The sequence below is a fragment of the Neolamprologus brichardi genome, chromosome 7, assembly GCF_056152115.1.
Source record: "Neolamprologus brichardi isolate AB-2024 chromosome 7, ASM5615211v1, whole genome shotgun sequence".
Lineage (NCBI taxonomy): Eukaryota > Metazoa > Chordata > Actinopteri > Cichliformes > Cichlidae > Neolamprologus > Neolamprologus brichardi.
Genome location: NC_142110.1, coordinates 19,626,840 through 19,698,928, shown reverse-complemented (window position 1 = coordinate 19,698,928; position 72,089 = coordinate 19,626,840). Strand labels below are relative to the sequence as shown.

Sequence of the window (72,089 nt, the reverse complement as noted above, 5' to 3'; positions counted from 1 at the left end):
CTGTTCTCCAGATTCAGAGAACACAGCAGTGTCTCTGTCTGCACTCCTTGCCAGTCTCAACAGCTGCTGTAACCCGTGGATATACATGATCTTCAGTGGCCACCTCCTCCAGGATTTTGTGCAGTGCTTCTCGTGTTGCCGCAAAATCAACACCGACTTCAAGAAAGAAGACTCAGACAGTAGCCTCCGCAGAACGACTTTGCTCACTAAGATGACCAATCGGAGCCCAACAGGTAGTACCGGCTACTGGAGAGAGCTGGATAATTCCTCCAAGTCCTCTATTCAAGCAGAGTAAACACATGTTTGGCAGTGGCACCAAATGGCATGAATGACAGGAACTGCAATCTAACTGACTAAACTGCAAATTATACAGAAAATCAAGCTTTTTTTAGTGTGAAAAAAAAAAACATGAAACAGGGTGTTGCGAGGTTCACAGGAGCAGAAAATATGAACACATTAGGGAACGTGCATACATCTTCTTTCTTTCTTTAGATAACCTCAGCAGAAATGTTAGAAAAATAATGAGAAAAAAGCATGCACAGGCTTTAAATTGTTCTATTGAATGGAATTATAAATCTTCAATATTCAGTGTTTCGCAGATTCCTGCATGAGTTCTTCTGAGTGTTTTTTTCCCTTTTTTTCTTTAGCGAGAACCTTTTTTTCCAGGAATCCTGATGCTTTCAAAGGTTGTTGTGCCTCCCCGCAGTGCTGCCGAACACCCTTTCCTGTTAAAGTGTTTACAAAGATAAAACCCATATAGCAGCCGAGATGTGTGTAGTGATGGTGAAAACGACTCTTCCAGACCACTCGTCTCCAAGTAACCAAGGCAGTCACCTCATCCGTTGTGTTTAGCTTTCCGTTTTTCTTGTTTTTCTTAGAACCACATTTTAGTGGCTTGTAAATCTGATTCGAACCTTTTGCTTTGACCTGAGGGAAAAAAGTAAAATAAAATAAAATAAAGGGAAGCATGTGGAGTTACATTTATCAGCCAGATTTTTGTGGTTATGTGCACTTTTATGATTTGTTGAAGGAATTGTTTCATGTTGCACAAGACAGTCCTAAATTTGATGGCTTTCATTTCTGCTCAGCATTGGTAAATGAGATCTCCTTCAAGTTTTATAGACACACACACACAGAGATAGAACGCAGGGGGCTCTGATGAAGTGAGACTGACCACTGCTGTTTAAGTCAGCCCACCTTCTCACAAACTGTTCCCATGTCTTTCATAAAATCTTGGGAAGAAGCTCACACATTCCACACACAACACGTCAGCACACTTCCTGATTTTCCTCAGACATCCTGCACCACTGGAGGTTCTGAGTTTTGGCTTCATTTGCACTCGAGATAAACAACTTCCTGGAAATCAATGTGATATGTGACACCATAATGGTTGTCGGATTAAAAATAATCCCCCCCACCCCCACAAAAAAGCTATATTGAATCAAGATTGTACATAGATATTGTGTATATATGTGTGCACTGTGTATCAAAGTATGTACATATAAATTCAAATGTTGCATATTTGTATATTAAAAACACTTAAATGTCTGTAAATAGGAGTAATATATGTAAATCTATGGGGCATGAGTTGCTGGTCTGTAATGGCTTGTGCAAATCTTTAAGAGGTAACTTACTGTAACACCTTATGTTGAAATATACACGCCAATGTATTAATTATTACGTTGTCTTTGTTCCTGTTTTTACTACATGGAACATTTCATAGTTTGTGCTTCATGAAGCTGGTGCACAGCCACAGAAATTTATGTGTGTTATTTCTGTTGAAAATGAAGTGCTTTGTGAAGTCATGTCTCTTGCCAATCTAAGCACTTGAAGCTTGCCAAGCTCTGGGATTATGCAACTGCTTGACCTTTCAATTGAAAACGTGTGAATGGGAAATTCTGCTAATGAGCAGCCTTTTGTCAACATGTTGTCCACCCCCATACTGATGGATAATATATGTCCCAATAGAATGAATAGCACCTTGTAATAAAGTGATAAATCATTGCATTAAAAGGTCATTTTACCTATTCAACTGAGTAAAGATTTTTTTACTGTTTATTTTCAGTGTGAGGAGGTTTTGAGATACATCTATCTGTGGGATTTCTTTAGTAGAAAAATGAGCAATGGAAAAATGGAAAATGTCCAGGTAATTTTGTCAGTTTTTTCATAAATGGTAAAATTCAACATGTGGTTAAAAACAGTAGGGGGAAAAGTCTAACAAGAAAAATCCCTTCATAGTAAAACCGTACCATATTTTCACAGATTTTACTGTGTCATGTGCCACAGTTTTCCTGGGTTTTGATGCAAAGTAGTTGTTGCCTTGAGCTTTAAACAGTTGTTGGCAACTCCAGCTGATTAAAAAGAGATTTAATGAGTCATAACTTTTTAATAGATTCTGTTATCATTACAACAAAGACAAACTAGCCCAATGTTTATGATAAACCAAGCTAACCAGTTGTAGCATCACATTTAGCATACAGATTATCTCAGCACAAGAAACCAGATGAGCACACTTCCTCAAACACCAGACCATTGCTTTAATCCATCCAAAAACCATAGCTCCCAACAGGCTTCACAAAACAGAGTGTTAATAGTTTTCAGAGGGCCAGGTTGTTGTTTCAGATTCTGGTAAGATTTGTGTTGTTGCTTTATTTTCTTCATCCATTAAATCAAAATTCTACAAATCTCAGAGGCAAATATCTCAAAATCCAGACACATGAAACCAGCGTTGTGAGAAAACATGTTTCCTATTTAAGCTGACCCTTCAGTCATACTTTAGATTCCACCAGAAATGCAATTTCATTTAATTTAATAATAGTGATAATACTGTAATATCATAATAATACTGTGTGATTGTGTAACACATCATATTATTGCATTATTCTGTTTCACAATAACAAAAATGTCTTACTCTTTTACTTTAGCAGCCACGCCACATTGCTTAGCATTTGGAACAAGAATGATATCTGCTGTTGCTTAGTGCATCTGTTGATAATGACGCTTTTTTTGGAGTTCCCCTTTGCAGTATCTAAAACCTTTCAACCCCACTATGTCCTCTAAGGTACAATTTATCACCAATCATGTGATTTTAAGAATACAGGGGTCTGTTGGCTGTGTCATAGATGGATGACAGAGGAACTCGTTACAGGAAATGATGACTCCTTCAAATAGCGCTGGAGAGACAGTTGTTTTAGATATGGTGAACATAGCTCAAATTCCTCAGCTAGCATACAGTCTGAATCTCATTACAAAATGTCAACCATGAAGAAGCATTCCTACGAAGCGCTGGCCATGAGCCAGGGATAGGGGGACAGGGTCTGCAGTCAGAGTCTAGACTGAGAAAATAATAACTGAGCTTCATTAGAGACTTTGAACAACTAGGACTCCAACTTAGAAATTCAGAAAACAGACATCTTACTATAAGGACTGCAAAATTAGTAGCATATCCACAGAATACGTGCACAACCCAAGATTTTCTATATTTTGCGTTGGAAACATGAAACAGGGCAATGCAATTTGTACAAAACCAAAACCACAAATGCAGGTGAGATGGCCAGAGATGTCTATTAGGAGAGGTGAACCCTACAGCGTCTAGTCAGGGGTGTCAAACTCCAGTCCTTGAGTGCCAGCATCCTACTTGTTTTTGAGATATCCCTGCCCTACCTGCTACTGATTACCTGGATGAGGTGTGCTTTGCCAATAAGAATCTACAAGGGCAGGTTAGTTGGAAAACAAGCAGGACAGCGGCCATCAAGGCCTGGAGTTTGACACCTGTGGTCTAGGTAAAGCCAACTGCCAGTCAAAGTGGATACATCTGTAACTTGAAGCCTTAAAAAATTAAATAGCTAAAAAATATTTATCCCCTAGATTTGTTATGAAGTAGTATATTACCTATAGAGGCCAGAGCATTTTGTATTGGGCTGTGATCATGCCTTATTCTGATTGTCTTTTTACATAGAAGTTTGTGGAGAAAGGCTTTTTCTTTCTTATTTTTGCAAATTAGTTTCAGCATACAGTCATTCATTCACCCTGAGCTGCTTGGGAGATGAACAAAAAAAGGATAAATGGATCTCACTGGAGTGCAGGGGTCTGTGAAGAGGGACAACATCAAAGACTTTTATATCTTTTGCGTGCCACATGTATGGATACCTCAGGCAAAGACAGAGTTGGAGGGATGTCAGTAAGGGGGCTGAAAAATGCAGAGATATGAGCTGCAGATGCATATGAAGGTCTTTGTTCACTGGCACCCTTCTGAAGAGTGACTTCACACTGACTTCGCTCCAAAACCTCAAAGCCATGGAACATGATTTTTCAAGCACCACTTTGCTCTTTCTTGGAAATCCCTCACCTTCTCCTTCAGCATTTAAGCTCATGCCACAGAATTCAGCACAAGAATTCCTAATGATATCCAATCTGTCATATTCTTTAGCTTAAAAAACATTAAGATCCCGCATTGTTTGGGAATCATGCCAAGAAGACTCATACTCCCTTTCTTAATGAATAAACAACTTGTGTTTTTCTAGCAGGGACCAAGTCCTGTTTTCTGTTATGATCTGGACAATTGTGTCCACAGCTGCCTTCCCTCCACCTGACACCCTGGCCTTTCCTCAACCCGGTACAGAGATTCTTGCTTGCATGCTAGTGTAAACGAAACAGGCTTTACAAAATGTTTAGAAAGTCAATAATCTGACAGAAGTGTTCATGTTAACAAATGAGGGATACAGATTTCTTTCTTTTCTTGGCTGAATTAGACTGCAATTGGTTAATGGTAACATAACAAACCAGATGTGTTGCTTCTAAGTGGATCCGACTTGAAAGAGTCTCAAATACAGGAAGTTCTTTTAGTTCTCTGATGAGAGTTAAATGAGAAGAGGGTCTGTCAGAGTGGCAGCATATTTGCCTCAGTTACATGCAAGCCTCTGTCTTCCTGCTCCATTGTTCTCCTTCTGTTGTCCATGAAAATAACATATTTGTATTTACCATTGTGTTCTTTAATCACCCCCCAGAGATCAATCAATCTATTCAAACAGGTTGATCTAAAAAAAAAATGCTAGTACACAAAATCTGGAAAATAAAGCATTATAGTTCAGGTATTCACATTCTTCCAGACAAGGCTTGCATAACTAACTTTTTTTCTGTTACTCATGTTCGGTGTTACCAAACAAATTTCCTTCACATAGATTGTGGACAGCATGTCTATTGTCTACTTTTAGTCTCTGCTGTCAGCAAATTTCATAGGCCAGTTGACCGACTGTAAGTTATTGTTTCCTAGTTGCAACAGAATTTATTTAGTTCAGATCGTTGAATGAGTGGAATTTGATTACTTATAAAATCATTATGTTAAGGTGGGATTTTCTTAAAGAAATATAACATTAAACTAAAGTAAAACTAAACTAAATTAAATAAAGAAGCAGCATTAATTTGATATCAAAATAATAAAACTGATCTGGACAGAAATAGTAGTAATGATCAACTTATTATTTTAAAAAAAATTCTCATATACGTAGTACACAACAACACAACAAAAATAGTTTGCCACAGAAAAATTAAAAAGATGAAGAATCTGGATGTGTTTTTGGTAAAAAAAAAAAAAAAGTCCAGGTAGACTGGTTGGTTGGGACCGTTCTGACTTGACAAGCTGAGCATGTTTGTAGGTGACAATGAGCTAAACAAACTACAAATAATTAATATGGTGATAATCAAGATGTACTGTGTGATAGAGGGTAGCTCAGCTGGTTTAAGCTCTAAAACCACTGTGGGAACGTACATTGCTTCATTAACCACAGACTGTATAAAAAGGAGAACACGGGCATATTGGGACTATCAGCTAACATGAGCATTCTTAGTTAGCAAGATGCATTCAGAGACTGTATACATAAATGAACAGTTGCTAATTAGTATTTGGTAAAATTGTTACATGTGTTACTTAGATTAATTTGTTACATTTTTGGATGAAATGATTATTACATATAGTAAAACTATTATTAGAAGATAGTTTCGGTCATGTGTTTCATCTTATCCACTGTGCAGAAAATTTAAAACCAAATCATGCTAAAGCTAATTTGTTCATTCAACATCAGCTGAGGCTCAAAGTGATTATAGCAGTTCTTTACAGCTGCACCTAAAGCAGGGTAACTGCCCTGCTATAGCACAGAGGGGCAAGATGTGTTAATCTGTGAAATATGAGCGATGATGGCAACTTTGTTCAGTAGAATCCCCTGTTAAAAGTATTAGTAGTATAGTTGTTTTTGTTTGTTTGTTTGTTTTTTATCCACCCAAGTGACAAAACAGGTGTGTAAATAAGGAAACAAGAATGCTTTTCATACACTTTCTTAACTGTACACACCCAGTATTTTGTGGGTGTAAATGTGTTTGTTTTATTGTATTTTATTTTATTTTTTGCTTGTCCCGTTTGGTTCTTTTGCCATCAGAATTGTTGTCTAAAGGCAAAGAAAGATGCCCAACATATTTACTTTACCAAATGGACCATCCCAGCCTTGCCGTATTGGTCTATTTGATTCACCTTTGCTTTTATTGTTTATTTTATTTTCATTTGCTGAACACGGGACAGACTTGACTGGGGAAAAGAAAAGGGAGAAAGAAAGAGGGAAAGAAAAAGAGTGGGGAAGAGGGACGGTGATAAAGGGCAAAAACCAAAAACCAACAAAACAAACAGACAAAGAAATACATATATCGATCACCTGGATCACCTGTTGAGAAAGCAATAAGAGAAAATAAGCAAAGAAAAAGAGAGCAATATAATAAACAACACCACGATGATCTATGGGAATATAACAGTAAATACTAAATATTAAATATCATTGTGCAGCACGTAAGATCGACAGCGCACAGTGTGCTTTGAGGTAGCAGCCAAAAAGGGTGTAGTTTGTGTGTGTGAGCACCCATGTGTACACCTGTGAGCATGAGTGCGCTTGTATTTAAAAGGTTCCTTCATGTAATGATCTGCTAGAGGGTGTGGGGAGCCACAGCCCCGTCCTCGAGGGCATGAAGCAGGTATGGAGGAGATCAAGGCTCCAGACATCCAGAGGCCCCAAGAGCAAAGGAGACCAAGGAAGACCAATGGAGGGGCAACCGTGCCACTATCCCGGAAAGAGCTGAGGGGAGCCCCAGATGAGGGGTCACTCAGCAGCCGCGGAGCAGAAGCCAGGGGGGGTTGCAGTGACGTGCCCGTGAGCTCCGCCAGCTGTGCCAGAGTGACCGAGCCCCAGGCCGAGAGGCCGAGGGCACCCCACCCCCGAAGGAGCCCGAGCGAGCCCCATGCTCCAGGCCCTGACAAGCAGCCACCAGGAGTGAGCCAGTGGGTACCTGGACGCCCATCCCTGGACACAAAGAACCACCAATGCACCGATGTCTGAGGGCGTCTGCCACTGGCAGGGGGAGTGGTGGGGGGTGATAGGCCTCCATACTATGGAGGGCCTGAGATGTCCTCAGAGAGGTGGCGTCTGATACCTGACCTGACATATAGACACAGACAAACAGGCACACACAGATACAAACATCTATTCCCACCCTCATGCTCTCATATGCAATTACTCAACACTCACTCAACATGGAGACAGACATAGAGAGCCACTGTACACACAATCACACTCCCCAAGCGTACTCTGTACCCCAGGTCTAGGTACCCTTGCCCTTGGAGGGGGAAACTGCACCCAGACCCAATGTGTTTATTTTTTACTTGGAGAAAGATCCAAAAACTACGGTACAAAAATTTCATTCTAAGGGTTATAAGGGTGGAGGTTTAAGACATTCATTATGAGTCACACGTTTCATACAGAGACCTTTCAGTAATGTGACCTTCTCTCTGTTGCCACTGCTACATGAGTGAAATGCAGCAATTATGACTTCACCAAAAACATCACATGTTTTAAAAAATAAATAAACTTTAATACAGCCAACAGGTTTTTTTTTTCTGGATAGACATTTTGTGCTTTTAACATGCACCTAAGCAACCACTTCGTCTCATTTCTCAAAGAGAAGGAAAGGTCACATGTTTAGATTTTGTTAATCAAAACAGGTGCTTTGATGTGTCGTGGGATCACAGCGCAAGGCTGTACATAGTCTGCATTTAGATTACAGACTTGCTGTGTAAAAACAGAAGCCAGGTGGAAATCAAAGGCAGAGCACAAGAGGCAAAATGACAGGCTGCTGGACATGTTATTCATTAGTTCCCCAGCCCCTGTCTTACAAACAGAATATACAAAACATAATTAAATTCTTTACTGAAGAATTTGGCAACATAATTAAATTATGATGATAAAACATCACAGTATATTGCTCTATATGTGTTTATCACTAGTCTGAGGTATATTTTGCACAAAAATGTTGAGTATGTAATGGCCAGAACATGAGAGGAGAGTGATACCTTCATAGCAGAGTTGTTGCTTAGACACCAGTAGCAGGTCAAACTCTTTTTGTGGACAATGATTAACAAAGTGTCAGCTCAATGGATTTCATTGCTTGTGCACACAGGTCAGAGAATCTTGACCCTTGTTAATTATGAAAGCCTTCTCTGTGGTCACTAGAAGGACAGAGATGAGGTATTGCATGGCTGCTTGATCGATGTCTTTTCCAGTAGCTGACAAGCACAATCTGTTACCTTCTTAGAAATGTGTTCCCTGAGAATTCCTGAGAATCTTTAGGCTATGTTGAGGACCGAAACCAGAGGAATCACAATATTTCTTTTATAAATGAAAACAGACTTTATGTAAACTTGTTAATGCGTACTGCTGACTTTTCTGAACATTATAAAAAGGAGGAGGGACAAGAGTCTTTAAAACATGTAGTTTTATAACTTAACTTTTTTTTCCTATATTTCTCCTAAGCTCAAGAAGTTTAACTACACATCTGGTGCAATTTCGACGATATCTATGTCTCTTTGAGCTTAGATTAGAAAAGGTAAATGTGTGTAAAATTACAGAAATCTATATTTAAATTACTTTGGTGTATTGTGCATAGCCATGGAGGAGTTTTCTATCAATAGGAAAAACTTTTTAAAACACAGTTAAAAGTCAGAAATGGATATGTCCTCTTACTTTCCAAAGTCATCCAGTGGGCCAGATTGGAGTCTTCACCAGGCTGATTCTGGCCCCCAGTCCTTATGTTTGACACCCCTGTGCTAAAGACAGGCTGGAGGTAGATAGGATGTGTCATACATTAGGAAAAGAAACAGGCTTGAACTACAAAAAAATATGAGAAATTTCCTGGATATCTACAAAATGCAACAAGGCAACTGGCAAGGTAATTAAACATAGGCCTATATACTGGGATGATAATATACTTTGATTATGGACAGGTGAGACAGAAAATTGGAAAAGCAAACAAAACAAGACAAAAAGCAGAGAGTAAAAGTAAAGTGCCCACAAATGTCTGTGATTTCAAAATATGACAGGATATTGCTGAATAAAACAGAAATTCAATCATTATGATTGTGTTTTTGACAGTCTGTTAAGTTATAACCAAAATACCTAAATGTAAGTGTACAATAACAGTTGATTGTTGACTTTATAAATAGCAGTTTGAGATATTTATCCCAAAAAAAAGCCCCATTATTAGACCATACCAGAACTTGTCATATTGTTAGCATTGTTTTTTGAATGAGACTCTCTCTAAGGTCAACGTAGTAAAGTTTGCGTTTTCCTTTTATATTGCACCAATGAATCCCACTTTATCATGTACTGTCATGTGCTGTAAATATACCATTCTTAATCCATAGGTTTTAATGTTCCACTATAACAGCTTCATCTCTTCTGGGAAAAGATTTCCACAGACACAGATGAGAAGACCTGGCTTGCAGTCTTGGCTCTATTTCATCCCAAAGGTGTTCTGTCAGGTTAAGGTCAGGATTCTGTGGAGGCGAGTCAAGTTCTTCCACATCAAGTTTGTTCTTCTATGTCTTTTGATTCTGTGAAGCACTTTGGCACACCTCTGATTTTTTAAATGTGCTATATAAATAAAATTGTTTTGTATTGTATTGTATTTATGGACCTTGCTTCTTGCACTGGTATGCAGTCATTTTGGAACAGGAGCGGGCCATCTCCAAATTGTTCCCACAAAGTTCAGAGCATGAAACTGTCCAAAATGTCTTGGTGTGCTGAAGCATTAACAGTTCCTTTCCGCTGGAACTGAGGGGCCGAGCCCAACTCCTGAAAGCCACACACCATAATCCCCCCACCACCGATCTTTACACTTGGTACAATGCAGTCTACTGCATCCAATGCTTTGCACTGCACTTAGTAATGTGAGGCTTGGTTGCATTGCCACGTGATGTTTGGACATATACAGTGGGGCAAAAAAGTATTTAGTCAGCCACCGATTGTGCAAGTTCCCCCACTTAAAATGATGACAGAGGTCAGTAATTTGCACCAGAGGTACACTTCAACTGTGAGAGACAGAATGTGAAAAAAAAATCCATGAATTCACATGGTAGGATTTGTAAAGAATTTATTCGTAAATCAGGGTGGAAAATAAATAAAATCAGGGTGGCCAAGGCTGTGAGTCTTTGCTTGGCAGTTTCCAAGGCCTCAGGTATGGACAGCTTGCTGTATTTCTTATGCACCTTCTTTGTCGCACCTTTCTGCAACTCCGTTAGTTGGCTAACCTCCCTCCGTGCTACTTTGATCTTGCCCTCTAGCCTCCTTCTCCATGGAGGGTACTGCCCCTTGTGGCTGTTCAACTTGTAGCCAAGCATCTCACTGATCACTGCTGCCGTATTGTAGATCAGCTTGTTAGTTTCGGTAATCGTGGTTGTAGGTATTGTCCGTAGTGCTGCATTAACATCCTCTAGCAGACCTTCTGAGGGTACTTCACGTAATCTTGGTAACCGGCTTCGGGGGATCCAGGTTTCAAGCTTGGCCATGATCCTATCTTTCAGGTCAGTTCCTCTCGCACTCAACAATCCTTCTCCTGTCGCATTTGGGGCTATGTACCAATCTCGGGTGGGGGTGATGATATCTCCCCCCTGACCTGGCGTCCTGACTCCTCCTTGCCGTAGCATTTATGTTGTACCTCGTCAATCTTTAGCTGTGAAAGCAGTCCCTTCTTTCGAATGTTGGAACACTGAGCTACTAGTTGTTTCGCCGTCATTGTGGATGTTGGGTATCGAAGAATCCATAGGTCCCTCATCCTATTCATGTAGCCCCTTCCGCCGGGGTTACTTGCGTAGTAGCATTCCAACAACGCCCTGTTTTCATCTCTTGCCCACCGATGCCTTCTTGTTCCAGTAGCCCACTTCTCGTCAGGGTGCCCTGGTTCCTCAATGGACAAGGTCCGCGTCAGGTGTTGATATATATATATATATATATATATATATATATATATATATAAATATATATATATAAATGCAATCCATAATTATTGTTATTATTATTATTATTATCATCTGTTGAACCTCAATCAGAATCAGAATCAGAATCAGAATACTTTATTGATCCCTGGGGGAAATTATTTTTTTGTTACAGTGCTCCATTATAAACAAACATTAACAAGACAGAACCTACTGTGTGATTTCACATGGTCTACCACTTCATGGCTAAGTTGCTATCATTCCCAATCCCTTCCACTTTTTTATAATACCACTAACCAGTGGTTGACTGCGAAATACTTAGGAGTGAGGACATTTCACAAAATTGTGTTCCTTGTTAACCTCCTCCTGAATCGTTGCTCTGACACTCACCAGCCCTCACCCTCCCTCTTTCCATTGCTTGCTGCACTCCAGGCGGAGACCTCCATGTATTGTGAAGAATTTTTGTGTTTTGACATAGGTGGCATCTATCTCCTCCCGTGGCCAGTTTTGATTCTGCCTGGGATTCTGATGACTGGTAGGGCATATGTGTTGATGGCTTCAATCTTTTTTATATCATTTACCTATCTTATCAACATCTTCCTTACCTGCTGGTGGCTGATCTGATCATCTTCATCAGGGTTTTTGTTGGTCTGTGGGATAACCAGGTACTGTCTTGGATTTCAGCTATTAAGGTGGCTGATGGTCACTCTACTCCTGAATCTATATCCGCATAAAAACGTAGTTATGCGTTAGCTAAGGGGATGAGGCCCATGCAGAACATCAGTGTAGCACCTTGGTATATTTTTCACTTGATGGTGACTTGTGTAATTGCCTTGGAGTTGGCCTTCAGTGCTGTCTTCTATAGTCCCACTGAGTTCTTGATCAATGTTATTAGTCCACTATTAGCCTTGTACAGTGCCATCGATGTATGGAGTCGTGCGCTTTTTTGTAGTTGATCCCTGCAGCGCTGAGATTGGTCCATCTGTTCTTGGAGACCTACTGTACTGCTCTCTCGAGTTGGTGCTTTGGCACTCTGGTGTTTTTTCCAATGACCTTCTGAGCTGTGCTCATGTATGAACTATTATGTTGCCTGATAGGAGCTTCCATGTTCCATGTTGTGAAGAGGCATGTAGTTGGATGATAGTTGTATGTTGTTGTACCCTTGAGATCCTTCATGATCAGGATTGTTCAGCCCTGTGTTAGTCAGTCTGGATGAGTACCTGAGTCTGCCAGCAGGAAAGTAAATATCTTGTCTGTGTATTTTATTCACTCTCATGCCTGGACCTATTAAACTAGTGATTTATAGTAAGACGAGGGGTTAAAAACTTCACTTCTGCTAGTCACATACAATAAAACCACATGCCCCGTCAAGCGTGTTATTTTTGCATAAATTTGATTTTATGGTGTCATTAAAGCCACATCCCTTTTAAAACATTGACTCATCAGCATTATGATGTCAGTGGGTCATCTGGCTACCAGTTTGTTCCACTAAATGTACAAGAAGAAAAACAGTTAAGGTTTTATTATGACTGTTATGGGATATTGCACCATTCCCTGGGGCACAATTTTATGGTAAAACGTAGCGATGTGTTGTTATGACTTTGCATTAATTAAGTGTAATACATAGAATACAAATATTAGTATATGAAATAAATGCAACTGATATGTTTGCATATTTTCTTAATAAGATGTAGCCTAAACCACAAAATCAGTAGTGAAAAAAACATGATCCATTTAGTTGTAAGTCACATGTCAAAGAGTTCTTTCGATTGTAATTGACGTGTATTTATAAAGAAATAAAAAGCACCATTTCACATTATGTCCTCTGCTTGTATGTGTTTATTTATATGTTTACACACAGAGTAACATGAGATTTAGCTAGAGGCTACAAATTATCTTTCTGGAACACTAAAGCAAGAGAGTTGGGGGTTTTTTTTTTTTTTAATGTGATGTCATTCTTAATTACTAAACACTGATATGGCAAAGTCACTGAATATGTTCCTAACACCTCTCCAAAAACAACAGCAACCCAGACTTTTTCTTCTTCTTTTTCTTTCGACAGTCTCTCCAGTTAACTCTGCATGGGGGAGATGCTGTTTAGCAAAGAGTGAAAAAAGGCAGTAACACACACAGACCCAGCCCACTCAGCCCAGGCTCACCCTGTGGGGAATCTGACCACCCCGAGCTTATCTTTGTGACTGCAGAGATGGGAAAAGAATTTGGGCCCAATAACAGCTATAAATAACACACATTCATCTCTTCTAGTCTGAGGCTGGTGTGATATTAGTCCCCTCCTTGTATCACATAAAAAACGTATACGTTCCAGTATTTTAGTAAGGAAAGCACAACAACAACATGCAGCCAGACACGCCATGTGATATGTGGTTTTCATAAAATAAAAGTCAAAGGAACTCCCTCGCACATTTTTCAGTAAGCTGGTGACATCTACTGGTCAGAGAATAAAACAACAGGGTACACACAGAATTAATTAGCTTCACTATCAGGGTGCATTTTACATTTATGTAGAGACTTCTCAAAGGTATGTAAAAAAAAAAAAAAAAAAAAAATATTAAAGGTTTGGGATGTCGGTTGTTAACATAAAAACTAAAGTGAAACATTAGAATACAGCTTGGAATGACACACTGCCTGGAAGTCTTTATTCCATTTCTCCAAAGTCTGAGCTTTAGACTCCCGTTTTGATTTCTTTATTTGTCATTCTGACAATGAGTCTGTTTCCTCAAGAAGTTAGTGAATCTTTGATTTGATTTTCCATGTATGGAGTTTCTGTTTTGGTTGTTATCTTAGTACTTTGAATTATTTTCTTAATATACTATATCATCTTTGGTTCCTGTCTAGTTTTTCCTGAGTTATGGATACCTGTTTATATGATTATCTGTTTAGATTCCTCATATATTTTGTTTGCTCTGTGTTCCATTGTTTCCTCTCTGTATTAACGTAAGTGTTTGCATTTAGTATCTGCCTTTTGGTTACCTCCAGTTAACACATAAAGACAACCGTGCTGAGTTTCTAATTACCCTATCCCCACTAAGTGCATGTCTTTGGACTGTGGAAGGAAGCTGGGGTACCTGGGAGGATCCCACGCAAAAACAGGGGAAAACCATGCAAACTCCAAACGGAAAGACCCCAGCCTGATGATGGAATTAAACTCAGGACCTTCTTGCTGTGAGGCAACAGTGCTAACCACCATACCACCGCTTTACCTGTATGTTGTTACTAATTATGGGACGTAACGTCATCAGTCATTCCCTCACCAGCACTCTGTATAAATAGTCCTGTCTTCCTGCTTGTGTTTGTTACAGTTTTTGTTCCCTATTTGCAGACCTAATATAGTACTTGGTTCATGTTTTTGGATTATTGTTTGTACACTTTCTGTCAAGAGCCCATTGTAATTGTTTATCTGTTGACAGTTCAAGAGTCTCTAGTGGTTGCCATGGCTTAATTTTCTACACCTCTCATAGTGTGGATAAAGGCATGCCTGAGGCACATTTGAGGGTTTTTCTTTTTGCCTTCATGCTGTGTGGGCTGTTTTTAGTTGGGGTTATTACAGGATTTAAAATAACATTTATGTTCCAACAAACTCTCCTTTATTTTGTAGCTTTTCTGCGGGGTCATAACTCAATCAATAGTCTTTGGAAGAGATTAAATATCAGCAGTTGTCTTGGTGGGGTGAGTGATGGTTTACTTAAGCCTTAAGTAAACCATCACTCACAAACACCTTAAGTCTTAAGGTGTTCCCCGCGACTGAGCAGACTGTCTTTAGTGTTTCAGCTGGGTGTCTGTGCTGCCCTTCCGCTAAAGTACTTGTTTCTTATTTTGCTTTGTTTTAGTTTGTGTTTGGAGCTTGCCTCAGGTTATACTTTGGAGTTTGGCAGTGAATGACATCTGTGATGGGTCTGTTTGAGTTTAGCATTGAAATGTGCCTTAGGGCTGGCACGCTATTGAAAACCAGGTATGCAAAGTTTTCTTTGTGTTACGCTGAAAGTTGCTCAAAATTCAAGATGCTTTGCCATTATGCAAGCACAGCAAAATTAAAGCAATACTCCCTTGTGTGATGCAATAATCTAAAATAACATAAACATACTGAAATATTATAAATATGACATACACTATTTAAATACAACTTGCTGATGTGAATTAAAATGTTTAAACATTTATACCATGCCTACCCATCTAGTAACACTGGGATGTAAGAATATTGCACACTTGAACTGAACGTGTGTAATCTACATATTATAAGACGTACATTAGGAGCAATGTCCTGATGGGTAGGACGTGGAATTGGGCAGAAGAATATTGCACATGATGGTTTCTCCATAGTTACTGTGGGACTGAGGTCAGCAGTGTTTGGGGAAGAAGCTGTTTCGGTCTGTTAAACCAGTAACACTGAATTGAACCGTTTGAGATCCCTTACTAGTTATGGCCCTCTGGTTGTGTCAGGTAAGCGTGTGTCTGTGTGTGTGTGTGTGTGTGTGTAGCAGTGTTTATGAATGACTAATGCGAAGGTGAGTGTTTTGTGCAGTGACCTTCAGCATTGTGGCAACGTCGGCCTACTTGTGGTGGATGACTTGTGAATGTTGCTGGCCACGTGATGGCATTAACTGCGGTGTTGAGCCAACCTTGTGATAATTATTTGCGTATAGTTCTCATTTGTGAACAGCAACTTGTTGTGTTATGGGGTCATTTGGTATGTGACTTTGTTTTGTTGGGACAAAAGATCCCTTCAGGTTGGGATTAGTGGTTATTTTTGGTTGTGTGGTAGTAATTTTGTTTGTTTAATCCTTTCAGTTTGTGGTTCTTGTACTCATTTGGGTTCATCACATGTTACAATTGTCCATTATTGCAACTTGTGGCATACTCATGTTGGAGTATCCATGTATATTTGGCATGGTGCACTTAAAATGGGGTTTTTGCTGTGTAGTGGTCTGACATCTGCATGATGCACTTTAGCAACTGAGTATTCTGTGCAGGGTTGCTTATTGTTTCATTAGAAGATTTTTAACAAATAAGTACCTTTTCCCTGTTGGAAAGCACACATGATGGCTTGCTTTCCCCAGTGGTTTTCAAATTTGGGCGAGTCCAGATGTTCTATTTGGGGCTCTTGGAGTGACCCTTTTGACGGGAACTGTTTAAGTCCTCTTCAGCTTGTACCTATGAAAGAGTCTCTGGGTGTTGCCAAGATTTAATTGCCAACTGTCTACAGAGTGTGGATAAAGTAAGGCTGGCTACGGGAGATGTCACCACTTGCCCTCATGTTGTATGAAGGCAAGTGTCTTTTCTTTTCTTTTTCTTTTTTCTTTTTTTAAACTGAAGGTGTGGAGTAATTTCAAATAAAAAATACATAAAACCTTATGTGGACTCCAGTGTAAGTCTTGACTTAATATTGTGGTTTTAGAGCCATTGAGAAGTATGTTTAATGTTGTTATCTGGCAGATTAAACTGACAAAATTGACCTACCTTAAGAAAAATATTAACTTGTTTAGAATTTGATGGCAGTAATACCTCTCAGAGTTGGGACAAGGCCATGTTCCCTGTGCCTCTTAGTCTTAGGATTCTAGCTGGTCCTGGGTCTCTTTCATATTTGTCATTTTTGAAATGGACAGAGTTGAACAGTTTCTTGCTTGGATATGGAAGGTCATTCCCTAAAACAACATTCCATGGATGGGCCTACATGTTGCTCTTTAACCTCTAAAGTATTAATGCTACCTTTCCAGATGTGCAAGCTCCCAATTCCATTTCATTAATGTACCATCAGAGATGCAAGTCACTTTCACATATTGGCTTCTTCTTTACATGACAGAGCTTTAACCTGCTAAGCCCATGCCATGATTTCATGTCAGAATCATGTCTGTCTTTAATGCAGTGTTCTCTGAGGGCCCTCAGCTCATAGGGATCCAATAATCACTTTGTCCTTGTCCCTCGCACACAGATTTCAACAGAACCTCAGAACGCTGATGTTGTGTGACGCTGATGACCAGATTCAATTCAATTAAATTTTATTTATATAGCGCCAAATCACAACAAAAGTCGCCTCAAGGCGCTTCATAGATAGAGAGAAAAACCCAACAATCATATGACCCCCTATGAGCAAGCACTTTGGCGACAGTGGGAAGGAAAAACTCCCTTTTAACAGGAAGAAACCTCCGGCAGAACCAGGCTCAGGGAGGGGCGGCCATCGGCTGCGACCGGTTGGGGTGAGAGAAGGAAGACAGGATAAAAGACATGCTGTGGAAGAGAGACAGAGGTTAATAACAGATATAATTCAATACAGAGAGGTCTATTAATACATAGTGAGCGAGAAAGGTGACTGGAAAGGAAAAACTCAATGCATCATGGGAATCCCCCGGCAGCCTACATCTATTGCAGCATAACTAAGGGAGGATTCAGGGTCACCTGGTCCAGCCCTAACTATATGCTTTAGCAAAAAGGAAAGTTTTAAGCCTAATCTTAAAAGTAGAGATAGAGATAGAGATAGAGATATTCAAAGTCTTTGCAATTTCACATTGAGGACCATGATTCTGAAATTGTTTTGCAAATTGCAGACTGAACCTCTGCCCATCTCAAATTCTGAGAAACTCTGCCTCTCTGAGATGCTTTTTATACACAGTCATGTTACGGTCCCGTTGCCAGTTCACTTAGTTTAATTGGTTACAAAGTGTTCCTCCGGCTGTTTCTTGTTAGTACCACTTCTCTAGTTTTTTTTTGTTGTTGTTCTCATCCCCGTGCTTTTGAGATATGTTGCTGCCATCTTAGCATTCTTAGAATTGTGTTTGTATGTTTGCAATAAAATGGAAAGGAAACGGAGAAAAGAATCTTTATTTTTGGCTTGGTCTTGTATTCTATTGGTAGTAATAACACTAATTACCACTAGTAGTAGTTTATCATTTTTCCATTCAGTTTTATTTACATTGCTCCAAATCACAACAACAGTTGTCCCAATATGCAGCAAGGTACAGAACGAATGATATTGGTGATAAAATCACAATAAGCAATGGAAAATGTCTTCTTTTCAGCAGGAACTGATGTTTGCATATTTTCTTAATATGATGTAGCCTAAACTGCAAAATCGGTAGTGGGAAAAAAACGATCCCTTTCAACAGGAAGAAACCTCCAGAAAAACCAGGTTTGGGGAGGGGCAGCCATCTGCTGCGACCAGTTGGGGGTGAGGGGAAACAAAAGGAGAGCAGAGGGAGATGGAGACAAAACACAGGAAGAAAATTGCATACAGCAGTGTTACAGAAACACCTGGAGTGAAACGAGGTGTATCAAAGAAATGCTTAGTGCGTCACAGACAGTCCTACAGTAGCCTATGCAGCATAAAAAAGTCATGCTTCAAGGTCACCTTATCCAGCCCTAACTGATTCTGATCTCAAATATTACAGTCAGGATCTGAAAATAATTATTTTATCCTGACTTCAAAAATTAGATTTTACTCGTTGCTGACTTTAGGTTTGTAGAATTTTCTTTGCAGATTAACAAAAGCCTTTGCCTTATATGTGAGTTCCCTGTCTCCACATTACCCCATGCTGCAAGTATGCATGTGTGCCATCTCTATCCATCTGTGAGTCAGTCATCAGTTCGAGTAGCAGACTGATTACAGAAATGCAAACAGATTCTTCAAGCTATCCTGACCCTGCCATCACCATCATTATCCTGGGAGGAATAACAAGGAGCTGAAGACCGAGCAAAGAGAAACGCTTAACAGATTATTTGAAAACTGTAGTTTTCAAATAGTCACTGGATAAATATTGCAAATTATGTAATGTAGCAAGGGGAGAGATACACACTTGATTTTATTGCTTGCATCTCTTCTGGCTTCAGGATTCAAAAAGAACTTTTTCTGATGACGCTTTATTCTGGGGATCAGTTGAGGTTTGCACCAATATCATGCACATTTCATCTCAAATCTGTGGACTATGCAGCCTTCCCTCTTCTGGATGTGCTTTCCATTATTGCTTTTGGCAGTAGGAATTTTTGCTCCCATAAGGCCACAAGATTATTAGTAAGGTCAGCTACTGATGTTACAAGATAAGGCCTTAAAGATGTCTCTCTGCAGACAAATCAACCCATTTAACTGGAAAATGAGTGCTGTGCAAAGATCTTGAACCAGCCTTCCTTTTTTTCTTCCAAGCCAGACTTCTTTTGTTTAAGGAGGTCTTGAGCAATAGTTCAAGACATGCATAAACAAGGTACATGTCTACACACAACTTGGCAAAGAACCAATTTTCAATTTGTATCTTTAGGCACTTTGTAGCAGCCTGTCACAAAACTGACTTTGTGCCGATTTCTTTAGTTGAATATATGAAAATGCCAAAGATCATAGTTTGACAGGCATAAAATAGTCAACAAGGTGATTCCCAAAGAGCAATTCACTGTAAACTCGGCATGTCTTGACATGACGTGCAGTGTGTGGTTAAAATTTTGAAGAAACTGGACAAGTGGAGGACAAAAGAAATCATGACAGGCGTAAAATCTGTTGCAGGCAAACATCTGAAAAATCGTACTTAAGACAGAGAAAATCCAGCAAAAAAAACCTGAGAGATTCATCTGATCCTTTAGTTGATTCATCTATTGTTCACTGAAGCCTGATAAGAAATAGGCGCAGTGGAAAGCTGACTGTCAAGAGGCCATTCTTAAGGAAGGAAGTGGGGGGGGGGGGGGGCAATGTATGACCAATTACACATTAATGTGACTGAAAATCAGTGGAAACTTTATGGAGTGGTGGATCCAAACATATCAGTTTGCACATCATGCATATTTAACATATCATTCAAACACAACAGTATCTACAGCCATGTGTAAAACGCGGTGGAGGCTCTGTCATGATTTGATGCTGCATTTCAACCCGTGGAGGTCTTAATCTGCCAAATAACAACATTCAACATGGTTCAAAAACCACAACATAAAGTTAAGACTTACATTGGAGTCCAGATAAGATTTAATTTATTTATTTTTATTTTAAATTACTCCACACATTCAGTTGATTTTATTTGACCAGTACCGTCTGGAAAACACCTGATTGGCCACAGATTTATTTTTTTAGCACAACAACAATTTCAAACACACTGCTGATATAGAAATATAAATAGAAAAGCACACAAGGAAAATTATCAGTCATGGATTGGCCTCCCCAGAGCTCAGATGTCAACATAACTGAAGCCGTGTGGGTTAATCGAGAGAACAGAAACAAAAGAGAGCCAAAACCATGTTGAAGTATAAAGGACAATCATACCAAATATTGACTTTCAAACTTCTTAGAAGTGTACAAACTGTTTTCCCTTACATACTGTAATAAATCACTGCAATTATTTCCCATCTTCCTAGAAAACGATAAAGGCTGTACACTCCTTCATGAACCACAATGGCACATTCTGTGAAGATGAAACGGTAACAAGACTTCACAATTTGACTATAAATGTGTTAGTGAAACACATAATTAGTTTATTTCACGAAAGGCAAGCAAGGTGGGGCCCTGTTTTGATACTACAGTGCATTGAGTTAAAATAACAATGAGATAAACTGCCTTAAGACTGCATAGATGTTTCACAGATGAAGTCTTAATGACTTTGGTGATGCTTCACTTTTCATCTTGTGCACCAACAGATCAAATGAACGAATGTCTGCCTCAGCTGTTGCTAAAAAGCGCACATGCTGAACACATGGTTTCCATTAAATAATTGTTGTCATTTGGAAGCTTTGAATAGTTTATCACTTCAAAAGAATGTATGTGAGGTCTCCTGGGAAATGAGCTTATCTTTGTGCATGTTGTCAGTTTATGGGGTATAATTAGCACAGAAAAGACAAGAACCACACTCATTGTTCTGGTTAATTTTTTTTACCAGCTATCCCTGATTGAAAATCCAGTCGCAGGTATATCATCTTCTGCATCCTCCTCACAGACTGTTTGCTTTTCCTGTGTAATTAGGTCAGTAGAACTCTTTCTGGCAAGCTCATGAATTATTGATTTACTATAGTCTGCCAAATTCCCAACTTCACTTTCATCAGACTTTACTCATTTTCACTGGAGACATTCTGTATAATAAGCGTGCTCACGATTTTAATTGGCCCGCAAGATTTAAAAGATAATGTGTCTGAGTGTTCCTCAATATAAACCATAAGAGTTCATGCTGTATTTTACAGGATTCTCAAGAAAAAAAATCACTCCCATCAAAAAAATAAATAAATAAATAAATAAAATCATGCACTCCATATTCAATGTTTATTGCTTATAAAGCAATTTTGCACAAACCCATCATCCATCCATTTTCTTCTGCTTATCCAATTTAGGGTCATGGTGTGCCTTAAGATTATCACAGCTGACCAAGGGCAAGAGGCAGACAGGTCACATGTCAGGCCTGACACAGATAGACAGCCAAACATGCAACTCACATTTACACCTATGGCCAAATAATAGGTGGGTAGATTCAAATATCAGTAATATTGATACCAGTGCTGGTATTGGTATTGGATTGATACTGGCACATATGCATCAGTACTTTGTTTCTGTCATCTAAGTTCAGTTTGTAGCCCACTGAAGTTCATTTATTTTCCTTTTTTTAACATGCACTATAAAAAATGTCTGAAGCTTTTTGTGTCTATTTTATTTCTAGTCTGTAGCACATTTTTGACCCAAAGTGCAGCAGAGACAGGCACACTTGCATTCCAGGTCTCCAAACAACAACAAAAAAGAAGCAGTTTCAAAATAAAGCTGAAAGGTAAGGTAACCAATTATTGTGGAAAGTAAAAATCACAACAATCTGAATTGAGAATTTGCAAACTGATGATGATTCATCTCATAAAGCTCATAAATTGCATAAATCATGACACGTTGCTCTGTCCTATATGAGCTGCCTTCATGGGTTAAAAATATCGGTGTTGGTTTCAGCAATACCGATCCTGCTGTATTTGCAGAACTACCAATTAAACCAACCCTTACTAAACCACATGTCTTTATACTATGAGAGAAAGTCCCGCCGACCAGAAGAACATGCAAACTCCACACAGAAACTGTACATCACAAGTACAGTGTTAAAAAAATATCTTTCATAGTGGTTTTCAAAATAAAACAGAAAGCAACTATACAGTTGCCACAGTGAAACCAGTGAAGAGATTGGGGAACTGGAACCTGTTTTAGAAAGCGGCCCTGCGTCCACACCTAGTTTTAGTTTTGTGCTGAAAGAGGACCATTCTGTTTAAAAAAAAAAAAAACATATGCAGGTTAACTGTAAATTTAATCAAATTTCTTTCCTACAGCACTGGATGACACGGGTGTTTGAGTTTGGATGCTGGTAGGTTGAAGCAAACGTTTGCACTTATGTAACAAAATAAGTTCCTCTGGTGTCTTGACAAGAAACCCAAACCACATTAGTGTTTGTCAAATAAGTGCAATTTTATTATAAAGAGCATGACTTGGATAATAGGTGATGAAGTGAGCAGATTTTGCCATTTGCATTTAAAGTGAAGGTAAAGGCTAGAAATAGTGCCATGTGTCAGTTTGGCTTGGGATTTTGAGACTCCGACATGAAATGCTCACACTTCTATTTGAAGGCATGTCTGTGCTCAGTAAACCAAAGCTGAAAGAACTGACTGCGTCCACACGGCTTTTTGTTTCCTCAGTGAACTTTTGGGATTGAATATGGATCATGAGCAGATCATTTGAAGTCATTTTGTTGCAACACCCTCACCTTTCAGCACTGAAGAAACAGCTGAGTACGATTCTGTGGTTTGGTCGCTCTACAGACTGCGGTTCACTTATGACATATCATTTAGTAGGGTTCACTTCTCCAAAATGGAGCTTTGTTGACAGAGTAAGTCCATAAATTCTAGACAGACATCCTGCTGGGTTGGCTTAATGCCCAGTCAGTAAGATTTGTAGTGACTCTTAGAAGAGAAAGAAAAAATGTAATCAGTAAGTGGTAACGCAATATGCCACTAGACACTGAAAGGCTCCCAGTAAGTGCCATATTTGAAACAACAGTTCTGGTTTTTACTGCATATTTGATTGATTGATTGATTGATTGATTGATTGAATCTTTATTTTGAACATGTTAAAATATTTGTGGACCCCTTTCTTGTGGACATTAGCTTCAAAGTACAAAACTGCCTTGATTTGTGTGCCTGTGTTATAGCCTACAACTTTGATCTGTTGTAGGCTTTGAGCTTTGATAACCACATTTTCCCCAATGACTGTATTTCCAATCTTTTGATAAAGAAAATTGTAGAAAGATGGAAACAAAACAGCTGGTTTTAATTTTTTCAACACAGCTGTGGCATCTGTGGGACTCAAAAAGTCTGCAAACCACACCTTGTCAAGAAAAAACAAAGACTAGGGTCTATAAAAGAGACACTGAAACCCTCACGGCTGGTTTATTGTACTGTGTGTTGTTCAGTCAGTGTGGCTCCATTTATATGTATATGTATATATATGGATTTGGGTCACCGCCTTTTTCTCAAAGCCTTGTGTTGCACCTTGTTCGGGAGGTAAGCGTCACATCGGGATTACGCACCTTTGACCTCCAGCACTGTCAACAGTAAGCGGCTCACTGAGATAGGCTACCAGCGACCAAATCCACCAGCAGCAACCGGTTTGTCACATGACTGCTGTGCAGCTCAGTCTGGCTCTGTGTGTGTGAGAGAGAGCCTGTTCAGCTTTTATTTCCGTGTTCGCAGAGGAATCGCTGTGCCGAATGACTTTCCGCGGATCCTGAGTGTTTTGCTTTCTTCCACGCCGCGAATCTGCGTCGCCGTGCGGGGATCTGCCAGGGAGACTGGAAGAAGGGGGTGCGTGTGGGGTGGGGTGGCATTCACGCAATCGCATTGCCTGGACCCACGCCGCAGCAGGACCATGCTCACGCGGGTGAAGTCGGCGGTAGCCAATTTCATGGGAGGTATGATGGCCGGTGGCTCCAACGGAGACCATCCCAGCGGCTCGGATCTGCCGCTGAAATTCCCGTACACCCGACCGGACTTCCTGGGACTGTCGCCAGACGAGATCGAGTGTTCGGCGGATCACATCGCAAGACCGATCCTCATCCTGAAGGAGACCAAGCGGCTGCCGTGGTCCACCGGCTACGCAGAGTGAGTATAACCTGTATGCGTCCATCTTTTCTTCCACGCAGCATCCTTTGGAAGTGAGCGCGGTCTTCCTGGACCACTGAGAGCACTCACACAGGCGTAAACAGAAAACACAAGCCCTTCTCTTTATTCTTCTACTTATTATGATCTACTTCACATATGTTTCAGATGATAAACAGGCTCAAGTACAGCTGATGGCTCTATACCATGCCAAATATTATTATAAACATCAAGGTTTCCTGTATTTCCAAGACTTAAAAATACCTCCACCAAGCTGAAGGTCGTTGTTATCTCTCCCCTGTAACCAGATAAGAATGCTTTATTTTTCAAATGGTGTAGAAAAGGGCAATATACCATAAAGCAGGTTATAACGAGGCCAGTTAAGCTGCATAACACAAGGTCACAGGCCTTTGATATTGTATGAGATAAGCAGTGCACTCACAGATAGGATCTGAATAACTGTCTCCAGGTTCATCTCGTTCCCTGTGTGAAAAATCTCATTTCAATAGTTTTTCTCAGTTAATCTGTTTAAAGCTGGCGAATTACCTCAAATGTAGCTTATGTTACACTCCCGTGATCCTCTTACATGATAACTTGAGACCAAAATTGCAACTGGACCTGAGATCATCTGCTGTATTATTGATATCACATCTTCTGTTTAGGCATACATTTGGCTCTTCCAAGGCTGCAGGAAAGTGCAATACAAACTGCAATGTATTCTTAATGGACGTACTGTGTTATAAACAGCGCTTAGTGCAGCTGCTGGAGTCATAAAAAGCCAATTTCTGGCTTGGCGTTTGGTCAGCAAGGAACACAGCTGAATTAAAATGGCAGAACATGATAAAATGCATGGTGAATTATTCAACCTGTTTCTAAAGCCTACACACTGGAGAGGAAACAAATGAGTCATTGAGATTTACATGCTTAAAAATAATTACTTCATCACTATATTACATTTGATGTACACAGCTCAAGTAATCTGGGGATGTCTCATTATTATCTGCTTCCTGAGAGTGCAGAGTCACAGTCCCTCCTACTCATGCAGTCCCACAAAAAGTCAGTAAGGTTGTGTCCTGTCCTAAAAATCCTAAACCTACACCTACAGTGCGTGACAGCCCCACGCCCCCAGTTCAGTCTTATCTTCATGCCATTTCTCTATAAAGAAGTTTCTCTTTCCTCATTGATCGATTACATTTAGTAAGAGCACTAGGATGGAAATCTAATATTTCCAGTTTAGCACTCCTGCTAGGAAGCCAGTTTAGCAGTGCAAGCGAATGTCATCTCAAGTCGAGGCTTTCTTGCTGTAGCACTCTTTTCTTAAGACACGGCTGCTTGAGCAGCATAGAGACAAGAGCCTGAAAGAGCACTTTGGCTTATCAGTTGACCTGATCTTTTGTTAATGTTTCCTCTTGCTTTATGCAGTAAAAACATTAAACTATAGCAGAAAATGATCCGAATCATTTCCAAGAGCTCAGTGTGATCTGTTAATACTGGTTATTTGGAAAAACATTACTTCCTAAATCCTGAATTTTTAGAAGTTGGAAGAAGAGAATTAAAAAAAACATTTCTTGCTGTCTTGCTTAAATACAGCAGATTATTATTATTACTTTATGCTGATCAGCTAGTTGATAAATTGACTGTTTTAATACTAGGAGAGCTATCTGCTGTCTCTTCATGTAGATTTAAGAAGTACAGTGAAATTGTGGGAGTCGCCCTTATTTATTTATTTATTTTAACTAATCTACCATAGTGAATTTTTAATCTCAAGACATAAAAGAGCAGATTAGGACTGGCTTTTGTTTTTAGAAGCCATCGACTATTTTTATGATCAAAGTTTCCATTAAAATGAAAATTCAGATTTTTGTGTAGATACTGTGATCATTGTTATTCATCATCATTGTGTCACAAGGTTTCTGTGGCTATAAAAATCAACATATTCAAATGAGATGCATAATTCTGCAGGATCAGTTCAACAGTCCTGCTTAACACATTCAGCGGATACTCCCGCCATCAGTGTGTGTGTGTTAACTTGGCATAGAATCAACCAGAACCGAGACATACGTCATACCAGGGATTTGTCAACAGCTGGCTGACCAGCAGGCTTTGTTGTCATGAAATATCACTGCCAGCTGAGAAAATCTGAGCCCATCTGAGAAGTAGTGATCCGTTGCAGGTCTACTCAGAAGGATTAGTGGAATCAATGGATCACTTTGATAAACCAAAAAACATGAAGACTTTGAAGGTACTATACCAGCATATAGTACTGACCAAATTTATTGCTTTTTTTTTTGTTTTTTTCTACTCAAATGGCTCATGTTTGTTGCACTTTTTGCTTTTTCAATATTATGAATATTTAATCGCTCTTGTAGGTTTGATTGAAACATTTGACCACTGGCGATGGAAAGTAAAAGTCAGATTGGGCTTAGGCTGGCTCAGCCTAATTTTTCTCCTTCTTGCTCCTGCTCTTCTGAGTAGTCCTTGCTGAGCTTTCCGAGGTTATCCTGGGTTATTTCGTGGCTTCCAGCAGAGAAAGAATGAGCAGTTCGCCTTCACAAGGAGGATTCTGATGCACTGTCTCTGAGTGGGTACACTGTCTGCTCCAGTGAACGCGAACATTTGAATGGATCACTGAGTATTGCTCACTCCAATTGTGTCACTGTCTCTTTGCAGCACACTCGCATGCCTCACTTTTGCAGAAAGGTAACACTTACAGCAGCTCTTCCCCAGTGTTTTATTTTTTCTTCCCCTAAACACAAAGACCACTAACTTCTCGCTTGTTCATTCTATTGTTTGGGTGTAGCACTGTCATGCTATGTGTTGCTTGACTTTCCCAGACTTGAGAAGCTGAGGGGAGTTTCTCTTGTTCTCACCTTAACCCTCTAGCTCTTAAAAGACTCAGTTAGTCTTTTATGTGGTCAAAATATAAAGAACAGTATAGAAGAAAGGAATGAGTCCATGGCTTATTTAACAGAAACGTACTCGCAGAACAACAGGAGAGTTTACTTTTGCAGCTAGTATGCAAGTTAGCAAGCCATACCAGGTTTCTATGTGTGAAAGAGAGTGGTCAATCGTGTTAAATTGTAGGGGTGGGGAATCAGTATATAGTATCATGATATATTGCATGGCATATGTATTGATCCAGGGACACCAAATATTGATATTTTATTAAATAAGTTAAAATAATCTAGGAAAACTGTGGGCACATCTCATGTGCCACGATCCTGAGATAATGTTAGCCAAGCACTTACATTAAATCAAATCAAGTGAAAAACCATCCAACACTGGACACACGACCTCCTAATTCAAAGCAAGCTAATGCTCTGAATTAGTCACACAAGTAAAACTAGGACAGCAACATCTTTGTAGGTGTATATTGTTTGCCCTGAACCATTGGTGCTGTACACTCATCACCACTTTTGATTGCAAGGTGATTGCGCGGTCCGCCAGATAGGAGGCAACCTTTCTGCAAACAGTTGCAGACTGACTTGAAATGTCTGCAATAACTCTCAGAGAAATTGTCAAAGGTTTGTAAATAACTACTGTTTCATTTATAAATCCAGAGCAAGTGAGCATAACTCAACTCAGTTGGCTGCCAGCTGGTTGTATTCGTATGAAACAGGAAGGTTCTTGAAAAATGATGTAATGATTAAATGTAAATTTCATTCAAATGGGAATTCCTATGTAGACAGAGGCACATAAGAAATGTTTTTTTGTTTTTTTTTTGGGATGATTTATCACAGTTTCATTTTATTTCCTGTAACTGCCAACATGACCTAGTTGAATCAACAGACTGATTCCATCTTATTGCAACATTTTGGCAGGTTTTAGTGTCAGTGTTGTTCTGCTTGACAACCTCATTGAGCAGCATAAATAAAGTAAATTAAGTAAGATGAGGTTATCATTGAAAAATTGTAACTTCGAGATTTAATTTGCAGCTGGAAAAAAGTGATAAATCACAACATATGTCATTGCAATCCTCAGCATATCACATAATGTTAAAAATCGCAATAGTTTTGTATGGTAAGTGAAATATTACGATAATATCGTATTATGGGGAATCTGGTGATTCTAACCTTTATTAAACAGATTTCTTAGACTTTGGCTTTTGGTTTTTGTAAAGGCAGTTAATCTTACCTACTAATATTTGCTAAAGTATGACTGAAATTTGTTTTTTGGGGAGGCCAAATGCTTGTGTTGACCTCCACCCACTCATTCAATCACTCACTGACCCAGTGGACACTGCAGCCTCAGCAGTACAATCAATACTCAATATGTGTGTCTGTAAGGTAAACACTAGTCCCACCACTGCACACTGCATGTTTTATCTGCAGGTCTGCTGGCATTCATATGTGAGGGCATGCCGGTGAGATGATCAAATCTGTTTTAACAGGTGAGAGAGTGGGCGCTCCAAGGTGTTTGACAGCTAGGGTGTGCCCAGCTAACATTTTCAAGGTAACAAAAGATAACATTTTTTCAAGCAGCTCAAACATGTGGCATAGTAAATGTGGATGAGCATTATCAGTGCACTGTCTTTCCGGTAGCCTACATAATTTATCATTCCCATGGGAAAGAAGATGCATAAAGTAAATGTCAGTCCCAACTGTGGAGAGGAGGCACATGAGCAGCACTTCATACATACAGTGTTTCCCAGTGCTTCCTCTGTCACATGGTGCAGCACATGGTCTTTTTGCTTATGTTGCTTATACACATCGCTCAAAGGCGGGAATGACATAATCCTGATTGTTAGAAAGCCCACTGATTACACGTTATTTGCTTGGTTGAAGTGTTGTAGTTTGTTTATAGATAGTGTTTGCACTGTGGAAATTGATATGTCCTACGTCATTGAACTCACCATGTCTATGCTGACGCTCCTTGAATGCACCACTCTGTGCCTTGTGCTGCTAGTCTGCCTTAGTAGCTGCTGATAGCCAGCATTTTTTCCTTGTGTCCTCTCACCAGTATCTCGTGGGTTTTGGTTTATTGCTGTGTGTGAATGCCAGAAGGTGGGTTCTGTTTACATGATGTTGTGTATGTCAGCTGCTATTGTGTGTTTGTTCCCTCGTGGCTATGCTAATGTTATCCTATGCTAATACGCTAATATGCTATGTAAGCTACTAAGCTAGTTAATGCTAATTATAAATCTTGTGTAATTGTTGAAGTTGTTATAGATGTGAGTGTTGAATACAGTTCCTTGTGCTATCTCTGTGCTAGAATAATGTCTGGACATGTTGAATGTTTTATGTGTGCTGTACTGATGGTTGCTTTATGTATCGTTACTACAGACCACAGCTGAATAAATCTCCTAAACTTGGAAGCTGCCTCCGTGTTCTTTAACCGGAACACACCCACCATACCTTGCCGCTCTAAATCAAATCAGCTAAACTCCCGGAGACAACATTCTCTCCATTTTATGGTCCTTCGAGCCGGAGTAGAGTACTGATTAAGGTATGGAACAGACAGATGTCCAGACTAACTCAGCACCCCCACGTGTTTCGCAGAGAGAGCGACGGCCACCTGCTTACCTGACCGATTATGAGGTTTCAACACTCCCTCTTGAGGGACAAACCCAAACCACGCAACCGGCTACTGCTTCCCAGTGTTCACATAGTGGTAAAACACGCTCATCCCAGAAGAGCTCCAGCTTCACGTCCACAAGGGCATCACGCTCGTCGATAGGCAGATTCCCTTCCCACGCATTATCAGACCTGGAAACAGCCCAGCTCGAAGAGCGAGTAAAGCAGATGGAACTTGAGGAATTCCAACGGCACCTAGAAGAGGATCAACAAGTCGAATATGAATGTCAACGACTTCAAGCTCAAGCCAGAGAGGCCCAGCAGCTACAAGAAGAAGCCATTAGAACCCAAGAGTCGCTGAACAGACAGCTGGAGAGGCGACGACAGCTAAAGAAGAGGGTAAACGAGTTGGAGATAGCCAAGATGGTTACTTCTCTCCTCAAAGAGAAAGCACAAGAAACCAGTGGTTCCGGAGTCTCACCATGCCCATCGGAGAATAGTAATTCGAGCTCCCATGCAGCTCTACCTTCAGTCGGTCCCGTGGGTCAGCCTCCTGTACCACTAGTCGCTCCACCCTCAACACTTACCGTGACTCAGCCTCCAGCGCCCGTGGTAGCTTCACCTCCAGTAACCATGGCCTCGCATCCATTGCATTCTCAATGCATGCCCCAAGTGCTGCACCCAACTGTTCCAGCTGGACGTCGGTCTACTACCTTTGCACCTGATACCTCTTACCAGGCATCTACTCCATTCTCAGTTCAGCTATCGCAGTACGCTTGTGCAGCCTGCCCTAACCCTGCCAAAGCAGAGTTATCTTGCACTCCCACCCGGACTAAGTCCGAGCTACATCAACTACCGACAGCTAATGCGTACCCTTTCCTCGCCACAGGTTATGGCATTCCCAAACCTATGATTCCCTCCTTTGAGAGTGGCCGCTGTCCATACGAAGCTTGGTTGGTCGCTCCAAGGTCCTATCAGTATCGACCAAACTCCTGCAACTGAGCAGCAGTGCCTGTTCACAACAACAGTTGTGCCAACCAGTGAGCTTTTCAGGAATGTTGAGCGTCTCTGGCAGATTGATACGCTGCCTTATGTGAGCGAGAAGCAGGTAACCCGATCGAAGCAAGATCAGCAAGCTCTGAACCTACTCCAGACATCCACCATCAGGGTCACTGTTGATGGGACACAGAGGTATGCCACACCACTGCTTCGTCGCGCCAACTCCGCCACGCTTCAAGCTCCTATGGAAGCAGTTTTGCCAAGTCTGCGCAGTACAGAGAGGAGACTTGTCAAAGACCCACAACGCGCCGAAGTATATTGTCAGGAGATTCAGAAGCTAGAGAAGTTGGGCTATGTAGCTGTGGTGCCACATGAGATAGCTAGAACTACTGCAGAATCCTGGTTCATACCTCACCACATGGTGCGACACAATAACAAGGACAGGATCGTCTTTAACTGCTCTTTCCAGTACGAAAGGAAGTCCCTCAACTCTATTCTCCTCCCCGGACCTGCCCTAGGTCCATCTTTGCTAGGAGTTCTTCTTTGGTTTCGACAGTATCCAGTTGCTGTGAGTGGCGACATCAAAGGTATGTTCCACCAGATACGCCTGTTGCCAGAAGACAAACCAGTGCTGCGCTTCCTCTGGCGGGACATGAAGAGGAATGAAGAGCCGAAGATCTATGAATGGCAAGTGCTACCATTTGGCACTACATGCAGTCCTTGCTGTGCCATCTATGCACTGCAGCAGCACGTCCGGGACACTTGTAGTTCCAATCATGACCTCGTTGATTGTGTAGAGCAGTTGTTCTACGTGGATAACTGCCTCCGCAGCACCCACTCCCAAGAGGAAGCTAAGGCCCTAGTCGACAGTCTGCGCCAGCTGCTTCACACCGGGGGCTTTGAGATACGTCAATGGGCCAGCAACATTCCTGCTGTCATTGAACATCTTCCATCCAATGTCAGATCTGAGAGTAGTGACCTATTTCTCTCTCAGTCTAGCACGGACCTTTGGGAGCAAACTCTGGGATTGACTTGGGATTGCCTTCGTGACTCCTTCAAATACAGACATCGACTGGGGGAGAGAACTGAACCTACACTGAGGAACGTCTACAAAACACTTGCGTGTCAGTATGATCCGCTAGGTTATATAGTACCGTTCACCACACGGGCCAAGATTCTGGTACAGGATCTTTGGAAGGAGCAGCTCGGCTGGGACGACCCGATCCAGCCACCTAGCCTTCGTGACAGATGGCTTGCCTGGGAAAAGGAGATTCCTGATCTTATCCAAATGGAAATCCCCAGATGTTATGCACCAGCGTCTGCTGATTTGTCTGCTTCAAGCAGAGACCTTCACATCTTTTGCGACGCTTCCGAGAGAGCATATGGGTCTGTCGCTTACCTGCGGACAGAAACTGCTCAGAAGGAAGTCTATGTTGCCTTTGTAATGGCTAGATCCCGAGTGGCTCCAAAGAAACAGTTGTCCATGCCACGGTTGGAGCTAAGTGCAACTCTCACCGGTGCACAACTAGCTGGTCTCCTTCAAGCTGAGCTCACGCTGCCCATTCGAAAAGTTATTCTCTGGTCGGACTCTACTATCGTGCTCCACTGGATCAAGTCAGAATCTTGCAGCTATAAAGTTTTTGTGGGCACGCGGGTGGCAGAGATCCAGAGTCTTACAGATGGGAGCACCTGGAGATATGTGGATAGCGCGAATAACCCTGCAGATGACATTACCCGGGGCAAGACCTTAAAGGAGCTGTCACGACCACACCGGTGGCACCAAGGCCCTGAGCTTTTATGTCGATCTGAGGATCATTGGCCGACCAGCCCACCAGCATATCCAGAGCCAGAGGATGGTGATCTGAAGAAATCATATTTCTATGGACAGGTTAGGGTTGACTCCTGCCCTCAACTTCCTGAAATCAGCATGTTCTCCACCTGGAAGGATCTCATGAAGACAACAGCGCGGTCCCTACATGGGGCGGCTGACCCAAACTCAAGTTCGCACAGTGAAGCAGACGATTACATCAAAGCTGAGAAACTCCTCCTGATGAAGGCCCAGTCAGAGTCATTCCCAGAGGAGGCCAAGGCACTCAGGTCTGGTAGACCATTGCCAACCAACAGCTGTTTGAACTCCTTATCACCCGAATATGATAAGGATACGGAACTCATCAGAGTTGGTGGAAGGTTACGAAGAGTTGAGCAGCTGGAGCTAGACACCATCCACCCGATCATACTAAACCCAAAACATCCTCTGACTAAGCTCATCATCCAGGATTTTGATGAGACCCTCCTTCATCCTGGACCAGAAAGAGTGTTGGCTGAACTACGTCGCCGGTTCTCGATCCTCCTGGGGAGGGCAGCAGTCAGACGGTAGCAGAGGGACTGCAGGCAATGTCAGGCTTGGCGTGCCAATCCTTCCATCCCAAAGATGGCAGATCTGCCACCAGCTCGTCTGCGTCTGTATAAACCACCCTTTTACTCGACTGGAGTCGATTGATAAGGATCCACGTACCTGAGTGACCTTTCTACCTTGGATTCGACTGTCTGTGCAGACAGTCGGGGGCGGCTGTGTTAGAAAGCCCACTGATTACACGTTATTTGCTTGGTTGAAGTGTTGTGGTTTGTTTATAGATAGTGTTTGCGCTGTGGAAATTGATATGTCCTACGTCATTGAACTCACCATGTCTATGCTGACGCTCCTTGAATGCACCACTCTGTGCCTTGTGCTGCTAGTCTGCCTTAGTAGCTGCTGATAGCCAGCATTTTTTCCTTGTGTCCTCTCACCAGTATCTCGTGGGTTTTGGTTTATTGCTGTGTGTGAATGCCAGAAGGTGGGTTCTGTTTACATGATGTTGTGTATGTCAGCTGCTATTGTGTGTTTGTTCCCTCGTGGCTATGCTAATGTTATCCTATGCTAATACGCTAATATGCTATGTAAGCTACTAAGCTAGTTAATGCTAATTATAAATCTTGTGTAATTGTTGAAGTTGTTATAGATGTGAGTGTTGAATACAGTTCCTTGTGCTATCTCTGTGCTAGAATAATGTCTGGACATGTTGAATGTTTTATGTGTGCTGTACTGATGGTTGCTTTATGTATCGTTACTACAGACCACAGCTGAATAAATCTCCTAAACTTGGAAGCTGCCTCCGTGTTCTTTAACCGGAACACACCCACCATACCTTGCCGCTCTAAATCAAATCAGCTAAACTCCCGGAGACAACATTCTCTCCATTTTACTGATGAATCTGGATCATAAGTATGAGTAGGGTTGCCAACTCCCTGAGAAATAAATAAGGGACACCTCGTGGTCAGGCGACCCAGTTGTCTTCACCCTTCCCAGTGTGGTGAACCGTTTTTTGGCTTCAGTAGAGGCATTATTTCAGCTTTTGCTCCCGTTTGTAAACCCACTTGTTCCCATGATTACGCATCATAACTCATCATCATTATTCATCTATGTATTACTTTTATGTATTACTCATCTATTTGTTGTAATCATCTATCCTTGCAGTTGTTTATTACACAAAATAAATTATATTATCACACTTCTGGCCACATAGCGCTGATATTCACTGCACATGCCCATTTTAACCTTAACCAGAGGGTTTAAAAACAAACAAACCAGTGTTTACATACCATATCTGCTTCTGCCGTGGCCTGGTGGACAAAAATTGGTTAAGGGTTCCCCGAGCTTTCACGCCCCATCATGTTCTTCATGTGCCCACCATTAGAAGCATGCCTATGGAAAAAGTGCGCCGGCACACAGTGCAGTGCACTTTATAGGTGTTATCGTGCACTTTTCCAGCCAGGTGTTTTCCTTTTCCCATTCTTCCCTGTACTTTTGCAGCCTTTTTTTCTTTCTCTGAGAGGAACAAACATTGCTGGTCTAATGCTGGGCTTACACTGTGCGATTTTTGGCCCATTTTGAGCCGATTTTTTAGTCGTGCGACCAATTTGGTGGCACGATGATTTTGGCCTTCATCGTGCATCGTGTAGTATACGTGGGGTGACGAGAAGCGATTAACACCTCACGACCAGCTCCCGATCATCAATCGCTCGTGAGGGTGTCACCGCAGCCGCTCACACTGCTCACGCGCAAACACGTAAACGTCGGTGAAAAAGACGGAGCAGCACGGCTGTGCAGCGTGTGATCTGGACACAAGCGACGGAGGCACAACTTGTAGAACTTTGGAAAGCTCATCCGAGCCTTTTCGATGTGGCATCACCAAATTATCACGACCACAACAACCGTGTAAATAGTTGGATTTACATTGCTGCTCAATCACAGCTGCCTGATCAGTGTTTTTCATTAGCAATTTAGCAAAGTTGATGGTGGTGTGTGTCTGTGTGAGTGAAAGACAGAGAGGAAGAGCGAGCGACAGATTTTCTGTTATAACCTTCATTTTATGGAGGCACAGTGTGACTCAGGTCGCATCAGAGCATCGGGCGGTATAGTGTGAGACCCTGCATCGTGACCTACGAACTTATAACCCATGCGAGCCAATCGTGCAGTTTGAAAATCGCACAGTGTTTGCCCAGCTTCAGGTGTACTGTCGTCTGAGACTTGCACCGCAGTGTCGGCGTTTGATTCCCTGTTGGCCATGCTTTTTGTTGTGGTCATCTGTTGTCTTCCGGTATTTTCTCCGCAAGCGACCTTTCCTCAACCAATGAGATGAGCGGTAATCTGAATTGTCATACTCGAATTGTCATAAGTGTGCTGTCAGCTCATTGGTCACAAAGCAGGAGCGGGGCTGAGAATTATGTTTTCAAACAAAGCGTTAATTACATTAAAACTTATAGACTACTTTTGATTCTCACTGTATTACGGGACAAAGTGCGTCCCTTTTCAGCTCAATACCGGACGTGTACTTTTGTTTCTAAATACGGGACGATTCCGTTTTTTAAGGGACGGTTGGCAACCCTAAGTATGAGTAACTGTTGAACAAAATACGTGTTGCACTTCCTTAATCAAGTTATCATGATTGATATCATGATAATATTATTCTACAACAATCAGCAGCTATAATGTGGGAGTTTCAGTAAAGCACAGGAATGTGCAATTCATTTTCCCCAGGGTTAACATGAGAAACTAGGAATGGTGTGGAGGGCCGACCAAGAACAGATAAAAATCAACATTGAGCCAAACTGAGTTCTTCTTCTTCTTATCCCTCTTCTTCTTGTTCTTCTTCTTCTTCTTCTTCTTAGCGCTTATTGTTCAGTGCTCCAGCTAACAGTGCCAGTTTCTTATGTTGTCTCTTGGGAGAATTCACTGCCCACCCCTGCTGTAGCAAATATACAGACATGTGCCATTGCACTAAAAAATGCTTAACTTGCATACAGACAAAAACATATGTGTACAAGTAACAGACTTATTAAAGTGTCTAGGAGAAATTAGGGAACAGACATGGATACCCTATAATCATTATAGTAAGATTATAAAACTTTGAAAAACACAAAGAATTGAAATAGGTGGGTTGATGTTCACCATCTATTAGCTAACATGAAAAGCTATAATTATGTGTTCATTGCCTCAAGGTTAGTTTTGGGTTTTTTTCTATAACTTGGCATCACTTCTGTGAGTTTTTGTCTGGACTTGTATTTTTTGAAAGGAGGAGATAGACTGATAATGTCTGGTTCCTGAATGTTATTTTTTAGGTTATCATGAGTGTTACAATTGAGCCTCAGACTGTTTATGTTCTTTATACCATTATTTAACCCTAGTTTCTCTGAGTGTTCTCTCTGTTTCTTTTCTTTGCCTCCCCGGTCCCAGTGTCAAGCCTGTGTGTCTTAGTCTTTGTTTTCGTGCTTATCTTACTTCCGGTGTTACTTTGATAGTCTCCTGCCTTTTGTGTGACATATTCAGTTTTGCTTCCCTTGTCTAATTTTTCTAGATTAGTATCATCTGTTTTCATCTGTGAAAGTTCTTAGTCATCCAGGTCACTGTAGTGTAAGAAGCTTGGAAAGAAAAGCGTCTGGACTTTTTCAAGTTGCTTGAAAATGCTTCACCTCTCATCCGAGAAGCTTCTTCAGTTCTAGGGTCACGTTTCCACCATTTGACCCTGATGTCCTGATGTCTGATGTCTTCAAAAGAATCGGTCCATTTATCTGAAATTTCAATTTGATAGTGACAATTTAACTGAAACAAGAAACTGACATACTGCTCATAGCTATTGCTAATTTCCAGTCATTGTCCCTAGTTTGGCTTTTACATCCACAATACACATGTAAAATTTTACAGTATTCAATTATATAGATACAAAACTACAATAAATGTATGTTAACAAGAAAAAAAATGACCAAAATAAAATAAAATAAGTTCCTCAAACCAAAGAAGGAATATAGTTATGTAGATCACACGTCTGACAGGATAATTAAGGTCATGACATTGTCTCTCATACGAAGAACTGAAATGAAGTAAGTGAATATGACAGCCCTCTTCTCGGACACAGTTCATGCCTCCGGGTGTGGAGGGTTTTTCCTGTCATATAAGAGATGAAAGGATTGGAACCTCAACTGTTGTTAATCTTGTGATTATGTGTATTTTACAAGGTCAATTGAACGTCGGGCCTCGCAGTGCTTTGGCCTCAGTCATGCATGATGGTGTATGAAGAGTTGGAGTTAGCGGCCTTCGAGTGGTGTGCTTCTGAAATTGTAGGGCGAGCCAGACTGAAGGGGAATAGAGCTGCTGGAGATAACCAAGATAAGCGAGTGAACGCTGAGTGAATGTGATTTTGATTGTAAGGAAAAATTTGATGGCAACAGCGCATTTCAAAAGTTGGGGCGGGGCCATTTTTACCACTGTTTAGCATCCCCTCTTTTTTCTTCGTGTGATAGTTTCAGCCAGCATTTGTGAATGTCACTGGGAACTATTTTTACAGACAGTGACTTCTTAAAGTGTTCATCGGCCCATGCAGTGATTTTCATGATAGAATCGATCCCGTTTTAATGGAGTGCCACTTTTTGCCCTTGTCCCTTGTGCACAGAGATTTCTCTAAATCTGAGATGTGATTATGTACTGTAGATTGTACTGTAGTCTTAATTTTCTGTTTAGGAACATTGTTCTGGAACTATTCCACAATTTGACTGGTGAACCTTTTTGGGTAACCTCTGCTCTCTAAGATGCTCTTCTTATACACGGTCATGTTACTCACCTGTTGCCATGAAAAACTGATCAATTGCAAAATGCTGCTTCAGCTATTTCTTTTTTAACAACAACTTAATTTACCAACCTTTTGTTATATGCCTTTTAAATTCAAAGTGCAGAGAAAAATGGCGTGTAGTAGCTTGAAAATGTAAATGTAAAAAACTAATGGTAAAACTTTTTGAGTCACCTACATTAATAAAAAAATAATAATTCTGTCTCTCTCTCTCTATCTACACTTTGTGGAAAATAGTTCTGAACCCCTTACGCAATACACCTACAATATACAATACACTTTCTATACAAACTCCTTGGAAATCCATGCCATGAAACTTCTGGCGCACCGTTTGTGTGCTGATGTTAATGCCAGAGGAAGTTTGGAACAGTCCAATCATGGAGTCTTCAGAGCATTGGTGACTTTTACACACCATGTGTCGTACCACTTGGAGACCCTCCTCTGTAACTTTATGTGGCCTGCCGCTTCGTGGCTGATTGCTGTGCTTTCACTTTGCATTAATAACACTTACAGCTCATTGTAGAATATCTTGGAGGGAAGAAATTTAACAGGCTGTATTGGAAATTGTAAACTACAAAACGGAAATTGTAGCTTTCAATAGCCATATTCCTAGAACCTAACAGGTTCACTTGGGCTGTTTGCTACCTTTCTTTCTGACTTTCTTACTGTAAGCTACCTGGGCATTCTCTTGGACAGTTCTTTTCAACTTGACAAACAAGTGTCCACTGTAGTTAAATCTAGCTTTTACCAACTACACCAAATTGCCAAGACCAAGCCTTACATACCCTGTAAGGATCTTGAGAAACGTATCTATGCCTTTATCGTCTCCAGATTAGACTACTGTAACTCTCTCTATATTGGCCTCCAATCTACCCTTCTCTGCAGACTGCAGCTCGTTCAAAATGTGGCAGCACGCCTCTTAATGGGAACTGGCAGGTTTGATCCTATCACCCCCATCCTACCGCATTGATTTTAAAATTCTGTTGCTTACCTTTAAAATCATAAATAACATTGCTCCTAGCTATCTTACTGAACTTCTCAGCTTGTACACTCCTAGGAGAGCACTGAGATCAACTGGCCAACTGCTCTTAGTGCAACCTAGGTCACGGCTGAAGACCAGAGGTGATCGTGCTTTTGCCATAGCTGCACCCAACCTCTGGAATAATCTTCCTACTGCTATTCGTCCATCTGAATCGATTCAGTCTTTTAGTGCCTGTTTCCTGCAAATGTTCCCTTATATACTTTTAATCATTTTGCTTTATTGCTGAATAACCTCTTAGTCGAGTTTTTTTTGTATTTTCTTTTACTTATTTACACTGTTTACACTAATTAGTGCTCTCCACCTGCTGGTTTATTTATACCCTGTTATTGTTCCTATCTCTAATTTATTGTATTACTGTGAAGCACTTTGGTGTACCGCTGGTTTTTAAATGTGCTATAAAGTAGTATTGTATTGTATTGTATTGTATTGTTGCCGTGGTGGCATCCTATTATAGTAGCAGACTCAAATTAAGTGAACTCTTTACAACCTGCATGGCTAGTTGCTTGATTTTACAGACCTGTGGCAATAGGCTTAAAAAACTTGAATTCAGAGATTAACAGTTCTGGCCCATGACTATGTCATCTAATGGTTGTTGGTATCCTTGACACACATTGCTCTTATTGTGTTTTTTGGGGTGGGGAAGCAGTGAATAGCTCACTGTGTAGGTCAGCAATAATAATATCCTATAAATATCCTGTCAGTTTTATGGCTCAGTGTTTTCTTAGCTGGAGACAGAGGATCACTGCTTTGCATGTTCATTCTCATGGTTTGTTTACAAAGGATTCTCCTTTGGGAAATAATCGTGACTGCCTCTCATATCAACATGTAGCCATATCGCTTGTCATTTATTTGGTCTAATTTCCCTTTGGACACATAAGATCCAAAATAGCTTAATGCTTTTAAGGATAGTAGGAAATATTAAAGGGCCTGGCTAAAGGAAAAAAAAAGTGGCATAATTTTTATAAATTTACATTCCCGTTTCGTATGTTGGCTCTTTTTCTCTTGTGGTCTGATCTTAAAAATGATACACGTAGTTTGAAAAGCCCCCTGTAGACAACTTCACTTCACTTGACTAGACTTCACTGTGGCTAAAATGAGAATGCCTGGAGTGGTGTTAAGCAGCGTGTGCTTGTCAATGTCTACACAGCAGCTCGCAGCAGCAGCGCACCATCTGCCAGGTGTTGTATAATGCAGTATTTATGTGTCTTGCTGTCCTTTGGCCTACTTGTGTGAGGCTTAAATTGAAATATGTATTTAAAGTGAACTCGTTGATGTCATTTCTTAATGTTTCGCTGTCAAGATGGGTGTCACGTAAACTGTTTCACAGAAATTGTGTTTTTGGATGGTTTTAAAGTCCAAAAACCATCACTGGGTTGACAGACCACACAGCTTCCATCTCATACATCTGCAGCCATGTGCTGAGCAAGAAACTTTGAGACTATTAAACATGTAGAACATTCATATCAATGTGACTGCGCTAAAGGCACAGTCATAGACCACAGCTGTTATTGAAATTTGTTTTTGTCCTGGTAGAAGGATGTACTTGAAGTGATTTGAGCAAAGATGACAACTGATGTCTTATATATAGTTCCCTTGAAAATGTGTTTACAAATCCTATTTTTAATATCATGCAATTAGTGTATTTATTTCTTGAAAGGATGTTTGTTTTGAAATGGAGCTGCTGGATATTTGAATTTAATAAAGTACCAATTCTACATGATACTATACCACATAACCGTACTGTAACTACAGTATATCGTGTCTGTTAAACATTTCTGTTCTGTACCAGACTATATTTCTGTATTTCTTTTACACAGATATTTAATTTTTTTTTTACATTCATTTAAAGATTCTTATGCCATTGCAATGTGTATAGTGTATAAATGATAGTTTCGTATATGGAATTTCTTAAATATCTCTCTGTCCAGGGTCATCAATGCAGGGAAAAGCACATTAAATGAAGATCAGGCTTGCTGTGAGGTCCTGGTTGTTAAAGGGAGACCTGCAGGAAGCCTCCCGCCTAACCGAACCCCCACGACCCGCAGGAGATCTTCCCTGCCTAATGGTGAGAGTCTGGACCTCCAGGAGAACCTGGTAAGTCAAAATGGAGGGTTTGTTTCTACCCCCCCCCCCCCCCCCCCCCCCCACCACCACCACCACCACCACCACCACCACCACCACCACCACCACCACCACCACACCACCACACCATCACATCCAGCTTCACGGACATTCTGCAGATGCATTTTCACGACAGGAAAGGACGACAGAGAAGGATAGAGTACAAACCATGCTGTGATCTATTGTATTTCTTCTCCATTTGTTATCTTTAGAAATAGCACGCTGTCTGGATGGATAAACATGTGGGCAGCCAAAATAATTATTTGCACTGAAGTAAAAAGAATGGAAAAAAAGGAAAAGTCTTTTGGTGAAATCGGGTGGAAAGTTAATAAAGGATCACTGAGCAAGTGAAACGGTGTTCTACGAGACAGTCTTATATTTGCAGACCAAACGTTTGACAGAATTTAGCAGATTATCATGCATGACTTAAGGGTCATAATGCCTCCTCTCTTTCTAGAAAAATGCCATGGCAGACTGAAGCCTTTACATTTTAGCTTTATTGATGAAAGTAATGCAGGTAGAATGAGTTCATCAGTGAATTCCCCTGGGGCCTGTTGGTGAGACCCAGCAGTTTATTGGAGCGGACAGCTTAGCGTCCTTCACACTCCACGGTAGCCTTCAATGACTCTTCACACATTTCACTTTAAAGTCACCCTTGTTTGCTTTCACAAGAACATTGTGTCAGATGGAGTACTAAAGAAAACTGTGTATCATTATACCAAAATGCAGTGTCACTGCTCTACTGTCACGACATATTGACACACTTAATTCGATCACTTGCAATTTATCCCATTCCCTACAAGGCAGAGAAAAGACGAAAAGCGCAAAATGTTTACCAGCTCTTTAAAAGTCCTTTGTGATTACAGTATACTAATACTGCTCATAAAATTTCCTCTCAGCTCACCAGTACTTTAATCAGGCCCAGCCGGAGCCTACAGCAAACTCATGCAAGTATCTCATGACTCACTTTCGCAGTGATGTAGCGTTAGAGCCTTTTTAGTGCTCTTTGCCTGCCTCGTAGACTCGCGCTGTAGAATTTGCCTGCGCCATATATAGACAATCAGAGGCTTACTTTGCGCAGCAAAATGTGATGCATGCAACAGCAACTCTGTGGCTATGTGACTTCATTACTGATAGGGGAGCTGTGCTGATATGTAACTTTATACAGAAATCAGGCCGTTGTTTTTTTTGTTTTTTGTGAAGACCAAAAACTCAAAGGTGAGCAATGAATCAGCCAGATCTCAAGACGTTTTGAATCTTATGTGGGAGGTGAGACTTTGTAGATCAACACAGAGGACGCGGTGTGCGGTTTCAGAGCACAAACTGCATCATACCGCACCTACTAATACCTCCAGATTTAAGCGAAAGCAAACATTAACATCAGGTTCATTCACTTATGGGCATCGTGCATATCTGTGGGGAGGTTTGAGCTCAGATCAGATTACGAAGTCTTCACACTGAAGACCGATGGGATGAATTTGAATGCTGTGTAGAAAGGCGCTCTCATCCACCAACTGTGAGCAGCGCAATTTACATAGTACAGCTTCCTGTTTGTGTTTGAGAGCTGTACCTTGAGTTCAACTGGTTCTGATTTGGTATTAAAAACGTCTCTCTTTTCACTCTGTGCACCATTACAATGATAGTACATCAGCGGTTCCTAAATGTCACGACTCTTTGCCCATCAGGCTGTACTTCACATACATCCACCTTTGATATTCAGTGGATTTTCGGCGTGCAGTTCATAGATCAGTATGAATGCAAAGTCAGATGAAGTTCCTCCTCTCGCATTTTGCATACTTAATGTTGACACATTTTTATTTACTTTGATTCTTATCTGTTTCCAGGACAATTCTGAAGACCTAACTTTACACTACTGGGCATTGTTCGATGGCCACGCTGGCTCCGGGGCAGCTGTAATGGCCTCTCGTCTTCTCCACCACCACATTGCCCTGCACCTACAGGAAGTGATGGAGATCCTCTGTACTCCTAACCTTGTGCCGCCCACGTGCCTGGGTGAGGAACCTATCAATCACCACCTCACCCCTTCATCTCAGCGTGTCCTTACAAGGGCTGCATCGCTCCGGGGTGCCGCAGGGGCTCCGGGTTCCCCCAGTACCCCACCGACACGGTTCTTCACAGAGAAGAAGGTGTCGCAGGAGAGCCTGGTGATTGGAGCCATCGAGAACGCCTTCAAAGACATGGTAAGAGGCACGTGCATGATCTGTAGTTGTCTTTTGACCTGTAAACGTTCCATGTCAAATGCATAGATTGTATATAAAAGATGGATTTAGCCACAGTGGGGTCATAGATTGATTTGCAGGATACCATCATAAAGGCTCGAGAGGAGCATTTTGATTCTATGGCACTTTTGGGCCTTTCATTAAAGTCAGGTGGTGTATCTCTAAGCAGAGCACTTTACTGCCCACACCTGTTTTTATCTGCTAGTTAAAAAAAATGCTGTAACAATGAAAAGAATACAAAGAAAAGCTTCTCCTGCTCTTCATAAAAATATGCTTTTCCAGCTGTTTTGCCTGGAAGCAGGGCGTTGCTGGAAATGAAAAGATTAACTGTATTCTGTTAAGCTAAGCTACAAACCCATAACCACATAATACTTTTTGATCACTGCACACACCTTTAGCTGTCATACACATACAGGGAATTTCCAAACTACTGTTCTTTTGCATACCATGCTCCACTTCATCACTGCCTGCGCACATACTATAAAATTAATAATCTTCACATCTGTTAGCCTCTAGTTGCTATCAGTAAATGCTGATTTGTCATGATTAGACAGTCAAGCCAATTGCACATAAGCCTCCTAATTTCCTGCTGGTGTGTAAAGGTGAGCGCGTACACACATACAGCACACAATATAATCTGCTGTTTACGGTAACCATTGTTTCTGTTTATCAAAGATCCATTCTCTAATAGTCTGACTGTAACAAAAAAAGTGTTGTTTGTGTTCACGGTGCATGAATGGTCATTTACATTTTATTGCTATATGTTTGCTGGCGTTTTTGGTTGTTGTTTTTTTTAAACAGTGTAGAAATGACCCGAGATACCCTTTCTGCTGCTAATTTGCTCAGTATGTTCAGTTATACAGCTGTAAAATAATTATGTGCTACACTATTAAATGACTTTATCCATTAGAGCCTACATTAGTATTTCTCATTACGTCTTTGCCTTCTTCATCTGCCTCTTCCTCTACCACTGCCTTCTCTTCTCCCTAATTTCCATGCAATCCTCTTCCACCTCGCCTGCTGATGCAAAGTCGGGGCTCTAACACATGAAATCATCCATTCTTGTTTATTCCCAATATTGTGACACTTACTTATTGTCAGCGGATTAGATGTGCAACCCTACCGTCTCCAGGCAGCTGACAATAAGGTGGCTACATAGCAACAATCACAAGTTAACATTTTCCCAGTTAATATTACGCGCCTAAAACTTACACTGTTCCTCTAATTAACAGTTTCTCACATTGTATGAGAGTTTCTTTACTAAGTCTCTGACTCCAGCGATGTTAGATCAAAGGAAGTTTCACTAACACTGGCTAACAGCAGCTAATCAGTGCAAAAAGAGCCAACTGCTGCCATCCAGTGGTGAGATTTTCCACATTGTACCTTTTAAATTGACTGTTTCTGTATTAACAGTACTGCAGGTTTTAATGAGCTTGTCTTGAGCATCATCCTCCAGCACTTTAGAGAGGAGATTATGTGTCTCTGACAGCTGGTTAAAGGTGATAAGGTACTTATGGTGTGATCACACGCTGAAAATTTTACCAGAAGCCTGATAGCCTGAGTCAGACAGCAAGTAGCACAGCCAGGAGAAGTAATGTACTTTCGCCATAAGCTGCTGCAGGTCACAAGCACTCAGCATCTGGCTGCGCTCTAAGTGGATGCTTGAGATTTAACCCGTGGAGAGGCCATGGGATCAAGAGCAGAGCTAATCAAAACATTGCTAGCCTGTGTGATTGGGGGGGTCAAAGTTCACTTTTTCAGTTTCACCTTCAGGCTCTCTGTTCTTGATTATGTTTGTAATGATCCTATGCACGCCTGTATAGGGAGATTAAATTCTTAAGTCAAAGAGGGTTTCATTTGCAGTCATTCACAGTTTCCCATGTAAACAGTAAACAGTAGTACAGCCAGTTTACATAAGCAAAGGTTTTTAGGTATGTTCAGAATTCCAGTAAAACAGGTGAGAACTAACTGCTGATGCACCTGTACCTCAAACATGGAATTTACTAATGATTAAAGCCGGAATCTTTTTTGTCCCTTAGCCCATAATGTGCATTTCCTGGGAACGTTGCTTCCGGCTGCTGTGTTATACACAAGGGATCGCCACATGTTTGATTTGGAAGATTTTTAGGTGATATGTTCTTTATAACACAACACAATTTGTGTCACTACACTTGTGTACACCACACATCCCCATGTTTAGACTAATATCTGTGTGGTGGAGGTAAAGCCCCTCCTGTAATAGGCTAGGCCTGACACTGAATTATCCTTTTGATTGCAAAATCATAAATTCTAACTGTAAAATGTAACACGGGTCAGATATTGGTGAATGGCAGTGTGGACCAGTCTCCTTGGAGAAATCAGTGCTTAATGCCGTCTAGTGCTTCCATTTGTTGACCACTAGGTGGTAGTGTGTGGTTAGTAATGTTTAAGAAGCAGCACTGCCAACCAAAGAGAAATTGTGGACTGGTGCTCATCTGTCTTTGTAGGTACAGCAATGCTTTTTGCAGGATTAGTTAACTAAAAGTTCAACTGTGAATTGTTGATTATTGAACTGCTGATTCGAAGTTGTGAGGGATGTTTTTTTGAAACAGACAGGGTGATTACTGAAACAATGTCAGGCTAACATTTGTTGAACATTGTGGCATTAATTAGTAGAAATCAGGTTTCGGGTTCAATTCAGTGTTTCACCGAAAAGGCAGCACATTCTCTGTGTTGGAGTCCTCCTTACTCTTTTCTTTTCTACTTGCAACCAACACTGGCTTCTTTTCCTCCCGAACTGGCCCCTGAAAGAGCTATTTTTAAAGCATATATTTTAAAGCACATACAGTGTGTTTTAGGTTCATTGTTCCGTGCTACACTAATTTGTTTCTTCAGGTGGTCACAGCGAGTTTTTTCTTACAACACAATGGGTTCTAATTACAGTACTTACTCTCCTCCCGAGCCATGTTCCCTCTAATTTTTCATGTGCCTGAGCGAACACACAAACTCCCTGAGCGATCCCTTTGACCACTGTGAGCGACATCAGACGTGTGCACTGTGGTCACGCCGGCATCTTATCCATCCAAGTTACATGGTTTATTAAAATAATCAAATTACAGCGTTTACATTTATGTTAGACTACTTTTAATTAACTGCTTTAGCCCACTTACAATAAAAATTAATAAATAAATCTTGTTCATGACCTGTGTAGTATGTGAACACTATTGGAAGTAAAAATAACTTGAATTCCAATTTCGAAAACACAACTTACTTTTTTTGTTATTTTTTTAATAAAGCTTTGACTTGTATTATGAGTATGAGTCTGTGGACTGGGAGAGAGTCCTGTGATTCTCTGTCTGCAAAATGCAGTATATAATGACCAATTTTGGGCAATTAATTATATAGTTACTTCTTCAAAAAAGTAACTCAGTTTGGCAAACAACGCAAGTTTTTTGCAGCTATTTTTTTAAACGCAGCCAAGGCATTTTTAAATAAACATTTCAAAATATTTACAGAACAATCAGCTGTTCTGCATAAAATCTGATGCCACACAAATTATTTGTGCCACAACAAAAAATATTTCTGTCCACTATGAGATAAAGGAGAACAACAGCCTGATACCTGCAGGCCTGACAATAGGAGATGTATCACTCCTGTAACACCTGTAACATTCAGTAGTCGCCTCATTGTTCTGACACACACAACAAAACTATTGACTACAATACACACTAACTACACAAGATTTGCGCTAAACGTCTCAAATCTCTCACATCTCCACACACCGCCGTCACTCCTAAAACTTCCCCCCGTTTCTTAACAACAAGATGTCACGTTGCCATATCATTTTTTGATTGGTCGACATGGTACTTTTTTGGACCAATTGGAAAGGTGGGGGTGGGGTTTGTTTTTGCTCACAGGCTTTCGAGCCTTTTTTCTTATAAAACGCCGTTTTTACCGTTTCTTCCCGCAGTAAATATAAACAACGATAGTATTCAGGAAGAAAACCAAACATTGCATATTTTTATCACAACTCTGGTTTTACGTGGCCTATCAACACAATTTAAAAACTGGTATGAAGTCCACACTTTTTCCGTCAATTGTTCCGTCTGTCCTGCTCACATCTGCAATGGTTGTACACGTTGTCATTAACTTGGCTTCACTCCACATCAGCCACGCCGCTTTGCTAGCTAAAACACCGGTGTCGGCACATAAGGACGCTGTCATAGCCCGTCAATGACGTTGATTGGCTGCGTATATACGCATCGGCTGAACTATGGGATACGGTGGCATCGTTCTAATCCCATATGGGAGCAGCCAGTCACTTACTGACTAACACTGCAAAACATGATTGTTGAAGTATTAATTTTAATTTAAATTCAGGTTAGGTTTTTTTTTTGTGCGCAACGTAGATTTTCTGTGCGCAGAGACCGTGCCAACAGTGCGCAATTGCGCACGTGCGCAGCTTAGAGGGAACGTTGCTCCCGAGCTGTCACTTATTTTAATTTCAGTAATCATTTTTCCGTAAAATTAGATGCAGTTTGGTTCAAATGGCACACATTTCCTCTTGGAACAAAACACTGTCAGCTCTGCTCCTGCTGAGAAACTACCCAAAAGCTGATTTTGGCAGAGTCTCACCCCTCAAAGGATCTAGACCTGTTTTTGTTCAAGGAAGCTCGTTTTTAGCCCCCCTAAAGAAAGCAAGCAAGAAAAAAGAAAATGGAAAGTGTCAGGGAGTCTTGGAAAGATTTGGTCTCACATGAAAAATCTCACTCAATCTCTGTATCTTATCAGCAGGCTCCACCTTCAGTTCTGGCACACATCCCCATTGGAAATAGAGGGACTGTTGATTCCTGATAAGCCCTGTGTAAATATCAAAACCAGTGTTAGCTGATAGACGGGGGTGTATCACCTGAGCTGTATCTTAAGCCAGGGCAGGAAATATGTCAGTACTCACTCACCTTTTTTTTGTCCAATTTATTTGTAGATCATATCATATATACACTTCGTACTATGTATACATCGTATAATCGAGTTTAGCCATAATAATTGTCTTTGTACATTACACAACTACATTTTCAAAAGCTACAACATGCTTATTGACTTTTTAAACTAGCCTATTAGCTTTGCAGCTTTAAGAGAGAGACTCAAACCAAGGTTAACTTAATTGGCTGAAATACCAGCTCATCAGTTAAAAATACCTAAGAGCCAGAACGAGAGAAATATGCGTACAAGTTATAATCACAGGTTATTTGAAAGTGTTGTGGCCCGAGCTTTAAAATAGTTTTGCACATAACCTCTCATGTGACAGTGTAACATTTTGATTTATAGTTATAGCCTGTACTGAGCTAACAAGCTGCTTACTGTAGCAGTATATTTATCATGCAGACACAAAACTAGTATTTATTTGCACAGTAGTCTACTGTGCAAATGTTTTGACTCATCCCTCATATCCTCATATCATTCACTTGAGTCCCACCACCAGGACTGCATACAGTCATTTGAAAACATTGTTTTTCATACGGCCGTATAGCAGTAGTGAACAGTAGGTACCTGTCAAATAGGCTTGTGGCTGTGTGAGTGTGTGTTTGATGCTAGGAGTGTTTTTCTAATTTGCAAAAAGATTTCACCCAAAGGTATTTTTCTGCATTCAAAATCAACTGATAGTTACTGCTGTCGCTAATTAGTTCAAAATGATTAATTCCGTTAATTACCTGCCACACTGTCGATCATGAGAGCTCTCTTGCCTGACATTAATCCTCTTTTCCTGTTGTGACTGTCCTGAGTTGTTTCTTTTCATTTCCTGCTTTTAGACCTAATATCTTTGGGCTCTCTCACTGATTCAGTAAACTCACTAAATGATAAGGCTGGTCTGAGCAGTACTGTGGCCTTCCTGACTGGAAGAACAACACACAAAAAACTTTTGGTCTTCGAAAATGCAGTCACACAAAATGTGAGTGTACCTCGTGTCTATTTTTGACTTTTAGAGCAACTTAAAGATTTTTTTTAAAACAGCAACATCCAAATTATTTATGGGCGCACTATACATAAATATCAAATTCAATTAAGTTTTATTTATATAGCACCAAATCACAACAACGGTGACCTCAACCTGCTTTATGTTGTAAGGTAAAGACCCTACAATAATATAGATAAAACCCCAACAATCAGAGGACCTCCTGTGCAACCAATTGGTGACACTGGGAAGAAATCCTGCAGAACCAGTTAGTCATCTACCGCAACGAACATGGTTGATGGGCTGATTGGTTGATGGGTTGGTACAGCTAAAAGATTTTTTATGAAATGTTTTCCCAGTTGTGTTTCACTGAGGTGAGATTCAACTGTCTGATGCGATATAGGCGTGAATCGTACGATACCTTTTGTGTATACTAGCTGTACTTTGAAGTGGGAAACAATTGCTTAATTCTGGTTGGACTCTCCTTGTTAGAATGTCAGATTAAATTTGTTTTAATTCACTTAATGTCCCTTTAATTGTTGGTATGTTGGCTAGTTTGTTGATATGTTGCACGACTGATGTGACACTGAGGGATGTCAGAGCTACCAGTATTACTTGATGGTATTTTTCTTCCTTCCAGGAAACAATAGAGATGCAGAGCAGTGCAAAAAGTGCTTCAGCATTTATAGTAGTATGGTATAAAGAGAAGAGCATGTATGAGCGTTGAACTGCTCTACCTCTTTCTTTTTTTTGTCTGCCTTCTGGTTTAAAGCTCAGTTGTTTCTTCCTGGCTCAGGCGCACAGGAGAAAGGTGTAGATGTTTATGCAGACATTTTCATTATTGAAGAGTTGCCTGCAGCAAGAGGTATTGGATACAGCAAGGATAAATATGCATAGCTCGCTATGGATTCATAATTCATCCAGGGTGAAGGACACATTTGTTCACCCCTCCTATCCTCCAACCCCTTCCTTCAGCCCCCTACCCCCAGGAGTGTCTGCTGGAGTGCAACCCACACACACGCGCACTCAGATTCACACTTAATGCATCTTACATCTGGACACGAACACATAGTTATGCACACAGAGTGCGCACACGCTGCATTCCACTCCTGTCAAAGAACCACACTGCTCGCACTGCAATGCTCGCACGCTTACAGAGTCATATTCAGATGGAGGGCGTCGGCGGCAGAGCAGAGGGCGATACGCTTTAGTGAGGGGTGACATCCCTCATGGGACAAACGTGCTAGGGATGGACTTGCTGCAAATGTGTTTGCCAATATTATCGGCCCCACTCAGGTTGTTGATAGTGACACCGGGATGGGAATGAGGTGCCTGATGGGGTCACTCGTTTCCCTGAAATATCTTTCCGCTTCTGTAGTGCGATTTAAAAAAAACAGAGGAGCCGTTACTAGCAGACCAGCAGACGGAGAGCACAAAAAAGGGTTAAATGCAGTCTGAGCGGCTTGGTTCAAATTTACGTTAGTGCTTTGATTAATTCAGTGACAGGTTAATTATTCATCTAATGAATGAACTGACGGCACGGTTTTCTTCAAATCATTTTTGGTTTAATTAGCACCAAATTAATCTGGGCTAATTAGCTGGTGTAATAATCAGTGGGCCCCTCCAAACTTTCTCATCTGTCCTTTTTGGTTTCCATTATTTTTTATTGCTCCTTGACTTGTGGCACTCTTGATAAATGAATTCATTATGGTGCTATAATTGATAATGGCATCATGACAGGATTTAAGTATCAAGGCAATATTTTTCTCAGTATCAGTTTTAAGCTGTATGAGGAAAAACAGTTCTTCAAAGCTGTGGTGATTAGAAATATGACGGTGTGCAGAGGATCGGTTGTGGATTATGTGTCCTCGTCATCAGAAGAGTAATCTGTCTGTGTCTCTGCGTGTTTTGTCTTTTTTTAGGATTCACAGATAGAAAAGGAGAAGGCAGTCTACAACATCTCAGGTGGCTGCACAGCGCTGGTGGTCGTCTATTTACTCGGCAACCTCTATGTGGGGAATGCCGGGGACAGCAGGTGTGATACACATGCAATGAGTGTATATGTAAGATACAGTGGGGGGGAAATGATTATTTGATCCCCTGCTGAGTTTGTGAGGTTGCTGCTTGGATGTGAGGAACAGTCTCTGGTGTTTATGCTGGTTTTATTTTAATGGAGAGACAGAATATCAACCAAAAATCCAGAAAAACATCTCTTTGCATAAAAGTACACATTGATTTGTATGTCACTGACTAAAATAAGTATCCCCAAGCAAAACACGAACAAAGCATAATGCTTCCACCTCTATGCTTGACTATGGGGATGGTAATCTTTGGGTCATCTTTGGTGACTGCGGTCCAACTCCCTTCAGCTCATTTACAAGCTCCTGCCGTGTAGTTTTGGGCTGATCCACCACTTTTCTCATGATCATCTTCACCCAATGAGGTGATATCTTACATAAGAGCTCCAGACCGAGAGAGATAGTTTTTTTCCAAATAATCATACCAACAGCTTCACATGAAGCTTCTTGTTAATGGTCTAACAGCTCGTTGGTCTTGCCCACAGTGGAGGGGAGGTTTTAATGAATTAAACTGATTCTGTGGACAGGTGTCTGTGGACATAATGAGCTATAATCAGGAGTATCTCTAATTGCTTGGTTGATTGTAATCTGTGTGGCACACAAGCGCACAACCAATCTGTAGCAGCAGATCGTAGTGGATCAAACACTTACTTCCCTTAATAACATTTTAAATTAATTTAGAACTTTCATGTGGCGTGTTTATTTGGTCTGGATTTTTGGTTAATATTCCATCCCTCTTCATTAAAATGTTGTTTATTTGTATGTGAGAAAACTAACAAATTCGAAAGAGGTTCAAAAATAGTGATTTCCCCTGTAGCAGAATCTTCTTTGTTTTTGTCTCTGTGTTTCTCGCTCACCTTCTCGTGCCCTTTAGCCTACAGGAACAACTGTGTCCCTTCCTGGATGAATAGAGTTTTGCTTTGTCTGCTCCTCTCCCTCAGAGTTATCATTATCCGGTCTGGGGAAGTCATTCCCATGTCAGCAGAGTTCACACCAGAGTCAGAGAGGCAGCGACTGCAGTTCTTGGTAAGAAAGAACCTTTCTCAGCTCCTTTCTAGCAAGCACAGCTGTCAGATATTAGCAGAGCTGGCCTCCCCTCCTGTTGAGACACCAGCTATGCTTAGCTCTGTCTCTCTTACACGGCCTGCTCTCTGTGCCAGCTTAATAGACTATGGAATTGTTTTTCCTATCCCTAGGGCGCGTCAATCTTCTTCTCTTTCTGTTTTTTTTTCTCTTTTCATATCACAGGCCTACATGCAGCCCCACTTATTAGGGAATGAGTTTACACATCTGGAATTCCCAAGGAGAGTGCAGAGGAAGGAGGTGGGGAAGAGGATGCTGTATCGTGACTTCACCATGTCAGGATGGTGGGTTAACTAATACCTTTTTTTTTTTGGACTAAATTACTGATTGAATGTATGTCAGTGTTCAGTATCCACCTGGGAGGATAACAGTTTGTTTTCTGCACTCAAGTCCTTCACATTTGTTAGAAATGCTGTCAATGTTATTTAGCCACATATCTGGTTGAATGCATTTATGAGCCTTCTGAGAGAAATCTCTGCAGCCTAGACTATTATTTACATTCCATAGATTTTTGTACAATGTACCCTATAAAGAAATTCATCTGTGTCCCATTCACCGAGTAATTCAGTTCATTAGCACTCCACAATCATCTTGGGAACTTTAGATTGTAAGGTCAGTAATTAATTATTAACACAATGGGGAGAAGAAACTTTACTTTAAAAAAGTCATTCAAGTCATGAGTTGTCATAAAGAGGTCAGGAACTGTCCTTCGTATTTCTTCTTTTGTGTGTTAGTGGGCAAAGCGAAGACCTTGCTCTGTGTCCTAAAGTAAAGAGAAAAATAAAAAAGTGTACAGATGGAGAGAAAAGGAGGGAAATAGAAAAAAATGTATAAAAACTAAGAACTGACAAACAGTAAAAGCTGAGACCAGGGCACCAGAGAAATGGAGGCAGGGAAGGTTATAAACATTGTGTTTACATTTTCTTTATGTAGAAATGGGTTCAAGGATAGATCATCTAATTTTGTAGCACTACTAAAGCTTTTAGTTATCTCTGCTGAATCTTCACCTTTTGCCATGGCTGGAAAAAGTAAAAACAATCTATTAAACTAGCATTACCGCAATTCAAAAACACTCAGAAATAAAGTAAGTTCTTCATCGCTACCTTTACAATTAAACAGCTAATTTAGCATATTTACCCAGGTAACTTAACACAAGATGGATTACAAAATTAAACATATAGAACAGTGCAAAGCTCTATAAATGAAAAAAAAAGGAAATTGGGTTACAGATTTATTAAAAATACGTGCAAACACAACACTCCTTATATTAATAATATTGAGGTCTTCATTCTGCTTAGGCTAGCCAGTGAGATTTGCTATTCATGTATGATTTTACAGCATTGACGGTGTGTTTGGGTTCATTGCCACGCTGATAAATTCAGCCAATCAGATGCTTTCCAAATGGTGTTGCATTGCGAATCAAAATCTAGACAAGTCAAAAACCATGACAGAGCCTCTGCCATGTTTTACAGTTGGCTACAGACACTCACTGTTGTACCTCTTAGCTGACTTCCTCCTTACATCCTGATAACGATTTGACCGCTTTTAAAGTTTGAATAATTCATAAGTCAGTTTTCCTTTTCAACAAGGGGAAAAAACATTCTTCCAAAAATGCTCAGGTACAAGGATGGGGTTAAAAAGCAGCCAATATCCAAAGAAAATCTTTGAAAGACCTTCAGAGAGCCTTTTATGAAGTTTGTGGATATGATTGTATTCTTATTAACTAATGACTCATGCATGCAAGCACACACAGACACATGTAAAGAGAGAGGGGATGAGAAAAATCTAACGCTCAAAACCAGATGCTTGTTTCGAAGTGCAGGTGCAGGTGTATTATTATTATTATTATTATTATTATTATTATTATTATTATTATTATTATTATTATTATTATTCACGTATCTGGTTTGTGGTGGTGGACCACAGTAAGTATTGATGCTCTACTTGAGGTGTGACTAATTCTTATAAAAGACTCACTGTTTTAGGAAATTGAACTGGTAACCTGTGCTGACACTGAGAGTGTGTAATATAGTTTTAAAAACAGGTTTTTTTTATCCATTATTAATAATTACAGATCATTTAAGTTGATATGTAGAATGATCCCTTATTAAAAATCCCCAAACTAGTGGAAAAGGCTTTTCAGTTTAGAAAGCCTGCTTTTTAATGTGATTCTAATCAGACTTCTGCATCTCAGTCAGGATGCTCTGGGCTCTTAAATAGGATTTCAGTGCCGTTTGTGTCACTTGCACTGCGACATACGTTGGCAGCATTCTATCCAGAGCTGGCTGAGATACTAAGCAGAATCCATGCAATGACTGGCAGAGCTAATTATTGTGTGTTTTATGTTTTGTAATGTTTCTACAAAACTACTCGTATTGCTATGCAGACGCATTTACAGGAGAGACACTCCTATCGAAGGAAAGCGTGAACTGAGGATGAAGTGGGTGACTGACGAGAGTTGAGCAGTATATATTTTTTTGACTCCACCTCCATGAAGTGGTGTTTTATGGCTCTGCTCAGTTGAAGCAGATGTAGGTCAGTCAGTGGCTGCACTTCTTATTGGGCCCAAAACTCTCACTCAGTCTGCCTGCTTACTGTCTGAGCAGCAGAGACAGCCTGTGATGTATTTTTAATCAGGTTCTACCCATAACCCAGTTATGGCTCAATTTCACCCGGACTAAGTCTGGGCCTTAAATTAGTACCCTGTCAGCTGCTGTAGCTAATTGATCTGAAGTGCACGGCTCTGACTTAACTGTGTCATCGTCTATAGGTGCAGATTATATGCTGTATAGGGAGAGAGGATCTTTTTTTTTTTTTATCTTTCTTCAGCTTGATGTCTGTGCATGTATATGTGTATGTGCAGCCTGTGTGCCCACATGCTGTGAGTGCGTAGGCGTACGCTGGCGTCCAATTCCCTCAAAGGCATCCGTGATCAAGGCTGCAGTCTAATGAAGGCATACAGGCCTGCAGCCCACCTCTCTGTCTCCCTCCCTCGCTTTCTTTACCTCCCCTCCCTCGGCCAGTTGGACCAGATTGAGGTTCTGGCGTTGGCATCGTAGGCTGTAATAGTGGTCATTGGCCGGCATGGCAGGCTGTGTTATTTGCCCAGAATGATGGATGTTGAGCAGTCGGCCGTGTTCGCCGTAATGTAGACGCTGCGGTAACACAGGCGGGCAGGTGGAGGGAGGGAAGGAGGTTGGGGAAGAGGGGTGGGTGGCTGGAGTAAGGAAAAAGAAAAAGAAGTAAATGGATTGAGGTAAGATGTAAAGATTGATAAACAGATGAAGGAAGGGTGATTGGTATGTTGTGTTGGTCACAAAGGAGGGAAGGGATGAATGACAGTGAATGGCTGTGAAGCACAAACAGTCGTATCAGTGGCATTCACTCAAAAGTCTTTAAGGTATACTTTTCTTCTTACAGAGTGTTGTATGTAAGAAGAAAAATAAATTACCATGGTCAGCCTTGAAAACAATACTGGGTTCTTGTGGGCAAACACTTTTTTCAAGGTACTTGGCAAATAGATTTTTCCAGGCATCTCGGGAAAACGCACCTCGTCTCATCTGCTTCTCTCTCTTCATGTAATCCCACACTGACTCCAAGACGCTGAGATCGGGGCTCTGTGGGGGCCAGACCATCTGTTGCAGGCCTCCTTGTTGCTAGAGATGGTTCTTCATGACTGTGGATGCATGTTTTGGGTTGTTGTCAAGCTGCAGAATGAATGAATTTGGGGGCTGATTAGATATCTCCCTGATTATAGCGTGCGATGCGTCTAAACAGCCATAGTGCTGAAAACTTCACAAAGTGCTGTATTAATTTCGCCCGCCTGGAATCTCTCTGTCTTCCAGCCCTCCATCTGCTCCTTCTTTCTTTTTCCATTATGGCTTTGTATTGGTATGACTGATGCCTACAGCTTGCATTAGAGGAGTCGCTGGGTCACTGCCATTTTCTCTGGCCTTGCTTCGCTCTTGAAAGCACCTCTCAATCTATCAAGGTTGACCAAAAAAAAAAATTTTTTTAAACCAACTGTCAATTGCACTAATTTGTGTGACTCATCCAGTGCTGACACGGCCTGTTACAATGTCACCTCAGTATCTGTTGACAGGTGTGTATATATAGCAGTGTGTAAGCGAGTTATGACGCAGCGCATGCACTGCCAATGTTTTTCTGTCACCCCCTCTTTGCAGCGGGCGGAGGTGACACCACCTTCTTCCCTCCTGTCCACCTTTTAGTCACCTGCAGGGAAAACATGATACAACCCCTTCTGCCATCTTTCCCTGGTGTGCCCGCCCCCCTTTTAGTCACATGCTGCAATGTATCAGGCAACCAAACATCCTGCGGTGCTTTACAATACTGCAAAGTTTCATACTGAACCAATACCAAGTAAATACAGGGTCAATAAAAGGCAGGTCATGTAGGAGAGACTTATGAGATGAATCATCATTAATTTGCCAATTCTGAACCCATTTTCACCAATAAATCCCTGTGATTTTTATTTTTACTTTACATTTCATGTATTTTGATTTGGGGTTTTTGAAGATCTGGAGTGTAAATGTACCTGCCTCTACAGCACTTTACTGTAGGTTAGACGTGCCCAATTGATCTGATACCAATACCAATTCCAGCGGTAGTATTGATACTGTCGATATCTGGTTCCATTCGCCCACCTCTAACATCCCCTGAGCTGGGAAGCTGTCGGCATCAGTGTGGTCAAACAGCGCGGCACTTGAGCAACTTTCTTTGCTGTTTTTAGAACTCAGTGTCCCAGAGCAAGGAGCAGGTATCATAACAGGATTAATGTGTATCTTTCTCATTCTGTCACACTCTTGTTATCTCGAGTCAGACAGGCTGGATTCGCTGTAAACACTCGTCTCGAGGGGGAGGCCGTCCCTGACAGCAGGCTCTGGGGATTTATCCAAGACATCTTTGAAATAATGACAGGAATGCGTGTCTCTGTGTCGTAGTTTTTGTTTGTTGTTTGTTGTTTTTTTCAGGAGATTTGACAAATCTTGAAGGTGAAACGGTAAAACAAAAGAAGTTTTAAGTGGCACAGCAGAAGTAGCACCTCTTCTTCTTTCTTTTTTTTTAACAAAAACAGTGAACCCTCTCTCGGTAACTGGTTTTAAGTTTCGTATCACCGGTCCTGCTATTTTAGATCTAAGAAACTGATGAGGAAATCCTTCTGAAGGCTCTTATTTGGTAATACAGCTCTCCTCGCTTAGATGAGGCTCTAGACTGTATTCCTGTGTTTGTGGGCTGTGTTCTCTGTGATAGTTCTTGCTTTCACAGTAAAAAAAAAAAAAAAGTGCTGAGTGCAGCAGTGTAGCGCTCGCCTAAGGTGGAAACATATGGTCTCTCTGAGTGAAACCAGCAGTAATGTAGAAACCATCCTGGTCCCCGCTAATCTGAAGTACATGGACTGTGGTGTGCTGGGCAGACTTGGGTCACATTCACAAATGAAACATTTGTCTTTTTAGCAGCTTTTCAAACTAAACATTTATTTTCAGGAAATATCCCTACATGAAAAACATCCCCCGATTCACATTAGGCCGCTTTTATGACCATTCTGAATATTCTTTTCCTCGCTCCCTGTGATCTGACGGCTAAAATAAAGAGAAACCTGTGTTTCTAATTGTATTTTCAACCAAGTCAGCGCTCGCTCAAGAGCCAGAACTTTATTCACAGCACCTGGTGCGAGTTCTGAATGGAAAACTCTGACCTGGCAGCTCTCGTGGAAATTGGCTGGGTTTTGTTATGTATCTGGTACAGTAAAGTTACACAGCTGCCCCTGTGAAGTACAGCTGCTCGCAGATGAATAGGAGCACACGCACCACGAGCAAGAGTGCTGGGTTTCTTCACTTCGACTTTCCGAATTGTAAAGGTGAAAAGTGTATCTCTTAGATCTGTGATGAATACAGCAAGCATTGTACAGTCTTCCTCCTCACAGCGCAGCTCTGTCTGGTCCCAGTGTGAAGATGGTAAATTATTCATTAGTTCGCGTGGGGAGTTTAAAGAGTGCTCTGAGAACAGGAGGATGGAAAGTGTGGATTCTCTTGCATCATTTTAGCTGCTTTACTTTCAGACCTTCAGAAGCGTACACGCGCAGGCGCCACAGACAGTTGCAGAAAACCAACAGTGCACCTAGACTGTCTCGTGCAGGCGTCTTCTTTGTCGCTAGGGATACCTTCACAGGATCAGTTAGAAACGGGGGGAAAAAGAAAGTGAGAGAATTAAGCTAAGGATCTCTGTGTGTTTGTGTGAATTTTTAACTCTGCCTTTTCTCTCTCTGTGCCAGTCCCCTCGTGTCAGCAGCAGGGCCTGTGGGAAGGAGAGAGGGTGGGGGTATGGAAGTGAAGTAGCTCTAGGGCATGTGTGTGCAGCCTGCTATAAACAGGAAGAAAAAAAAACCATTAACGTGTTCTGTATTCTTTGCACAGGGCATATAAAACCATAGAGGAAGATGACCTAAAGTTTCCCCTGATCTACGGTGAAGGGAAGAAGGTAAGAAGTGCTTCCACAGCCTCATGTGCCATGCATGTAATCAAAGCTCACCAGGGCATCATTAGTACACCCGACCTCACATCACCCAAATCGCTGTGTAGAGACATTCCTGGCCTTTTTGAATCCTGCACAACATGTAGCACAAACGAGCTCTCTGAGGACTTATTATTATGTCTTTCAGCCAATTTAAAAACAAAAAACGAAAAAAAAAATAGTCAAAGGTCTAATGTGATGGTCTTATCTGAGTTGTGTGTTAGATGGATCTGATGAAAGGTAACATATGTTAACTGAATATATCAATACTGAAACACTGACTTGCACTAACAAAATCTTGTCAACGCTGAAAAAAGGGAAATGACACAGAACAAAAGGTCAAGAGTTTCCCCCTCGTTCAGTTACACTGTACACGCAGTGGTGTGTAGAAGCCTTTCGCTCTTTTTCTTTGACTTGAAAAGGTCAAAGGAGCAGTGTGATAGACCCGAATATGCTCTCGCCGTGCTCTTCCCCAGTTTTCACTTCCGTACATACAGAAAATAGATTTGAGTTTGACTGACAGCAGGGGAAAGATGTCACCCCCACAATATTCTGTGTGCCCACAACCGCATTCAGACTCACCCCGGCGCAGCTGCCGGTGCCCACGTCGTGTCCTCTCCCTTTGAAGTGAGGAGCGGAGATGGATGGCTAGATAGAGTGAGAGAGAGGAACGCCAGAACACTTCAAAGCCCCTGGTGCGCAGCCCTCTGGGCCCCGGCACTCTACAATTAATCCCAGGATGTTTTACCCCTTTCTCTGCTGGAGGAACCTTTCCACCACTTTAAAACACTCTCCCTGCGTCGTTCTGCATACTGATCCAAGCTCAGTCCTACTCGGCTCCTCTTGCGCTCGTGCCTAAAAGTCCTTTCTCTGTACAGTAGAGATTTCCAGACAATATGAATCAGCTTCAGGGAGGATCAAACAATCAGTATGTGATTGAAGTGCAGACTTTCAGCTTTAATTGCAGGATTTAAAAAAAAGGGGGGGGGAGCGTAGCACGGTGGTACAGTGGTTAGCACTGTTACCTCACAGAACCAAGGTCCTGGGTTTGAACCCACCATCTGTTGCTGTGAGGCATGTTCTCTCTGACATGTAGTTAGTTTAACTAGTTTTTCTGAATAGGCTCTAGATGCCTAATGGCTGTCTGTCTCTCAGTGCATTGATCCAAAGTGCTACATTTACTTATTTATACAGAATCCCACATTTTCAGAGGCTCAAAAGTAATTGGGCAAACTAACATAATTTAAAATCTAAGGGCTGTTTTTAATACTTTGCAGTCAGTGTCTGAAGTCTAAAACCCACAGACATAATTAAACAAACCCAAATGTTAACCACATGTTCCAAATATTTGGAAAAATTATAACGAATGGTAGAATTATTACCACAGGCTGATGTTGTTGACATCTATCTTCCTGGTTTATGTGCGACCTGCTCTACACATGGTGGTTTAGGCAAGATTTTAGATGTAAGATTTTCCTAAAAGCAAAGCGATTCACATAATCAAAACCTCTGGCTCGTTTCTAAACTGTTCACCAGTCATGGTGTCGTCAGGTTCTCCGATCGCTGCAGTTTGTGATGAAGAGCAGAAATGATGACCAAGCTTCAAAATGGAGACCCGAGTTTAAAAAGGCTTCCACTGTGGCCTTCTAGATAACATCTACATAACATCTCACTCATTATAAGACGATCAGTCATGGGCAGAAATGAAAATGCCTTTCGTAGAGTTTGTTGCTGCTTTGTTTGACTCATATGGAGGCTGTGCTTTAAATGCCTCTGATCTTTTCCAGGCTCGCGTACTGGCGACCATCGGGGTCACGAGAGGCCTCGGAGACCACAGTCTCAAAGTGCACGACTCCAACATTTACATTAAGCCCTTCCTGTCCTGCTGCCCAGAGGTACGCTCCAGTTTTACATTTTTGTGTCCTTCTCTATGTCTGCCTTGGTCATGTTGTTAGAATTTTTGCCTTACAGCAAAGAAGGAAAAAGGATTCAGAGTCCTTTCTGTTCGACCTGTCCAGTGGGTTTGGGCCTCTCGCCAAGTATTGACAAGAACAGGCTCTACCACCCTCTAGGCTCTCAAGGATATGCAGTCATGTGAAAAAATAAGTACATCCCATGGGAGGTTGTTGGCTTTTATGGCTTATCTGAACAACCAAACATTTGACAATCGTTGAAATACTGACTATAGATAACGATGATATTAACAAACACAACCACAGCAAATATGCAAAAATAGCCGAGACGGTGAGCGCACTACTTTTGTTTCCATCTTTTTTAGTTTTAAAATAACAAAGTAAGAGCAAAGACTGGCCACACACTGCACGGCCGTCCTTTGGCAAACTATTACAGATTACAAAAGCATTTTGTAAACAGCAGTCTTTCAGTTCTTTCTGTGGATTTTCTCCTGCAATTCTTATCTATAGGATACTAATTCTCTGAAACTCTTGGGCCGTTTTGTATGTATGACATATATAAAGGTTTCCGATAATGTGCGTTTCGGGGACTATGGGGCCACAGTGAAACCTTCAAACTTGAATGCCTTAAGCTTTTGTGGCTTTTGAGGTTTGTTTTGCATCATCGTATCCTCTTTCATCTTCAGTTTCTCTCTTTTTTCACAGGTGGTTTTCTTTTTGAAACAGCTGGTATTCAGTTGAATCTATTCTTCCCTAAACTAAAACGCTTCCCCCGGCCACTGGCCTCAGCACAAGTTGAAGGCCTTATCGATCCTCCCTCCTTGTGCTCAACAGTTAGAGAGGTGCTCTTTTAATGAAATTGCTGTTCAGATGGCCTTGTGTGATCTCCTAACACTCTTAGATAATGTGCGGAATACATATTTGAATCAATGACTGCAATGTGCCCAGTATCTGAGGCAGCGTAGCAACCTCCAAAATACAACATTTCTGTCAGTGTCCTTTATAGCTTGTATGAGGATTTTCTCCCACAGAGCTGCCCATGTCTCACCAATCAGGTCTAATGTTACTGTGGCCAGACAGTATCTTTGATTCATCTACCACACTTTAGGATGTTTGAATCTATGGCAACAAATCTGAAAATGTACCTACTTATTTTAAAAGCCACTTAAAAAATCTAAATCGTCTACAAAATATGAATTTTGTGTGCTATTCACTGAGTTTATAACCTGCCTTAATAGGAACAATTTCTGTGGGTTACACTTTTTCACATGACTGCATCAAATGCAATGATTACATCGTCTGTCACAAAGCAGAAGAAGAAAAACCTGGATGTTAGCAGTTGTAATGTACTTGTTTTTTACCTTCTCACTCTTCTCAAAGAGTCACCTTCATCGGTCACTTCACAGCATCTATCCTCCGTCAGGTTACATAAAGTTGTTGCTATAAAACAGTGGGTGTTTGGGTACAAAAATACAGAATGATGAAAGCAGAGCGCTCTTGTGGCACATACATCGCTTGGACTGTTAGTGAGGAAATCTGTGCCTACTCCTTTTTGGCCTTGTTGCTGCGTAGCTGCTGAATGACTAAAATCTGAGAGATATGTTAAGTTATTCTGGGGAAGGGAGCCAAAGTCTGGGTTAGGGTTTAAAATCCTTTGCATTTGAGCATGTGTCAGGAGGGGAAGAGAGAAAATGGAATAAAAGGAAAAGTCAGAACAAGAGTGGCAGTATGTTAACATTAGTGCAGTGTTTTAGAGGGGCTCTAGTTTTATATTACCCTCATTGTCTCAGCCGCCTGATATAACGAGAGCGCAGAGGTAACAGCTGATAGCCAGTAACAGGCGGCACTGTGAACTGTGCGGTCAACGTGTGCGTTGATGGTCCCTGCAGTGCAGTGGATTGCAAGAAGGAATCCACTGCACATGATTGCAGTAGTCATGAAAACCTGCACATTCTCTTGATCTTTAATTCATTGCACTCAAAGTTCAGTCATAGTTCAGCCTCCTTTTTTGATGTTCCTATAAGATGAGTGAAGTCAAGGTTTTTCCAGACGGAGCATAAAAACATGATTTCTGTATGAAAGACGTGGTATTCCTGAGCATTAAGGGGCCACAATAGACTCTTTTAGGCTTTAATAAACCCTTCAGGTTTTTCAGCTAATTCAGGGTAGCCTATCCCAGTCATAGGGTGAGAGGCAGGGTACACCTTGGATAGACCACCGGCCTCTCACAGGAGATATACAAACATTCAAAAAGAAGAACTTTCCCTGATATTGACTTCTTTTGACATCCACTAGTTTATATGTTCAAAGAAATGTGTAGGAGAGTGCCCTGCAGGGAATGTGAAAACGTCCTGCGGGGACATGTTTTCCCTGCGCACTGTCAAGTTCGAATTACAGACTTCTCTCAGGTTGTGAATAAAAAATAAATAAATAGAGCCTAATAAAACAGGCTGACCTTGGCAGTTTGAGTCATATTGACATAGAATTTGGGTATTTGAGTAAAAATCAGAGGATCGGGTCCTTCCCTCTTCTTGACATACTTTGTTGCCATTGAAATCTCCTTTGAGGTATTGGAATGCTGCCTCATAGATTGATAGTCTCGCTGTGTTTCTCTCTTTCAAAGCCTGACTTACTGTTCATCTCAAGGTTCCCCACAACATGGAGCCTTGTGATCCACACAGAACTCATTTTGCTAATCTTACAGTGACTCTCCCTGCTTGCGTGTGGTGTTCTGTTTTTAAAGTAGCCTAAGTTGGTGTGCCTGCTGTGAATAGGCAACGCCTCCACAGTAGCAAAAGAATTACTTGAAGCAACCAAACAAAAGCCATCCAAGGCCACTGGGTATTATTTTTGCCTGCTGTTTCAGAGTATGCTTCTGTTCGCCCATAGTAATTTGAAAGACTGTGCCTCACCAGAGTTGCCACAGTAACACGAGTTTCCCTGCTTCAGAATATCTTTGAAGGATTGAGACCATCAACATTGTTTAGACAAGTATATGGAGGCGGATGTGTTAAGAAAGTGGAGATTAAATGGAAAGATCATCCTAGTAATGTTTCTTCTGATATTTTGAGAGATTCATGTAGAGATATCCACACTAAGAGACTTGTTACAGTACAGGTAATCCACAAAACCGTTTACATTGTGTTCTGTGGCTGCCATTTTTTTTTTTTTTCTTATAATCTCAGTAGCTTATGTCAATAAAAATGTTGGGTGGTCCAGCACTCTGGTCCAGAATTGCTTGAAGCACGACAATGAAATTGGAAATCCCTTGACTTGGCATGTAGCGCTAATGATAGAGGAAAATTTTGGTTTCCAAGCTGTCAAATCTTTGAACAATACCAGTGACTGTGTAAAAGTCGGGGAGCAGTTCAGTAATCCATTTTTTCTTAAGTCACTGGTTAGTGACCCATTAGCAAACATTATAGTATACTCAGGAGATCGAGCAGGTCATCTTGTAATCGGAAGGTTAGTGGTTTGATCCCTGACTCCTCCACTCTGCATGGAAAAAGTACCCTTGGGCAAGGTAGTAAATCCTGAGTTACCCTCTGAGTGTTAATGTTAGACATAGAAAGCACTTAGGCATAGAAAAATTGCTTGTATGAATGCGGGTGGATGAGGCTTGAAGCAAGAAGCACTTTGAGTGCTCAAGTAAAGTAGAAAAGTGCTATAGATAAACCAGTCCATTTACCAATAAGATGGTGTGCTTTAATCGGATGTTTCATTATTACGCCATTTCCAGCTTCTCCTCTGCTTGCCTTCTGTATTGCATTGTGGGAAAGCATTGTAACACTGAAAGCCAGGAGCAGGGAGAGTAGCAGCACAGAAAAGAAGAGGCGTCAGTGACAACAGATACAACCCAGATTAAATCAGATACAGGAAGAAAGAAAAACCGCTGGGGTTGAGGCGGGTTTCAGAGCAGCCTGCAGAGGTGCCGAAGCTACATGTCCTGTATGAAACAGCCAAGACGGGTGGCAAAAGTACATACATTTGTCAGTTAAGCAGGAGTATACATACTTACTTAGGTGCTGTATTCTGCAATCACAACTTATTAACATATTATAACATATTAACCCCTGAGTATAATGTAATGAATCATGTGCACAGTAAGATTTGCAGTGAATCCTATGCGATAAGCACCAATGACGAATACAAAACAATCAATGACTCCTTGAAAATGCATGAACCAAAAAATAACATGCCTGTACATGAATATGCAAGGAGTAAAAAACAGAGGTAATTGTGTTAAAATGTGGGGAGTAAAAGTAAAAAGTTGTCAGAAAAATAAACAATTTTGCTCGAGTACAGAAATAAAGTGTCTGTGCTTCATTGCTTCCCACCTCTGACAGGCAGTATGTTGTGTAATAGAGTATCAGCTGAGACATCAGTTACAGAGATGAACTTCCAGGATATACTCTGAGCCTTGTGTACAGAGCAAATCCTCTGCTCTGTTAGTTTTGAAGTATTGAAGTTGCATCCCGTTCGTCTTGAAATTATTAAATGCTCATATTGCTGTAATTCGGATTCACCACCCTGGTATTAGAATATAATCTGGAGCAGTTTACCCTTTCAAGATTAAAGATAACCACTAGGAGGCCATGGCTAAGGCTTAAGACTGTTGTCCATTAATTACAGAGTGAGCATGTTGAACAGATGAACGTGCAGCACATTATAAAGTGCGTTGCAGCAGCTTTTTCAGGTTAAACACGGCTAAAATGCACAATTTACCATCTATACAATATTTTCTGTCTATAAATATGTAACGGATGTACAAGGTTTGTACAAACAGCAAAGTTTTACAATTCTTGCTTCTCTTTTTTTTTTCTAACTTCAGGTCAGAGTTTACCCTTTAGCACAGTGTGAGCATGGAGCCGATGACGTTCTGGTGCTGGGAACTGACGGACTGTGGGACGTCCTCTCCAACCAGGAAGTGGCTGAATCGGTCGGCTGTTTCCTGGCAAACTGCGACCCTGACGATCAGCACAGGCATGTTCACCCATCCCACACAGCTGCAGTCGCAGACAGGCCTGAACTTCCTCTCACCTCTGTCTTGTTTGGAGAGGGTGAACGTGGTTATCTTCTCACGATTACGCAAATTTCCAAACATTCAGATAATGATGTCAAAGAACAGCTCATTAACAGGATTCCCTCATTATTTCCTCAATGGTTTTACTTTTTTAATTTCTATTTGTTTTCATCTGACTGTGGGCAGAGGCATTTATTCAATGGCTGCACGTTGCCATTATTCCCTGTTCTGATCATTATCTAATTGAATATCGCCGTGTGATGCTGACACCGTAACTACTTCTCACTTTCGTTACCTCAGGTACACGATGGCAGCTCAAGACCTCATAATGAGAGCGAGGGGGGTGTTGAAGGATCGAGGCTGGAGGATAGCCAACGACAGATTAGGCTCCGGAGATGACATCTCTGTCTACATCATTCCCCTCATGTATGGAAACAAGCAGAACTAGCCAAGCTACGAAACCGCAGCCATCGCTGAAACACAACCCTGCCTTGACCTTTTAAACTTCACATGTGCAGTTTTACCTCATTCCTTGTTCCCCTTTTAAAAGTGCTTTTGTTTCTGCTCAGATCAAAAACTGATCTGTCTCAGTTTCACCCTGATTATCCTCAATCAGGGTGAAAACTCTCTCTCTCCCTTTTTTTAAATATTGAAAAGGAAACAATCATAAGAGTAGCTGTTAATGATTACTGTTATTATTGTTTTTTAATTCTCGTGGAAGCCATCCTTAGCTGTGTTTCGGGGGGCAAACCCTGTAAACCTGGACTCTCGAATGAGATGACGACATCTCAGGACTGCTGTTACTAACTAATGCACAATATTTAATAATGTGAAAATGTAAATAATCTGAAACACAAGACATTGGTTAAGTGTGTTTGGCTGAACACCTGTACAGTGTTTAACCCCCCCCCCCAAAAAAAAAAAACCTAAAGACTGTTGTAAATATGAATCATTCCAGCTCTGTTCCACGCACGCTTTTAACTTAGCCAGACTCAGCCATTCACTTTTCCACATCTCCCAGTGAAATGGGTGGGAAAAATGGGTTTCCTTCTGCTGACTTTCGGCTGTTACTTCTAATACTGCAGTTGCCATTTTTTTGCTCATTTGTACCATTGCGATACTGCGTTTGCTATTAAGGAGAGATTCTTTTTTTAAATGAAGACTACACTACCAGGTGGAGTGACACTTAAAAGATTTTGGCCCAATACATTTCACGCTCCTTATTTCTTTACTATTGTATTTATTTGAACATCAGTTGAGATCTACAAAGGAAAACAAACATGTTTGAGACATGTTCCTCCTTAAGCTGTCGTTCACCTGCTGCATGTGCCATCATTAAGCTACGTAGTCATCCTTTACAGCAGGGGCATCAAATATAAGGCCTTTGGTCTGGCAAAGACTCAATCTGGCCCACTGGATGGCTTTGGGATATGTGAAAGAGGACATAGCATTTCCCCTTATGAAGATCTCCCTTATTGCCAATTATAAGACACCGGTAATAATGTAACAGAGAGACAAAGATAAAAACAAAAAGGTTCCTGTTTTCTCACTCAACTTTTTTTTTAAATTAGTAAAAATAAAAATAAAACAAGACATTTTCTATGAATGAACAAAAACCTTCAGTTTTGTAATTACAAGAGCGCGGGGGGTAATGAGCCACCAGAAGCTTTTTTTGTCATTTTTACACATTTATTTATTTGCACTGACCGATTTCTCTTATTTCAAACAGCTACAGTTCTTTATCATGTAGAAAAATTAAAAATTGCACTTCTTTTTCTTATAGTAATTGGGATCAAATGTGTAGTCAAATGTCTTTACACTGACAGAATGAGAGGAGTATCGCTGGTTCGGACCAACTTAACATCAAAGTGGGCCGCATGTGGCCCATGATGTAAAAGGAGTTTGACATCCCTGCTTTACCTCATAGAACCTTTTCTCAGATTTATTGTTCTCATTTAAAAAAAAAAAAATCTAAATGTATAAATAACAGGTACCTGTAACGACGCTGATGTTACAGATGCATAAATCTGACCCGTCATGGCTAAACTTGTGTCTGAGCAGTCAACACAGTTCTTACGTTAAGGAGTGGGTTTCCATATTTTCTTTCAAATTGTACTTTTTTTATTTTTATTTTGAAGGTGAAAATGGTGAAACTGAGTAAATTTATTTAAATGTAAAAATGTAAATAACCTTTTCCAGCAGACAAACTCTCCCTTCCTTTTACTGTAAGTCACGCATATCTTACCAAAACCAAAACACACATGATTTGTACTGTTTTAGAACCCCATAGGAACAATAAAAAAAATTAATGTGAAAAAGTTCATTTTTCTGCTCTATTAAAGTAGTTGATCAACAATTGTGACAATTCTCTGCTGCCTCAGTGATTTAAAAAATAAATCAATGGTGTTGATTGATCCTGGCTCTGGGATGCACTTGGCAGACAGCTCAGAGTATTGGGAAAAGTAGTGGCCTTGTCTCTTTGGTAACTGTATCAGATGAACTTTATGAAAGAAAAGATTTTTTTAAAAACGTGACCTGATATAGCGCTGATGTAAATGACTCATCAGATACGATCGAATACTGGATATAACTGATTCTGCATCAAACAAGAACTTTTCTTGGAACTTAGACTTTAATGGAGACAGCATCTGCACCACATAAGACCATCACCGCTCTGACAAACTGTATCAAGACAGTCCAGAAGCAAAAATGGATGAAGGTATTAGTAATCTTGACTTTTTGAAAAACACGTACGTACACGTACTTGATTGCTTGACCAAAAAAAAGGTACGAAATGTGGACCATTTTTTTTTCACCCAAAAATTCTGTCAATGCAAGTCAAACATCTGTGAAGCTAAAAGGAATATCTGCAACATTTTTGCTGAGTCCTTCTCCAGTGATGTCATACTGAATACTTGAAATACCTGAGAGACCATGGATGTAAATTAAATTAACATGTCAGGAGAATAAAACATTCAATATGAGTCAGGAGGGAAAGTAAACCTGGCTAAACTAATTAAATGTTTAAAGTGAAAGTGTGTGTTAGTTTTTGGATTGGTTAATAGTGCCCCCACCCCAACCCACTCTTCCCCCACTCCCCAGCTGTGACACTCAAAAGTCCCCAATATGTAGCCAAAATAACCCCAAACAAACAAAAGAAAACAACTGTCTTTAAATATACATTCAGGAATATGAAAGGAGGATTGTATCAAATGAAGCATTAGTAATAACTGTGTTCTTGTGCACAGGAAGTTGGAGAGATTGGATTTGGTTTAGTTCTCAGACATCAGAGTTGCATCACTGACGGTGATCAGTAAGACCATTTGTTCCTGACATCCTTTCACAGGCACTGCTGCATAATGCTGTTTAACACGGGTGTGGAATTTTAAGCAAGGTCCTGCAGCCATGTCATCCAGGTCTTTGCTGTTATTTAAACTTGTTCTTTTTCCATGTTCAATATTTATTGGTAAAATTTGTACTTTATAGTTTCTCGGTAATTCTGCAGTAAATAAATACCTAGGATTATGTTTATGGAGCTGTAATTGCTGTTATAATTAATGTTATCCTTCCAACATGTCAATATTAAGATATTGCATACTTGATCACCTTTATGAAAGCATGTGGAATGCGCTCAGAAGATTTTTTTAAGCGCTGTCGTGGGAATCTCACACTCTTGGGTCCTCTGCAGGAGCTGGAGGGCCATCTGGTCCCCACAGGCCAGCACCGCATCCTCCTCCAGTCAGGCCAGCTCGGATCTGGCACTCCACTCCTACTCTCCACACGTGTGTGCGTGTGTGGTCCAGATTGGATGACGACAATGATGACACAGTCATTCCTGTGGGTGGCTTGTTTTTTCCAAGGTCACAGCACTCCCACCCCACCCATGGACAGATCTGAGGGAGATGCTGAGTGGGCTCGGAGTGCGATACTCATCTGCTGTAATAGAAGGTGATGCGTTACCTCGCTGCAGTGCCGCATGGGACAGTCGAGGGCACGGCCTTGAAACACTCCTTTCAGAGGAGGATAAAGGTAGTAAATAACAGTTTTATTTATTAACCCAGCCCTTAGGAAAAAAAAGAAAAAAAGTGCTGCCTTCCAAAGAGGCCTGAATGTAACCAGTTTGTGTCAATGAAAGGCAAAAGGAGATAGTTTTTGCTAAATATCCGTGTTTATTACTTCAACATTATACATTAAACTATATATTTATTACTTAAAAATATTTTTTTTTAAAACATTGTTCACAATCCATCTAATAATCATGCGAGCCCCCTACACACCAACACAGATAAGCTTTCAGAAACAGTGTTGATTTCAGTTATTTTTGAACACGTCTGCAAAGGTGCCAAACACTTCCATCACCTTCTTAAACGTGACAAACCGCTGGTTTTCTCAGTCTTGCCCCCCCCCCCTTTTTACAATCATGCAGAGGGATCTGATAACACAAAGGACACGCGAGAGTTGACCGTCCTGTCGGTGCACCGCTTCATCTGTGCAGCTGTGATACCCATCTGAGCTGGCAGACTTTCCACAAAGGGGACTGTAATTTACTGCTTTAGGGCTTCGGCTGCCTGAAGTATGATTTATCTGCAGCCCGGCTCAAATGAGAGCTTTAGCATAAGATGGATGAGAAGGACACACTGTAGGCTGCCTCTGTGTTGCTCAGTGATCCATAGACCGGCTCCCTTTACAGTCAGGATATGATAAATGATGTTTGGTTTTGCCCTCCAGGCTGGATTACTTGCATTTCTTACATGGGGGAGTTATTTGAATATATGCAACGCCTGTAGGACCTCTGCTCCATGGGCCTGATAACTACACCTCTCCACTGTGCTCCATTTACCAGTCAGAGGCTTTTGCAAACACAAGGCGCTCCTACTTTACAACCTACCTACATGTGTCTACAGCGAGTAGCCGGCGTAGAATTTATTGTGTAATGTCAGCACAGATGCTAGTGGGCAGAACTGTGGCCCAGGAAGAACATAACTCTATCATAGCACACGATCCAGCGTGAACTCATAAATATTTAATGGGGAGTCTTCTTGGAAGGTCAAAGCAGAATTCAATCTTCAAGTCAGACAGCCAACTGAATGAGTGGCTCGCTCTCATCTCAGGATGTGCGGTGAGGGTGGTGGGGTGGGGGTTAATCGACCCAGGCTGCAAGCCAATCAAAGCTCATTACCCATTCTGGGTCACACCCCAATCACGAGACCCCTGACGGCTCATGGTGATGTGTTACAGAGCAGAGCCAGATGCTGCTGGGCAGCTGAGGGAGGATTTCAAAGGTTAACTCGCAAGGCATGACCGACACCCGCGAGGACACCGCTGCTCAACAGACTGTGTGTGGGGGGTGGGTTTTGGGAGGGGGGGGTCCGGATCATGTGGTGTGACTGTATGTGGACACCACAGAGGTTCACCATTCAGAGTTAGCATGATAGGCAGAATACAGGGAGAACACAGTGCACGTTTATGCCCTGCTTTTATATATGAGAGATGTTCATGTGCAGGAGAAGCACATACAGCATGATGGTATGCATTCTTATTAACAAAGAAGTCCGGGGAGAGCCATAAAGCCAGCTTGTGTGCATCAGAGCAGATGTACTGTAGGACACCTCTGTGGGCAGCAGCAGCCACGTCACTGCTCTCCTCATAGCAACAGTACTGTTGACCTACATGCTTCCTACATAGCCCACTCCGCCCGAGGTGGCGGAAAACTCTGCAAATCTATAGCATACACACTTCCTCGTGCATCTTTAAAAAAAGAAAGAAAAAAAAAACGTGCTTTTTTTCTTTTTTTTTTTAAACTCGCTAATTATATTACTACACATGCCAGCTTTCTCACCCATTCTCCCAAAATAATTCAAATCTCACACAATAAAAATTAAAAATACATTGACAAAAGTGCCCCCCCCGCTCCCCACAGTCATTGACTATTTTATTAGAAGAAGAAAAAACATGATACAGCAATTAAACTGCTTCAGCTTAGAAATCAACAGTAAGCAGATGTCCATGTTTAAATTACAGCTTCAAATACATCACGAGAGGCTAGCCTACATAGCT

At 41.1% G+C, this 72,089-nt stretch overlaps 2 protein-coding genes across 3 annotated transcripts in view; both read left to right on the top strand.

Moving 5' to 3' along the window:
• Positions 1-2,021, top strand: part of avpr1aa (arginine vasopressin receptor 1Aa) — a 4,966-nt gene extending 2,945 nt beyond the window's left edge. The window contains exons 2-3 of one of the 2 annotated variants that reach the window (XM_006782475.3): positions 12-233; positions 648-2,021. In XM_006782475.3, coding sequence (XP_006782538.2) covers positions 12-233; positions 648-760 — 335 coding nt within the window. In that variant the 3' untranslated portion in view covers positions 761-2,021. Of the gene's footprint in view, positions 1-11; positions 382-647 lie in introns of those variants that run through there. The other variant, XM_006782476.3, reaches the window with a different exon arrangement.
• A 21,873-nt stretch (positions 2,022-23,894) lies between these two features.
• ppm1h (protein phosphatase, Mg2+/Mn2+ dependent, 1H) lies at positions 23,895-68,350 on the top strand. Its single transcript, XM_006782477.3, has 10 exons — positions 23,895-24,400; positions 41,040-41,205; positions 43,077-43,433; positions 51,327-51,439; positions 52,424-52,508; positions 52,731-52,849; positions 59,000-59,063; positions 60,884-60,991; positions 65,841-65,992; positions 66,333-68,350. The coding sequence occupies exons 1-10, from the start codon at positions 24,168-24,170 to the stop codon at positions 66,478-66,480; spliced, it is 1,545 nt and encodes a 514-aa protein (XP_006782540.2). The 5' UTR covers positions 23,895-24,167; the 3' UTR covers positions 66,481-68,350.
• The last annotated feature ends 3,739 nt before the right edge of the window (positions 68,351-72,089 follow it).

Bases quoted from the DNA above. Each gene is read 5' to 3' on its own strand.
- ppm1h (XM_006782477.3), top strand. From the start codon at position 24,168: ATGCTCACGCGGGTGAAGTCGGCGGTAGCCAATTTCATGGGAGGTATG. The intron at 24,401-41,039 runs GTGAGTATAACC...CTCTCTGTCCAG, and splicing joins TGGTCCACCGGCTACGCAGA to GGTCATCAATGCAGGGAAAA. The intron at 41,206-43,076 runs GTAAGTCAAAAT...ATCTGTTTCCAG, and splicing joins TGGACCTCCAGGAGAACCTG to GACAATTCTGAAGACCTAAC.